The 72,089-nt window shown below is 39.6% G+C and overlaps 3 protein-coding genes across 3 annotated transcripts in view; 2 read left to right on the forward strand and 1 right to left on the reverse strand.

Annotated features, from left to right (window-relative positions):
* Positions 1-5,119: 5,119 nt before the first annotated feature.
* Positions 5,120-7,322, reverse strand: LOC111667045 (ras-related and estrogen-regulated growth inhibitor-like protein A). Its single transcript, XM_023422612.2, has 4 exons — positions 7,213-7,322; positions 7,067-7,120; positions 6,878-6,954; positions 5,120-6,296 (listed from the first exon to the last, which is right to left on the reverse strand). Exons 1-4 carry the CDS (start codon positions 7,259-7,261, stop codon positions 5,871-5,873), a joined length of 606 nt encoding a protein of 201 aa, XP_023278380.1. The 5' UTR covers positions 7,262-7,322; the 3' UTR covers positions 5,120-5,870.
* A 15,884-nt stretch (positions 7,323-23,206) lies between these two features.
* On the forward strand, positions 23,207-58,537 carry slco3a1a (solute carrier organic anion transporter family member 3A1a). Its single transcript, XM_023422486.2, has 10 exons — positions 23,207-23,866; positions 29,534-29,987; positions 50,918-51,016; positions 51,104-51,376; positions 52,277-52,441; positions 52,535-52,733; positions 54,339-54,507; positions 54,983-55,155; positions 55,285-55,349; positions 56,664-58,537. Exons 1-10 carry the CDS (start codon positions 23,708-23,710, stop codon positions 57,014-57,016), a joined length of 2,109 nt encoding a protein of 702 aa, XP_023278254.1. The 5' UTR covers positions 23,207-23,707; the 3' UTR covers positions 57,017-58,537.
* A 5,182-nt stretch (positions 58,538-63,719) lies between these two features.
* Positions 63,720-72,089, forward strand: part of st8sia2 (ST8 alpha-N-acetyl-neuraminide alpha-2,8-sialyltransferase 2) — a 10,551-nt gene continuing 2,181 nt past the window's right edge. The window contains exons 1-5 of the mRNA XM_023422379.2: positions 63,720-64,208; positions 65,677-65,733; positions 66,820-66,960; positions 67,056-67,313; positions 70,065-70,358. Coding sequence (XP_023278147.1) covers positions 64,111-64,208; positions 65,677-65,733; positions 66,820-66,960; positions 67,056-67,313; positions 70,065-70,358 — 848 coding nt within the window. The 5' untranslated portion in view covers positions 63,720-64,110. The remainder of the gene's footprint in view (positions 64,209-65,676; positions 65,734-66,819; positions 66,961-67,055; positions 67,314-70,064; positions 70,359-72,089) is intronic.

The raw sequence follows: 72,089 nt of genomic DNA on the forward strand, positions 1-72,089 counted from the left end.
ACTTCCCACCTCCAGTTGGTTTCAGGAACAAGATCTTAAGTGTTGAGTTAACTCCAGTGATCTGGACAGTATCTAAATTCAGACTCAACAGGTCCACACTTAGTCTGTGTTATAATATGAATGTGCTGATGAAACACAATACATATTAAATTATACAGAACATAAACAGTAAAAAGGGAAAAACTAATTAGAGTACAGTTACTATTAAAGAGGACCTATTGTGCTTCTCCAAGTTTTCCCTCTCCTATAGTGTATTATATAGTTTTTTGAGCATGTAAATGGTCCACAAAGTTGCAAGGTTCAAAGTACATACCAAAGGGAGTACAGCCAGGGCAACAACCACTTTTCTCATTTGCATTTAACGCCGTGTTGGGAGTCCTTACTTTTCCTAGACCTATTGACGTCAGTAGGTCCTTCAGTGCTACCCACCTGTAAGGTGGACACTCCCTGCAAGCTTGCCACACAGCACAGCACACAACTTCTAAAAATGAAGGCCAGGAAAAGTTTTTTAGTTTTTTGGCCATGTTGATAAGACACTGTGTTCTCAATTGCCTGCAGAAATGTTATTTGCTCTGCAACAGCAGAACCACAAAGAACTCAGTGTCTGAGTTTATTTTTACCAGGTTCCCTCCACTGTTCAACATTTCACTGTGAGCCCAGCACTTCAAGGAGGAGTGCTTCAAAAACTGTGCAGAGTTTGATGCTACATTTTCACAAATGGTTATTTTTGTTATTAGTGATGTTTAAGCGGGTCATGGGCAACCTGATCGTTTTAGTGCAAATCAGCAAAGATCTTTAAATGTTTAGACGTTTGTCAGTATTACAATGCTATACCTTGTTAGCTTGGATAAATGATCCACAATTTAAACATTTAGTTAATTTGTCAGTAACTCTGATCACAAAAGTATAATTAACTCGATTTACCAGCATCGTAAACCAGCAAGACGGCGAGGCGGTGGTGACTCCCTACTTTTGAAGCAGTCGTGAGGTCCAATTGTCTGTCCATTCCTCGATTATTTTATATATATTTGATATATTCCTTTAGTCTGTAAGTGTCAGTAAAAACAAAAAGGGTTTTCATAAAAGTATTCCAAGTTATGAATATTGACATGTTAAGTCCATTGCAGACTGCAGAGTGACTTAATTCAAAGTAGTTCTCTCCATTTCTGCCATTTCCCTCCTTCCAACTGCCTGGTAGTGGGTATGCTTGTTTTCCTGCTCCAGTCAAGCTTGTGTAGGTGAATCAGGTCTATCAATTTTTGATCACGAGCAGACTCTGGCTCACTCAAACTGATAAGAATCGATGCCATTATAACAGCCACAACCGTTTGGGGGCAAGCCTTTAGCCAGAGACCTTCAAGCTTCCTTCAGTAAAAGAATACTGCACAGATCAAAGTCAGCAGTTGCTTTTCTTATCATACACATTGAATCTCAGTTCCAGCACCTCAAACAAAGCCTTTATTTGGTGAGCAGTGAACTGATGGAAAAAAGTGAGTTTTACAATTTCCCAAAGATGTGTGAAGACATGCTCTTAAAGATAAACGTAATTATTAGAAGACATTATCAAAACTATGCATGGTTAACTTCTTTAGAATGTGAAAAGATGATGTTGGTTTGCTTTTATCAGACAATAAAGATACATGCTTATTGTTAGGAGCTGCAGGACAATTTAAATGCACAAAGGCACAAATGCTTGGTAAATGCACTGATAACCTGCTGCTGATCTTCAGCCTGAGTTCATTGTCAGGATGGCGTTTTCTGCTGCTGGTCTGATACCATCTGGTAAGTGTGGACCAAAGTCTCTGTGAAACATTTCTGGCACCTTGACGAATTTTTTGCCTTGAAGTTTTCAAGCTGATCTGGAGGCAGAATTGTGTTATATGTGACACTAGCAAGATGTACAAGAAGAAGCGGCCCCAGGCTGAATGTGATAGATATCTGAGATATGTTGTGAGGCTTTGAAGTGTGAAAGCTTTGAAGACCAATAGCAAAAATCTTATTTTAAAGACTTGAGGACAGTGAACTGCTAACTCCTAACTTTTTTTTTTGTTAAAGAAATGTTCAGCTATTGCACATTTTTTATGGAGCATCACATGACACATGCTGCATGTTGTGCCATTAAACGCATGATACAAGCAGCCTCTATTAATACACAGGATGAGCAGCACTTGTCAAGAATATTGTACCCAAAATGCATTCTTTCAGTGTGACTCTTGGCCAGCACTTTATACCATACATAAAATGCATTTACTGGTGTGTAGTGCCTCATGGGAGCCATTTGACAGATTTTAACACTGAATGGCAAATTGCCTGGTTACTTTTTTTCTTTCTGTCATAAAAGTGCATTTTGTACAAAGTGTGCTAAGTGTCGCAGCATCTTATATGGCACAAAATGCTTGCCAAGTGTCAGAAAAGCATGTTTCAATCCAAGGGTTTTGAATGAAGATGCTAATTAATATGCTAATGTATTATTGCACTTGCATTTTAATTATTCTAAATGATTTTTCCTCATTCAGTGGCATGAAAAGTGGTAACACAGAACATTTCTTGCTTAAATGTGGCCTAATTCTTTTCATCTCAAACCGAAAGATGTGGTCTGCAAATGTCTTATGTACACATATTTTTCTACAGGAGTCTTGTTCTTCCTCTGTAAGTGTCAGTGTCATTATAGCAGCACATCATTTTAGCTCCAGTGAAGTCAAAGGCAACTCTTTCAGGTGAAACATCTGTGTCAGGCTGCTGTTTAGTCTGGGTCCTGTTGTGAGGCGACCCAGTGGGGTCAGAGACTGTGACAAAGACCTGCAGGGGCCCAGTCTTACTTTGTTAACCCATGCCTTGTTCCTGTCAGATTCCTCATATACAAGAATAGAAAAGAGGGGGAGCTGGCACCAGCTTACCTGCCATTTGCCCTCCCATGCTGTTGCCTTAATAGCCACAAAGATGGACATCTTCCTGACACCTAACAACGGAGGTTAAAGGGAGGAAAAGAATAATAGACATTTTCGCTAATGTATGGGGTCAGACCAAGTTTACTGGATCAGGTCAGTGACGTATTAGAGTAATTTTTCAGGACAATTGGTCTCCCAGTTGCAGAGTGGACTTTGCAGCCCCTCATTGAAAACAAGGATAGCTCTGAAGTCTGAGCATTATTTAAAATTTGGGAGACAGGGAAGACACAAAAGGGTTCAATCAAGTATCCAGATGTTTTACAGCAACCTAATCTGTGTGGACAATCCCATTCATTACATATAATCTGGTGTTAAGTGGATATTTTTTGAATTTTTTAAACCTCCATTGTCACGATTTGCAAAATGTTATACTGTATACAACAAATACATTAAATCTTATTTTCTTATTAAATCTTACTACTCATTTATTTGGCCATCTGGGGGCAGCAAAAACAAGTTGATATATCATCACCTTTGAAGTTGAACTTGTTAGCAACCAGTTGCTTATTTACACATCCAACATTATCATTCATTTGGAGCAATTCTTTTGGCTACCTTGCAAATGTGAGTCCAATATTCACTCTCCTTTCAGCTCTGCTTTGGTATCCTGAGGGAAATATCTGGCTCCTTAGCTGCTAAAAGCTCCTGGTCTGTTTTTTGGTCCTGAACAGGTAGCATTCAGTGGGTTTGTAGACCTTTTCCACTGAAAACACCTGCCTGTTGAGTCAGAAAGTGACAATATGAGAGTAGCCGAGCGAGCTGAAACTATCAAGCAATAAAGCTCTGTAAAGACATGGGGAGTTGCAGGTTCATGAATACAAAAGAGTGATCTCTTTCACAGTGTCACATTCTCTTCATGTTGTCATTTAATAATATTATTATTAAGATATTGATAATAGCAGTTTCAATAAATGTATAACTTTTTAAATGTATGATAAAAACATATAGTTTATTATTTTCTGCACAGTCTGTGATCCTGGACTAAACATCAACGGTGCAAAAGCTGTATCAAATATGAGCATGGCTGTGTTTGTTTGTCAGTGTAGAGGGTTGGAGTCAGGAAAGACATGGTATTGCTCTCAGACTGAGAGGAGGCAGGTCCACTGAAAGCTTACTGGCAGTTTCACAAGCTTGAGCAGGATCAATTCCTCCCTCTATCCACCAGAGAAAGCTTCCACATACTCGTACAAATGAGGATGCTTTTCTTGGCAAGCTTCTCCAAATATGTTATAAGAGTCATTACCCCATTAGGCCATTAATTTGAGATATGACCACAGCAGTGTAAGATGAATGTGTAATAAATGTGTGGATTCAAGCAAAAACAATAAGACACTTGTTTAAAATGAAAGACACGAAGACACGAACAATCCAAAACTGTCTTTTGAGGGTGTATGTTTATCGTCGCTGCAACTAGATGTCACACCAGCATCTCAGCCCAAAACAAATGCTTTATCTGCCCATTGGACAAAATCCCCATTCCACTCCCTTCATGTTCGTAGTCAGCAAGCTGTTAGGGAGCCCGGTGAAAGTGGCCATTAAAAAGTCAGCAAGAAGTACAACTGAATAAAGTTAGCGTGCCTACTGTAGCCGGTTGCTAATGAAAACAGACATGTGACATTATGTCGCCATCAAGTTAAACATCAAGGAGAAGAAAAGCCAGTCAAGCTAACTTAACATGTACACACTGCAAGACCGGATACCAAAACAAAGAACAGAGAAATTCAGAATACAGCACATCAAGAGCATGTGACTTTGTTCTCTGCTCAGGACATCATTACTTCACTATATCTTTACATAGAAAATAGTTGTTTGCTGGTATATTATTGTTTGAAATCTTGTTTACAAAACCTTAAATGCGGACACTGGTGTTCTGTAGTCATGACTGGAGGGTTTTGTGATAGTAGGATGATATAATCAGGAAGGAGACTGTTATTCATCCAGACCTTGCTTCAAGTCAATAAAGCACTCATTTCCATTAGCATCTGTCCTGTGCCCTAGAGCAACACTCTGAGTCTCTATAAGATTAAGCCTTGCTGATATGAAGCTTTATCATCCCTCCGTATGAGGTAAGAGTATTTCCTCATGGGGATCAATAATTATATCACATTACTAGAAAAAAAAAAACTATTTGAATTTCAAAATCAAAACAAATGAAAATCGTATATTTGTGCACATTTTGTGTTTTATTCAAATCCTTATGAGCTGTAAAACCGGGTTTAGACAAACAATACATTTCAGTACATGACATATAGTCAATGAATTAAACATGGCAAAGCTCATAAATATAGAAAACAGTTTCTTTTTTGCTTTACAGCGTTTAGACTTGAATAAATACAAATATTTGTGTTTTATTAAGTCTTAATAACAGGATTGAGCAAGACATTTTTTAGTTACTTTTTTCAAGCAACACAAAGGTTTCACTTGTGGTTTGAAGAGCTTTTTCTCTTTAGCATATGCATCATAAGTAAAGACACATTTAACTTGTGCATAGAATTGATTACAATCTGTAATCTGTAAAACAGAAAACATAACTTAAGACATATTGCCTTCCTTGTCGCACACAATAATATGTTACATGTTAAATATCTGTAAAATAAGAAAGACTATTTTATCTTGTGCAGCTTGAAGTGCAGCTAAAATCATAACATGTCACCAAAAAACATCTGTAACCTCGGTCACATTGCATTGCCTCCATGTTTTCTGAATTTTAATGGCTTTTTTCTTCCCTGGAGTCTTTCCACACTTCTTTACTGAGAAGAAGTTCCCATCTCTCTAGTGTCTCTGCCTCTGGAGGCGTTATTGTTACCTTTGGCACAGTAACATGTGACACACCTGGTAACATTTCACGGACAGACACTGTAATATCCATCCAGTCGAATGCAGATTCATAGAAAACTCCGTCCTCTTCTTTCATGGTCTTACTTAAAAGGAGTCTGTCCTTCTCCTGGCAAACACGGCAGACATGCTTTTCACTATGCCCTTGAACCCCAGAGGCCTCTTCATGGTCATCTTGGCGTCCTTCATCCTGTTCACCAGCCCGTGAAACACCATGAGCACGCTGTGGTAGTTCTCAGCCGCTGACACCTCGTAGAAGTGGCAGTCTGTGTTGAGAGCCAGCAGCCGGCCCTCCTCGCTCAGCACTGTCCGCCTGTGGCACAGGTCCCTCTTGTTACCCACAATCACTATGGGCGCTTTGTCTGCGTTCAGGTAGTCTTTGGTGGACTTGATGGTCTGAATGAGCCTGCTGACGCTATTGAAACTGGCCCTGTCGCAGATGCTGTAGACCAGGACGTAGCCATCCGCCCACTGGACCTTTTTCTCGAAGAGTGACGTCTCCACAGACAAATCCTGTGAAATCACACATTTAAGTTCAACTACAGCAACGACTCTTGGTGGAAAGTACCGTTTTCAATACATTTACAAGTTCTTTACTTTAGTGGAAATATGAGATTCTACTCCACTACTTCTCAGAGAGAAATATTACTACATTTTACTGCAGTTTGTGCATCTATTACAGCTATGGTTGGTTACAATGCAGATTAAGATTTTGCACAGAAAACATGATTATCTTCCAAGATATGATATATTGTTAAAGATCAAACTACCCAATGGTAAGTTATAAATAAGGACATCCTCACCAGCTGTAACATTTCCATAATGTTTGTATTTCAAGATTTCAATAATGAAAAAACAACATATAATATAGTAGTGTACAGTATGAACTTTTAGGAGATTTTTTTTTTTCATTTTTTTACTCAAGTAACTTGTAATGGAGTATTTTTATATTGTAGTAGGCCTATATCTACTTTTATTTCAGGATTCTTCTTCTACCAGTGGTAACAGTAGTATAGCATGTCAGCAGAATAAAGCAGCATTATTAACACCAAAGGTTATTCTATAGTAACTGTCAGAATAGTTTAGTCAATTACCTCAGAACAAGGTGAATCCCAAATATTGAGAGTGATCTCCCTCCCATCGACCATAAAACTGTGACTATAGATGGACTCTGCAAGAAAAGAGGGGGGAAAAAAGAAAAGAAAAGTGAAGTTCATGATGAAGTTTGACTAACTTGAAATGTTGCATTTCATCGAAGTTAATAAAACAGATTGGACACTCACCAATATCTCCATACTCTCCAATGAATCGCCGGGTTAAGAGGCGCACAGTCAGCGCTGAAAAACAATAGCGTTTAACTCACCATGTGCAACAGAGACATGATATAAAACTGGATCTCTTCTGATGACATGTTTTTTTTTTAGCCTACCTGACTTTCCGACGCTCTCTGTACCCATAACAACAATGTTGGCATCCATCCTCAGTGAAACAGCTGTGCCGAGCCGCTCAGCTCCATGTGTGGCAGAAGAGGAAGCTGCTGTGCCGCTGCTGCAGGCTGAGAGCGGTTAATATAGCACAGACAGGTGGGCGGAGTAAACAAATCATCCACAACAACAACAAAACAGCAGCAGCAGCAGCAGTGATTCAATAATGTCTCCCTCAAGTGGTCTCGCACATGCGTCTTCAGGGAACACGTGAATGGAAATAAAAACGGATGCAGACGACAGGAAATAAACAGAAAAGTCCAACTCATTTTTATATTCTTTACTCTTCGCTATAGTTTTATAATTCAATCCATCCTCTTATAGAAAAGGCACATAGGTTGATTTTCTCAATCAAGATTGGCTTATTTTTTGTCATGAGTTTCCATTGAGAGGTGGAATGTAACTGTATGCTGTACTCAAGTATTTTCATCTTATTCTACTTAATACGTTACTTCTACACTTCCACTGCAGGTTAGATGGAACTGGTGTACTTTTTTTTTTACTACATTTATCTTTTATCTAATAGTTATATTTCAAATCAAGATTTTACATAAAAACCTATGACAAGCTTATAAGATATGGTTCATTAAACCCAAAAGTATGTAAAATAGCTGGCTTCACCACAACCAACAACAACAGTAAAAGGTTGCTTAGCCTATATATCAATGCATCAGTAGCAACATCTTATGATACAATATAATAGTATCACTCACAGGGGTAATGTTTCTGCATTGAGAGGCTATTGTTAATATATTTTGCTGGATGTGCTGTTTATTCAAGGGCCAGCAGATCAGCAGATGTGTGAGTGTAATGTGAGTGGGCGTTCATAATAAGTTTGCCTAATTGTTTGTAGGCTAGTTTTTTGCAGGTCCAGTTCATTTAATTGTTGATGACAGGGTCAAAACATCTGTTGGAATTATTCTTTCTGTCTTTCAGAATAAGTAACAACACTGAGAGCTGAGAACCAACATGACATGGGCACCCACACAAAGCCACCGAGGTGAGTATTAGTTTAGTTTTACTTTTCTATGTAAAACAGTACAGCAGACTGTTTTCTTAACAACCAATCTGAGGGAACACAGCATTTTCAGGTATATATACATATATATAGGTAGAGAGAAAGAGAGAGAGAGAGACGTTAACTTCACTCTAGTCTAACAAAGCGTCTTTACATTGCTGCTGCGAACAGTAACCACAAGGGGGAAGTAGATTTCAATAAATGTTTTCCACAACAGATGACTTTATTTTGCTTCCTGTAGGCTGAAAAAAGGAAAGAGTAAGACTGTGCGTGTGTGTGTGTGTGTGTGTGTGTGATTTATCTTTATCTTATCCAGCTGTTCTATTCCTGTTTAAATGTGATCTCTCCCAGTAAAAAACACAAGATGTTCATGACCCCTACATGAGAAACACATTAATATTTGTAAAACTATTCACCATCAAGAGTGTGAATGTTTATCATCAAGTCCAGTTGCTTTTTTTTGTGCTTTTTTATGAATTGCATAAACCAGTCCTCACATTTCCCAGGTTGTCAGCATGTGTGTGTGAAATTCATCACTGATATCTGAGGCACATAAAGTTTCTAGCCGGTGAAGGTGCCATATACATGAAATTTCCTATGCAGGGATATTACAGTGGTGATAAATGTTTTCAGTCCCTGGGCATACAATCAAGAAGGAGGCAATCCTAACCCAAATTAATAAGCGACCAGAACAGGGAAATGAATTATATCCAAAAGTAGTTTATTTACCAACAGTGCTTCCAGAATGATGTGTGCTTTGGGAACATACTTCATTAGAGAAAATACTTTCCACATGACAGTCTGCTCAACTGTAAATCCTCGGTGTCTCAGTGAAGCCTGAGTTTGTCTTAATAGATGCTGGACACATGACATTATTTAATTCTTTAAAGCTCTGAAGTGCTTTTCTTTTGTCATTGCCCACAGTGGAGATATTTCATGTTAAAGTGAGAAAATTATATTAAATAAGAAACTTATTATTATTGTTACCAAGACATTTTAGTTAGTCACTAAAATGTTAATGCAAACTGAGCTGTACCAAACTGTCAAACTGATGGTCATGTGATATATAGCTGTCAGTGCAGTGAACATCATGCAGCATGGAAGATGATTTTAAAAATGGAATGAAGCAAAAATATCTTTATCTTGCATGTTCCATAATTCATTTCCATCTCTCAGTGTTTTAATGCCTAGCAGTACTTTGAAGAGAGAGGCATTTCAAAAGAGTCAGGTATTACTGTAGGTATTTAGCGTAATACCAAACATGTTTTTTAATATGTTGATATACATATATATATATATATATATAAATATTCCTTAAGAAATTAAAGGAATGAAGACCTCAGCAACATTCAGTGGTAGAGTATTTATATTCCCTCAACAAGGCCTTTTCATCAAAAGCTGTTTCACAGGAAGCTGCTTCAACTGTGTGTGCTTATGCAAATAAATCTTCTTACGGACTTAACTTACACTCACTTTATGTGTGTGATAATTCCACTTTTCCCTGTTTCCCTGTGCGATAAGGAAGTAAACTGAAAACTATCCTCTTGATAATAGACGTCAGATGGCAGGCCTTACTTAAATTTACACTCGATTTGCAATTCCATTTGAAATGTGACACTTTAAATAGAGAAAGATAAAACTGAACGGAGTGAAGCAGTAGTACAACGTTCAGCTTCTCTGAGATGTGCACTTATTGAATTTACATTCATGTTCAGCTCACTTTAAAACCTTTATTCAATGTAAGTATGCTATAGGATGCAGGTGAAGAAGATATATCCACATAGCACAAAGTTCAGAGAGCCTTAGCTGATGTTTAATATTTTTCTCCTCTCTGAGAGGATGAGGAATCTAACTGGTAACATAGTCCTCCTATCATGCACACCAGAGTTTCTTACCTGTATGGATTTAATTGCAGCGGATATCCATTTGTGCATTTTCCTGTCTTCACAAACTGATTCTTTTGCAGCCAGTAGATGATTTCTCCCCACGTGGTCATTGTTCATTTCATACACACTCACACACAAATCTCAGGCAAAGTGTAGAGAGCGTGTTCAAACTGTTCTGTGCTCAAGTACATCAAAACCTCTTTTTTATATACAGTGTATGTCTTGGCCAATTGTGGACAACAGAACAAGCTGTTAACACAACACTGACATGCTGTCACTTTAAAAGGCTTTCAAATGTGTTACAAGTTTCCTGTTTACACACCCAGCGGAGAGCAACATTCATTTAAAGACTTGTTTCTGGCCACCTAGCTCTGATTTGGTCATCAACCATCTCCTGAGGGAAATTTCTGATGCTCTGTCTGTCTGTTGTTTGGTGGTGGGCAGGTAATGTACAGCGGGTTATTAGAGCTTTTTTGCTAAGAGAGATAGAGAGTGATTCAAAACAGTAGAGTTTTTCTTGCCAAAAAACTGAAACTGAGGAGAACTGTCGGGTGAGAGTTTGTCACTACAACTGTCCCCTTTCACATTAAAATAGTCAATGAATCCATTGATAGGACAGGAGTCTATTGTCATAATTATGGATCAGCTATACTTCCACCTAAATGTTAGCATCCACAATCTAACAGTGACAATGCTAACATGCTGATCTGTAACAGATATAGTGTTTACCATGTGTACCATCTCAGTTTCATGTGGTAGCATGCTAACATTTGCCAGTTAGCACTTAGTTTTAAAGGTGTTTGATCATGAAATGTTATTACAATTCATCCTTAGATGAACATGAATGTCATATCATCACCATCCATCCAATATTTGTTAAGACATTTCAATCAAAACTACAAATGTCCACCTGTATCAGTAGGATACATCCTCAGGTGACCGTGTATGTCTTAATGAATTTCATCCCCATCCATCTGATGGTTGTTGGGATATTTAAGTCTGGACCAAAGTGGCAGACCAACTGACTGACAGCAGGCATTTCCATCATAAAACATTGATTAGAGCAGCTTTAAACTCAGTATGTGCACCGTCTGAACAGAAATATTCAGATCATAAGTGCATTTTTGTCCGCCTTTGGTGAAACAATGTGATTTTGAATGACAATGGACGCAGAGCAAAAAAATTTATATTTGGACCTCTGCAGACAAAGACAAATGAAGCTTTTCTGTCCAAAGCAAAAAGATCATATCTTCAGCACTACTAGCATCAGTTGCTTGCAGCTGATAAAACTGAAGGCCATCCATCATCAGCAGCCACTTATACACTGATGCCCTCATTAGACAGCTGTGATACAGGACTGGAGAAGAGGGAAGAGCAGGCCATTAGCATGTCATTTCCCAGACAGGAAGGAAGCTTTCAGACCCGCACCATTAGAATTACAGGATGAGGAAGAAAGGCACCTTTTATATACAAAGACTGAAATAATTCCTCCTCTATCCTCGCCAGCATTGGCACATTAAGAAGAGGAAAGAGGCCTCCTCAAACAAAATCTATGCAGAATATGGAGTTGGTTATTAAACAACTGTAATTCTTTACAATGTTCTCAAGTAAATTCAGTTGTTAGCTTGCATCTGATTAAAAATATAAAAAGTTTGAGCTGTTGTCTGTGCAGATATTATCATATTTAATCCCTCTACAACATATAAAGCATGTCATTTAATGGCACGTACACCACTGACTCCACTCCTGCAAACATCCTCAATGATGAAACATGTTTCCCAGGCTGCTGTCCCTCTGCGAGTGAGTTTGTCAGGCGGCCATATGTTCACATGTTGCTTTTTAGTTTGTTTGCATTTGACTTCAAGAATGATTGTGTGCTTACTGGGAAAAGTGCTGGCTGAATATTTCATGATATAAATATGCTAAGTGGTTTGTAATGGCCCCTGAAGGTTCTTCAGAATTTCACATAATGTCCTCTCCATCACCCCCATGTTTCTCTCAGTATGTGCCCCGGGGTAGGAGAGCCACTAAATGTTTCCCCAAATTACTTTTTTTTTTTTAAAGGTAATTATAGATATAAAAGCACAATGTTTGGCGCAACATTCACAATTTCAACATTATTACATTTGTACATAAAAGCATGAAGGATTATCAAGGAATTCTTTTTTTTTTTTTTTTATAAGATTTTGAGTCTTGGAGTTGAGAGGAACCAAAAAAAAAGTGTTTTTAGCCAAGGAATAAAATGGAAGAAAAGAAAATTTAATCTAATCATCTTAACACTCAAATGTAAATATTAAAAGTGTTCAGACTGATCCACACAGGGACTAGGAGTACCATTGGGGCCAGAATAGTCACATGCATATCTTGTGCTGTGCTGAGCAAAATTTCCAAGTGAATTATCTCCTCAGTTGCATGAAATCATCTTAACTCTGGACAGCCTCCAGTGACAGAGAGCCTTTTGGATGTGGTGCCTCATTAGTCAGCTTTTCAACGTGAATTATCAGCCCACCACATGCCAAACAATGGCAATCAAAATGTCAGCGACTAAAATATCTCCCTTGCAAAAGAAGCGATGAAATCTGCTGAGTGAAGGGATGAATCCTGTTTAAGACCATACTGCAGATGTCGTGCTGCCTTCTGTTTCTCATGAGGGTGGCTGTCAAATCTCATGTGGATAACCCCACCCAACCCTAAACAAAGTTTTGCCTCAATTTCCACTTTGAGTCCAGAACGGCAACGTTTGATTTATGAGTCTGCTCCTCCATAGTTGCCAGTTGTAGCTGAGGTATAGCAAGAAGGCTTTAATTAACCGGATTACAGGCCTGTGGTAATTCACATTTCAAAAAAGGTCACATGACAAAACGTACACTTCTTGCACTAAAACTTTGTACCCATAACCAACGACTCTCAAGCTGCTGGTGTCATGGTTTGCTATAGCAGACACCTTTTGTCAGTTTTGTTTGGACTTTTCGCACTTCCTGTTTTATTTTGTAATTGGTTCCTTGTGTGTCAGTGTTTTTGCTTCCTGTATTGGTCCTGTTTCTGTGTGGTGATTATCTGCCCCGCCCTAATGTGCTTCACCTGTGGGCAATCACCCTTGCCTCCTTTGTCTATATAGTCTTTGTGCTCCCCTTTGTCTGGGTCGGTTTGTCTCTGTTGTCTCTGTTGATTTCTGGGTTTGTCCTCGTCGGTTCACGTGCCTGTTAATGTCTGGTTGGTCGCAAAGCTGTTCATGTCTGCTTTGTCCTCGGTTTGTTCATGTTGCCTGTCCCTGTCTCCTGTTTTAAGTTCCTGTGTTTCCCTGTGCTTCACCAGTGTTGTGTGTAACTTTTAAGTTAATAAACCTTTTTGCACCGTCTCCCATGTGTTGGCTGCATTTGGGTCCAGCCAAACCCCTCAAACCCTGTGACAGTTGTGACAGCTAGCCAGAGTGGTGTTCTCCTTATTTCTGCTTCAGGTCTTTTGCAACATTTCAGTCCCGTAATTTTAGAGAAAGAGATGATATCCTAGTCATCATCATGTAGGCCTGCAGTTAGGGCCGAAACTACCAATGATGACACAGTAGATATGTCGTCTGTACTTTTTATGGGAATATGGGAATTTAAGCAACTACTACATTCTAAAAATAATTATAAAGAAACCTATATACAGTGTATTTTACAGGGTATTTTTGAAATAATTATATCCAATAGTTAGATCTTGCTGTTGGATATAAGAGAAAAAATATATAATTCCAAATAATTAACGCATTTGAGACAGACAATCAAACATGCACTGTATCAGTCGAATGTGATATTGCTGAAAAGGAGCCTAATATTACATTTTATAATAATTAAATGATAGCTGTTCATTCGTGTGTCAATGTGAAACAGTTACAGAAACAGTCGCAGCCTCAAGTTAATATGTCAGTCCTTGTCAGCTTATTGCAGATATGTCAACGTCCGTGTATATGGTGGCTGAGAAGTGACAAAAACCTGCTGTACAGAAATGTCAGAAATATTTGTAAGAGTTATTTAAAAGTTTTGTCCACCAGAGAGCACTGACAAGTTTGGATTTTTTTTCAGCTGTCGGGACACATTTTCCTCACACCTCTTTTAAAAACCAATGTAGGCATCCCGATGAAAAATGTGCACTTATCTTTTGTGCTTATGTGCTTATAAGGGTAAAAAGAGTATTGTGTCATATTATTTTAACTCTTCAATACCAAAAATCCAGCGTCAGTTTGGTGTATCCAAAAACTGTTCCAAGCCCACTCTCTACTACTCTACTCTACTACTACTCTCTAAAATTCTTCTTAAGACAATATTGAGAGAATGATTTTTAATCAGTTGTGCAGTGTATGATTTACAAATCTGCAAAGTGAAATATCTACCACATCAGAATCCTGTGGTAGTATCACACAGTTGGTAAATAATAGCTCAGGTGTTATTTGAGGTCACATGAGACACAGAAAACTCATGATGAAGCAAAGGTGAATGAACAAGCAATGCCACTCAAGACCTCTAGCAATTTCTGCGTTCATTAAATACAGGCATATGATTAAATTTAAAAAATGTATGATTTTTTTTCTGTGAACAGGGCAGACATAATAAGTTTGGGCTCAACTGCAGCACATTGTGTCAAGAAAGCGATCCAGAAGCATGTGACCACTGCTTAAGGTTGCGTAAGGTTTTTAAAGAAAAGTACACAGTAGACAATAATTGTTATGATAAGCTGTTTAATTACTGCTGAATTTTACTATTCAGATCTGTTTGGCCTCGGCCTCAGGACACTGTAAAGCAAACATGGGATTTTCCCGAGAAAATGAACAGGCTCTTTGGGGTATTTTCAGAAATCATTTGTATATTTCTGGTTTGAATCATTACGAAGCTATAAAATGAGGCTCATTAGGTCATGAAAGCTCCAAAATGAGTCAACAAGTCAAGCTCCAGTGCAGTCGCTCCAGGTTGTACATCTTGCTGAAATGTAAGTGCCTCGACTCTTTAGCTTCTCTCTTTGGGATTGAGAGATTAGGATTTTTGCAAATATTGTTTTGACAGACAAATGGAGGCAGAGGAAGAAAAAAAAACTGTGACTATTAGAAGTTTGGCTGAAACATCGTCATGTTAGCTCCCTGGGGTGATCTCTTCTGTCTGCCATTCTTCTGCCATTGTTTCCATCTATCCACACTTGTAACTCAAAACTTTTTATGCGTGTGGGTTTTTTCCCATGCTCACCTGGCCCACAGTGCGTCTTTCTTTGCTGACTCTTTGTGTGGATGCCATCCGACTCGTCTGTCTGGTTTTACCAGCTTTGCCTCTTTTCTCCTTGTGAATGTTGGATGTTGCACTGCAAACTTTCTATGTCAGTCTCATGAAACAGGCTGGACTGGTAATTAAAAAAAAATGTCCTCAGAAATGTCAACAAATATGTACTTTTACTTTTGGGGAAGACACCTCTGCTGAGTGGAGTAACTTTTTTAACATCACATGTTTCAGGAAAGATTCATCTAGATTAAAGCTGAGTGACCAGCAGGCTCTTCAGCCTCATGAGGAGCGGCTGCATTTTGGAATACACACATGTATATTTTGGCTTTATTTACCCCTTGGGAGAAAACTGGACCATGTTGCTTTATATGGGCTATGTTTAAAACCCTCTCCCCAGCAGCCCAGATGATATTACTCTATTTAAAAACCACACGTTGCCCTCTCTATTGATACCAGTGTAAAAATAGACAGCAGAGCGGCAGCATGAAATGGTTTAAAATGTAGAACAGACAGCAGCACGCTATATTTAGACGAAACACAATCACAAAAAGTGCCTCATGACATTTTAGTAACTCCCCACTGAAGCTGCAAATGCCATTTGACTGTCCTTACACTCATGCAGTATTTATATGTCCTGAAGATCTCTGATGATGTCTGAGGAGAGGTTTGGGTTTGAGGTGTAACTTCACTTATGGTCACTCTGTGTGACTGCAAGTAAAATGTACCACAGCTGTTAGGAAAACTGTGCTGTTTGAGTCTGACCTTCAATTACTCTCCCTATTGTCAATGTTAGAAGAAATGAGGGATGACAACTCTGATGTCATATTGAGAGGACACACGGTCAGAGCTGGTTATACAGTCTGTGAAGTGGCAGAATATGAATCAAGTCAAAAGTAAATAAAACACCTAACACAGACGGCTCCTAAATACATGGCTCCATTCCAGCAGCTGAAGTTTTTCTTAAAACTGTGTCTTTGTTGTTGTTTTTTTGGAACATTATGAAAGTGAATCAGGTCCAAGCCGCTGCTTACTTTACACACAGGGTTATAACACTGCAGGAAACATGTTGGAGGTTTTCCACTGAACATTGTGCTTTAGTATCTGCATTGCTGGGCGATGCAGCACTTTGAGCTGAGAAGGAGACGGCTCTGAGCCCAGACCGAGGCAGGAAGCTGACACTGTCTGAACATGCAGTGGAATTCATGTAGAAATTGTTTCAGTTGTGTAACATCTGTGTCTTTTATTGTGTTTTTGGATAAGTAAAAGTAACTTCAGTCATTTCAGCTACAGTTATTTTCTTGAGGTTACATAACAATGAAAGTATTGATAGTGATAAATTGAAACTGTTCAATTCCATTCTGAAATTGAATCGAAGTAATACCATGTAGACTTGATGTAAAAAAGAAACAAAACATGTGCTTTGGGTAGAAATACACAACACGAGGCACAGACAAGAGCAAACTCCATTCATCAAACTGATGTAGTCTTAAAGGAATGCAATTTGTCATTTTGGGAAATAAACTTAGCTCAGAATAAAGACTGAAAACAGGGGGGAAACAGCTGGCCTGTCTCCTTCCAAAGTTCAAAACTCATGAAATATCTACAGCACATAATGTTCCATAAAATCCACCTCTCATTTTTATCTGATGGTTTTTGTATGGTTTAAAGGTATAATATGTTAATTGGTGGGCTTTAGGGGTGCTCTGCTCAGAAGAAAGCCAGGGAAGCTCGTTCCCCCTGCAAACAATGTTTATGCAAGGCCAAGCTAACTGCTAAGCTAACTGTAGTTTATTTAAAGGAAAATCACTTTTTTTTGTCCAATCATTTTTGCAAAGCACAGATCTAGTAATCTTCAGTCACACTGAAGGGACATAGTACTTATAAAATCCATACATTTAAAAGTTGTGGCCTAAGTAGATTACAGAGAGAGAAAAACACCAAGTAGCAGCTTAATGTAGCAGACGCAGGATCAGCAGTTACCCGTACTCAGTGTTTTCACAGTAATTCACACATCTCATTTCCTATTAAATCTGTTGATAAGTTCACAGTACAAAGTCCCTCTGCACTGAGCCTGCTGCCCATATCCTCCCGGAACTGTTTCCATGGCAACTGCTGCAGCGTAAGAGCAAGGCTGAAGATTTTCGGATGGATGCTGAGATCTAATGACAGATGAGATGAGAACTGTGCAAACGAATGCACAACTCTATAACAGCAGTCTTTGATCAGCACTGAGTTGAACAAAAATAGAGAGCTGCAGATGTTTGTTTTTTTTAATGTGCAGATCATGTTTTGTGTTTGAGTTTTCAGTCGTAGCACAGAGACAAAAACTAGGCTTGACAGTTGCAGCAGGTAACACACACACACACACACACACACACACACACACACACATATATAAGGAGAGACTGTCCTGAGCCTTTTACTGCAGGCGAAACCCTGTGTGGGACCAAAAGTGCAGTGAACCATGAGAAGTAAGAGACAGTGTTGGTTTGTGAAAGCAATGGCTTGTGTCTCTTTCCACTCTGGAACTGTGTAAGAAAATCACTGCTTATGAAGGAAATAATTACACAGAAAAGATTATAACCCATTTTGTGTCCCAGTCCCAATGCTGTTTGAGCAGAGGACTATGAAAAATAGTGAACACATCAGGACCTTGACATGTAACACACTCAAAATAAAACCAAGTGCCAGGTGGAAATGAGGTGGATAAAAATCCGAAAAGAAATTGTATCTGAAATGTGATTTTTACTGAAATAAAATTTTATTCATTTATTGAACAGGTTTAATCTACAATATATACAATATCCATATATTTGTGTAAAACTGTTCTAACTCATGTTTATTCTTGTATACAGGTCTCTCTTGAAAACACATATTTACACATTAACACATATAATTTAAAAACAGGCAAGTGTGAATATTTTTACAAAACAAACTTCAGTGAATATCAGTTACAGTGTTACTTCATGTTTCCAAGGATACATTTAGTTTCTTGCCAAATGTCATAATGTGTTCCTTAGAATCCATTGGTAAAACTGAATAATGCCGAAATACAGCACACTAATCAAGCACTTTATTAGGAACACCTGTACACCTGATTAGTCATGCAATTATCCAGTCAGCCAATCATGTGGCAGCAGAGCAGTGCATAAAATCCTGCAGACACAGGTTAGGAGCTTCAGTTAATATTCATATCAAACATCAGAATGGAGAAAAAATTTGGTCTTGTGGCTTTGACTGTGGCATGATTATTGGTGCCATTGTTGGTGAGGAATGTTTTCTTGGCACACTTGGGCCCCTTAACACCAATGCGGCATTGTTTGTATGCCACAGCCTATCTGAGTGTTGTTGCTGACCATGTGCAATGGCTACTTCCAGCAGGATAATGCACCATTTCACACAGCAAAAGTTGTCTCAAATTGATTTCATGAACATGACAGTGAGTTCAGTTAACTTAATTGGTCTCCCCAAACTCTAGATCTGAATCCAATCAAACACCTTTGAGTTGTGGTAGAAGAGGCGAGTTATAATATGAATGTGCAACTGACAAATCTGCAGAAATAATGTGACAAATTTGTCAACATGGCCCTACTTCGTATTAGTATGGTGTTCCTAATAAAGTGATTGGTGAGTGTATAATGTCCGCAGTGTAAATTTTATTCACTCAGTCAGGGCATAACAGTCGATACCAACACTGTGCTTCATGATGGGTGTTCTAAATTAAGTAATGAAGTAAAGTATTTTTTAATGACGTAGAGCTGGCTACGTAGTGGGAGTTTATAGGCACTGAAAGCTTATAAAGTAACTTTTCTTTGGTAAACATTGTGAAATAACTGAAAGGTACTGCAGGCATGATTTCGCCAAAACTTTAAACAGGAAAAGTTACTGTATAGAATTGTTTGTACTCCCAGTTATTGCTCAGACTTCTCCCATTTCCCAGTGTCTCCCAGCAGACACGGGCTGGGCTTCTTTTCCACAGTCCACCCTTTTCCAAATCCTATAAATAGCAGTTGTTTCAGAGGGCAGAACAATACTCTGCAGGCTTTTCCATTCATACATTCCTGGCATCGGTCCGAGCCGTCACCGCCCACTGACTGTTACTACCTGACTCATGTCCCTGCACATCCACTGTATGTAAACAATGGTTCACACACACCAAGTGTGTGTGTGTGCGTGTGTGTGTGTGTGTGTGTGTGTGTGTGTGTATGTCTTAAAAAAACACATAAAAATCTGAAAGTATGTAGAGACTCTGAAGATTGGACTTTGAGAGGAAAAACTCCCATGCTCAAAAATATTCTAAACATTGTGGTTATCTTGTGGAATAAATTTCATACATTCACCGACTTTGGTGCTATCATGTAATCTCCAGCATAGCTCCACCCAACTTCTGACTGACTAGAGCACTTCAGTTAAACACTAATGACTGTACTTTCAGGGGTCACAAACTAAAAATGTTGGGAACCATAGGGTTAAAGATTTATTATTCAGGGATGAACACAGTGAAGTGAGTCACTGTTGCTGAATAATAAGTATGGTCAGTAAAGGTTCTGCACACAAAAAAAAAACGTTAGGGTGTAGGTTTCAGGGTTTTTGAATCATTAATCTTTGCTTGGTTTCAAACTGTCTTTTGGAGACTGACATATGGCTGAAACCAATCAGCTATGTGGTAGATTTACATTTCTCATGACACTGCTGTTTCTCAATATTTACATGTCTCAGTTTTGGAACATCAGCGCTCAGCGAGATTTTAACACCGTTACACACAGTTTTTCTGATTCAAGCTTCTGACACTAAAACTGTCAGCTTGACGGTCTACGTTTGGCTTTTCCCACCAGGCTGGACGTAGGAAGTAACATGCAAAAGTGTGTAGGATGGATTTCTGTGTGGGAGTGCGCTGATCGAGAGTGAGGAAGCATCTACAATTGATGATGATTTTGTTTTGGATACCTGCCAAAAAAGTGAGGGGGCCGCCCTGAATCTTGCAATGATCATTTATAGTTTTCATTGTAGATCGGTTCATCTTTTGTTCTGGGGAAGTGAGACAGAATAGTTTTCAGTTCCTCTAGACTAAAACTAAATTAAAACTAAACTAAATTAATAATGAGATAACTCTGACAGCATCATCTACACATTGATATGTCGTCAAGTTTTCACTGTCCAGGGGTTAAAGGTTAAATTTATGTTCATGCTGTTGACTCAAATGGATTTTTTTTGTTTTACTAGGGGGAAATGTTATCTATTTTTTTAAAGAATATTTTCTCATGTGTTTAATATGTCCAAATGTATCTTTGGATAATTTCTTTATTCATTGAAACATTGGAACTATGTTCGGGCAGCAATAGCCAAGGTGAAATCTTCAGATGTTCGCCTAATCAATTCAGCTCTTCTAGCATTGATCTAAAATATCTAATATATGTAATAATAATACTATAAAATCCTTGCGTGTCACTGTGGTGTTTTGACCAGTTTATAAATGTTCAGTTTGGTTCAAAAACATGTTTCACACTTCACCAATTACCAGCTCATCTTGTTGACCTTTATTTGTCCTCACTCCGTTGCTACTGCTGCTGTATCCAAAACTGTGCAAACAGCTGTGAAGAAAACCCTGGCAGCCTTTACACAGCATTTGTTTATCATCCTGTTTAGTTCCAACCCATCATCATCACATTATGTGGTCACATTACATCATAGCCACTGCAATACCTCATCCCAGACATGCTGACAACATGATAATCCAATAATAAATGTTGGAAACGTACTGTGCAAACATCATAGCTCCTTCACCAAAGCCTCGTTAAAGAGCAAAAGCTGCAGTGATTAGTTAATTCATCTGTTAGTCAGAGGACACAAATTTAATCGGCAGCTATTTTGATGATTGATGAATAGTTTAAAGTTACTATATTAATAGTTTAAAGTGTTAGATGAGAAAATCGATACCACTCTCATGTCTGTACAATGAAGATAAAGCCACAATCAGCAGCTGGTTAGCTTAGCTTTGTACAGAATGGAGACAGTGTGAAACTGCTAACCTGGTTTTGTCACAAAGTAAAATCCTACAAAAAGCACATCTAAGGTTCATTCATTAGCATGTTATATCGTGATTATTTAATCTGTATAAAATTGAGGAGTAAAAAACCCGCTATGGTTTTGTGGGAAGTTACAGTATCACAGCATTTCTTGGTTTGGAGCAAGTGGCAAACCTCCACATAGACTCCCATGTTAAAATGCCCAACTTTACAGCAGAAATAAACATGTTTACAGTTTAGTACAAAAAAACGGTTTTAGTCTCTATAACTAATTTCCCACTTCATAACAACTGTACGGGGTGTGAATTTTTTATGTAACTCACGTGTTTAAATTCTATTAATGCTTAAAGTTATGCATAATTGTGGTCAGGGCCGCTTTGAGTGACAGGTGCTGTCACAGTCCGCTGGCTGTCACCTCAGCTAATTCAAGTCCCTAACGTCACTTTCTCAGCCTGTTTGTGGTGTTGGTTGTGGATGATTTTTCATGCAAATATCGAACAATTAATATGTTTTGCTGTGTGGTTAACTGACTAACAGAACGTGAGGAAGTGTATTTTGAGGTGAGTGAAAGTCTGGTTTTATTTTATTTATGTTAGCACTAATTAGCAGGCATGAGTATCTGTGCTCACTTTACCTAGCTTGTTAGCTTAGCTCATTAACTAGCTAATTAGCCAGTAATGAATTAGCAGTGGGTTAGCCTTCGAGCAAGGTGCTAACCTGTGCTAATGATGCTAACGGGAGCGTATGCCTGCCAGAGTTATTAAAACCATAGGCATGGACCGAAGTCTCGGCTCCAAACACGACCCACCTCTTTGTCCCATTTTTGTTTTGGATTAGCCGGGAGTTAGGCGCTGCCAAGATGGTGATGGCGGAGCAGAGCCCAGTCTGACCGTTAAACTCCAACTGCTCTTCAGGAACCTATGGGTAACATCGCAGAGGCAACGTCCATCTGGTTTGGATCATGGTTTTGAGAAAAGGCGGACTTGATGTTTCCCCCTTTGTCCAATCTTATGCTCAGTTAAGGTAACCGGATAAACTGTCAATCTTCTCATCTAACTCTCGGCAAGAAGGTAAGAGAGCATATTTCCTAAAACCTTGTACTGTTCCTTGAAGCCGTTTCGTGTTTCAACCAAACCACCAAAGACTTTATGGCTCCAATAACTTAATTTAAGATGCATAGCTTTACCGTGTATTAGCCTAGTTACAGGTAACCATAAAACAGAACCTATGTCTCAATTAAACATTTGGTCAATCAACAGAAAATTAATCAGCAACAATTTTGATAACTGCTTAATCTAGCACATTTTTCTTAACAAAAATGGTAAAATTAATAATAAAAATCAGTTCCAAATTCTCAAACGTGATCAAATTTTCTTGTGTCCTTTGTCAACTTAGGAGGAGGATGTTTGCCATTTTCTTTGATAACGATTAATCTATTAAATTATTCTCTCTACTAATCAACTCAATGACACGCCTCATGTAGTTTCAGCTCTAAAATGATCCCTAGTTGCAGCCATGAGACTAAACAAAATTCTCAAACAGCACTGCAGACATAATTCCTGCAGATTTAATGTGGGAAAAATTATAAATCAGAACACACACAACCACACACACACACACACACACACACACACACACACACACACACACACACACGGGGCCCCACAGGACTACTGTAGTGATGTTTTAAGTCAGTCAAGTTGAGCAGACTTGTGATGTTGCTACACAGCGCCTCTAGGGTCGTGCATGTGCTTACACTGGAGGAGAGTAGTAGAGAGGGAGAGGTGGGAGCGCAGAGAGAGAGAGAGAGCAGTCATTGTCGGTGAAGGACCATGACAGTCCGGAGCGGCAGTAGGAAGTCTCTAACTCCAACCTTCACCTGCAGCTAAAACACCACAGAAAAAGAAAAAAAAAACCCGCGACAGAAACATGCGATCTGACAGAAAATTTCGCGCCCGTAGTTCACTCGTGCCTTTGCAAACACCTTCAGGGAGTTCACATGTTTCTGCGTGTCGACGAAGAGGCAATGTTTAGGCTCAGACGACCGGCAGAGCCCCGCGGAGTTTGGATGTGTGTTTCGTAGCCCGTCAGATGAAAGAGGACACATTATTGAATCAGGAGACACAGCGACACGGAGCACCGCGAATGTAGTCTTCAGGGGAAAGCGAAACACTGTACCTACCGGTGTCTTCCTGCGGTCACTCTCCTCCTGTGTGTGTGTTTCGGGCTTTTCTCACAGTGCTGTGTGGCTAAAGTAGGGGACGATGCAGGTGAAGAAGCACCGGGACTCGGACCGGAGCGGCGGGGACATGCTGGAAGCAGACGGCCTCCGCAAAAACTCCTCATGCTTCTCAAATATCAAGATATTCTTGATATCGGAATGCGCCCTCATGTTGGCACAGGGCACCGTCGGAGCATACCTGGTGAGTAGCAACACACAACCCGAACTCAAGAAGCAGGACCCACACTGTTCTTCTCCGTCACTGTGAGACTGTCAGACCCTGCTTCTCTAGCTCATATTCAGAGTTATCTTATCCGGGTCTGGGCTTTACATTTTGGGTTTGTGCTACTCTCCACGCTTTGGGCTAAACACTTACGTTCAGCTGAGCGATGACATGAGAAGTCTGTCTCCTGCTCGGTAAAGTACAGCCTGCGGGACAGATTTCATGCCGCTCAACTGTCCCGTGTTAGTTAGCTTATTATTGAGAAAACATCCCTCTGCTTGTCTGCCGTTATGTCTAATTTGTCTTTAATATATCACGACTCAATCCGAGCCAACTTTTAATCATCTGTGTAGAAACCAAAGGGTGACCTTTTAATCTTTGGTTGGCACTAATAATAATAGTCTCATCATATTTAGGAAGGCAGTAATTGGCTGATTTACCCAAAATGCCTTTCAAGGTCAAGGACATCCTCCTCCCACTCCTCCTGTTTCAATTTATGTTTTAGTTTTACCCGTTACTTTCAGTTTTACTATTAATCACACTGATAACAAAAGCAACCACAATGATGAGTAATGTTTTTGGTATGTTCTTTGTAGTTAAACCTAAAAATCTTTATCTTTATGATCATGTTTCAATGGAAAAAAAACAAAACAGAAAAGTCGGAAAGCATTCAGAGACTCTAATATAAATTTTATGGGACAAAGCTCCCAGTAGTGCTCCAAAATATTCCTCAAAGTGTCCCAGAGGAACTACACAGCCTCAGGCATCCTCTGTGAACGCTTAGTTTTGACATTGGCAATGTTTATTCTCCAAGAATCACACCGTTTCCCCAGCTCAGTTGCAATTAATAGACTAAACCCTAAATGCCTTGGCCATATTTGGAGTGGAACATCTTATCTTCTCTGTTAGTGGATCTGCTGAGCATCAAGCATCCTGCGGCTAAGAGCGTCCACAGAGCACGGCAGTGCCACTCACAGTCAGTTAGGTTATGGTTTCATAGGAGGATATTGTTCTCTTTATTTCCTTTCTAATAAAACACGCAGTTCTGCATTTTTTATGGCGAGCTGGCATTGCACACCTGTTCAGACAGTTTGAACAATAAACCTGGAGCTCCAGGTGAGGTTGGGATGATTTACTTACACAAACACATGAGGCTTTCTCCCCTATTTGTTTTCATCGACAGAGCAGAGCTCTTTTACATAGAGCTTCATTTACATGGACAGGACATTAGGTACCTGGTTCAGTGACAATCTGGTCAACTGGAATCAACCTACAAGAGCTACTGCGGCGTATCTGATTGGATGATGGGACTTAAGAGTGTTTGCTGGCAGCAAAGGGACAAAACTCAACTATCATGGCCCCTTTGCTTTCTCTGAGCGGCTTACAGTACAAGACACTTAGCAACATGCTGCATGTCCTGATTTAGCAGCCTGACTGCAACCTGTCAGCCTGCACAGGCAAATTCGACAGAAATATGAGATTGTCATTATTCCCTGATTTATTAGGGTTTCTCTCACTTCTCAGAAATTCACTTTGATGCCTTTACTGTTTTTGATATAGGAGCAAATTAACAGCCTTTTTTGATGTCCATTAAAAATGAACATCTGAAATAAATAATTTCATGAACGATTCTTTTCAGCAGTTGATGACTTCACTAATGGACATTAGGGCTGCAAGCAATGATCATGATGATGATAATTTTCATTATTGACTAATCTGATGAATACTTTTTCAATTGATTCATTGTTTTATCTGTAAAATGTAAAACAAAATTGCAATCACAGCTTCCCAGAGACAAAAGTGACATCTTCATACATCTTTTTTTTGTCTGACCAACAGTCCAAATCCCCAGGGGTACTCAGTTCACTATCATATATCATAGTTGCATGATTAATTGATTGATGATTAGTCGTCTCAGCCATTTTTCAAGCCAGAAGGGCAACCACCTTCACAAATAACAGGTTTGGCGGCTGTTTGTTGTCATATATGGTGGTGAACTGGATATCTTTTGGTTTTGAGCTGACTGTCGGCTAAAACAAGGAATCTGAAGACTCTACCTTTCATTCTACACAATTTACAGTACTGTCATTGGAGTTGTCTTGTTTCAACCAATGAAAAACTATAGGAACAAATTTCAACTGATTTTAATTGTAGGAGTTAATATTATATACAAGCCTTGGGAAAGCTCTATTTGGGATTTCTGTGTTTGCAGCACCTGTGGGTCTCTGTTGGTTATAGTAACGCTTCCCTGATAAGAACCAAATCCGACACTTCAGGGCTCGAGCTGCAAAGTGCAACGAACACCTGAGCCTGAACTGTGTTCGTCTCAGCTGAGTGAACCTGTCAAACCGCAGCGTGTTGGAGGGAGAAGCCCAAACTGTTCAACAGGAACATTATTGTCTTTTTAAAACTATATTCAATATCAGCATTGATAGCTATGTTCCAATAAAATCATACATATTTGTCATTTTTTTTTATCCGTTAATTAAATTTATGCTGAGATGTTAAATGATTCAGGTTTATTTCTGGTTCAGCCATAATGCAAAACATACATCTGCCAGGTAATTTATTATTGCTGTCAGACTTGGGCCTTTTGTGCACAGGTGGTAAAGTGGTAAAAATTAAAAAATCCAAAGTGTGTTTTTTTTTTATTGTATCCAAACAGTATGTTGGTGTTAGTAATCAGTACATAGACATTTAATTCAAAATCTGCTTTACTGTGTGTGTTCACATACATGACCTGAAAAAATGTAATTGTTTACTTCACTCATGCTCAAAAACTTGAGATAAAATATAAAGATAAAAACATTTAAAAAAGTAGAAAATATTCTGTGTGCCCACAGCTAATGCTATCGATGTAGCTTCTTTTAGACACAAAATAGCTCATTCAGAACAGTTAAAGTACATTTAGCTCACCTTCAGTCAACCTTCAGTCAACCTTCAGTCAACCTTCAGTAAGTCACACCTCATAAAACAGAGTGGAAATGATTCTAAATAGCCACGGCTTCACTTATAAACAGCTGCCGTGCCTTCACAAGTAGCACTATTTCAGCACTTTCACATTAGTGCAGAACCCTGACGTGCTGAGGTAAATGTCAGCATTGAGCAGCTTTTTCTGCTTGCTGATAATACAGACCCTGTCAGTACATGCTGAAATAAATCAGTGGAAGTTGGGATTCCTTGTGCTCAGACAAGACTCGCTCTTCTGTGAGGTGATGGGATGTCACAAAGCATGACAAGGTTTGTTTTGTTGCCATGCAACTGATTTAAACATTTCCACAGTTTAAGTCGTTATCCGGACAAAATGTGGCTTCGACCACTGACCAGTCTGCATTCCACTGGGTTTTTCCTGTATAATTTATTCTGGCTTTAATCCTCCTGGAAGGCTGCCTGTTTAAGTGGAAGTGCACAAACATGTTGAACCTGGCGACGAGAGCTTAACTCATCCAGAGTGCTTCCACTGCAGAAGCTGTCAGTCACACACACACTTGCCCAGGCCTCCCATAACGGGATGGGATCTGATTAGATAATGGCTTCGCTCCCTCTGCTTTACTTTATTGCAGTGTTACTGTGTAGACCTAGAGCTAGTGTAGAGGATGAGGCAATGTTACGATCAGATCCCAGCCAGGGTGGAGCCAGCCAGGCGTAAATGCAGCCTGTCCAGTGCGTTCGCATTTGTGGGAAAGAGCCGCCCAAGGGGCAGAAACGTCATGACTCATTCTGAAGTTTTCCATCCACTCAACATCACTGAAGGACACCGGCACGGACCACTCCCAACAATCATCCTCCCCGTACCTTGATCTGTAGTGAAGGAGTCACTGCAGTCGGGTTCAGAGCAGCTGCAAGAATTACCTGCTGTCACTTCTGCCTTCTAAAAGTCACAGAGGACAACTTATTTCTAAACTCCAGTGACAAAGCAAACAGGCTGTTCAATGTTTGTCTTTGTTGGCAATGACATCTCCTCATCCTCCTCGCCTGTTGTGCATTAAATCTTATCTCAAACGGGACAGGAAACAGATCATAGATTAATACCAGGCATCAGTCGGGACTGAAGGGAATAGGGTTTCTTCCCTGGTTCACGACAGATTTTATTTTCATAGAACAAATTCAGTTTTCAGAACTTGTAACTCTAAGATATGGCTGTGCTGTTAATTTCTATTTCTGCACCACACCTTGTGTGTAGATTGTAATGTGATGAATGTTTTAGAGACATGCAGGAAAAGCTGAAAACAACACAAAAAAACTGTATATTTTATATTTAGCAATGTATGATGCTTAATGTCAAGTTAAAGATCGAATTCAAGTCTAGTTGTATTTAAAAAAAAAAAAAAAATAAGAGTTTTGATCAGTCACTTCCACATTTGGCCCTAAAGCACAGAGCCTTCTGGAGCCTCAAAAGTCACCTAGTTGTATTCAAACAACTGCTCCAATTCAAATCCACTGTGTACATTAAATTGGCATAATTAAGCATTTGATGGAAAAGTGTTCCAACAACAAACCAGCAAGCTCATTTATCTTGCAGTGAAGTCAGTCTTTGGAGAACGGGATGTTTGTGTTGGCAGGATCCTTTTTTTTTTTTTTTTTTAGAGCTCAATCAAAACTCTTCAACAGAGCCAGTTGTGAAATGGAAAATTGTGATGCCCTTTCAAGGACAGTTTGGGACAGATCTGAAAATAGCTTGATAACTGTTTAAATGTGACACTGGTTCGCAGGGCATAGAGAGACTGTTCCCACACATCACAAGCAAGCAAACACATCCTTCCTCTCCTATACAACAGACTTATTATGCTTCACTTACAGTATTTAATCACTGACCTCTGGATCACTTCTGACAAACTGTATTGTGACAACCATTCTGCTTTGTGCACCTCAGCTGGAAGTTACTGGTAGGCTCCAACAGCTGGTGAAAGAGAGAGAAGCTTGTGATGAGCCGTTCTAACTAAAGCTGTGGAAGTCAATGTTGTTGTGCGCAGCTAATCAGAAACAGAGGCCTGTTGGCAGGGAGGAGCCACAGTGTGGAACATCTGAACAGCTTGTCATTCAGCATATTCCAATGGAAAGGCACAGTTTCAAACAGCGTGACTGATGATTTCTCCAAGAGCACATCCAGAAGACTCAAGTTTAGGCCCCCGTTTACACCTGGTATTAATATGTGATCTGTATCTGGATATGTTATCTGGATAATGACTGTTCTGTGCATTTACCCCTGGTATTATTAAGCATTCTTGCTATCCCCTTTCTTCTGATCAGATCTTAATCTACAAATTAGTTGGTTTGAGCTGGCAGACTTGTAGACAGGCATCATTCATCACTTGCTAGCTACTGCTACTACTAGTTTTTGCTGGGCTTACTTAACCTAGCAGGAAGAGGCCGAGTTAGGTGCCCCCTCAACTTGCTGGGCAGAATCACACTCTGCACTTTGCATTTTCATGTCACCTCAAGATGCGATCTGATCACAATGTGTTCTGTGTGCATTTTCACCCGCTTATATGTATTCTGATAAATCATATGATGAATTCTCTCTCTCTGTTGGTGACGTGAGATTCCCGCGACATCCTTGGTTTTGTATTTGTGCCATATTTTTTGCTTTGTTCAGCATCATTCCCATGACCCTGGTTTGAGTCTGTGCTCTGTTGTTGTTTTCAGGTGAGTGTGCTGACCACCCTGGAGAGACGGTTCAACCTGCAAAGTGCTGACGTCGGAGTGATAGCCAGCAGCTTTGAGATAGGCAACCTGGCACTGATCCTGTTTGTCAGCTACTTTGGGGCCAAAGCACATCGTCCCCGTCTGATAGGCTGCGGGGGCATTGTCATGGCACTCGGCGCCCTTCTCTCAGCTCTCCCGGAGTTTTTAACAAATCAGTATGAGATACGCGAAACGTGGAGGACTGACGTGGGTCGGGATGATTGCTCCAACACCAGCAGGGACGCCCAGGTGCCAGTGGACCCTGTGTGCGCCCACAAGCCCAACACCAACATGATGTACCTGCTGCTGATCGGAGCTCAGGTCCTGCTGGGTATCGGAGCCACGCCGGTGCAGCCTCTAGGGGTGTCCTATATCGATGATCATGTGAAGAAGAAAGACTCCTCACTCTATATAGGTGAGCCCTATTCATAAAACTGTATAAACAAAATGTTTAAAATCCAGATTGCACATAATCTATTGTGGGAAAAAAAATTGATAGACAGATTGCCAAAGGCCACAATAAAGGAAGGTTTGAGAATCACTGGCTGAATGAAATTACTGTTAAAGATAAGCAGTGCTCAAGGAAACAGATGATTATCACACTGGAAAGTAAAAATCTATTTACTGCAGCACACTGATTTCCCAAGGCAACTAATACTGGTACAGCAGAAAGTCAGCCGTGAGTGTGTTTGTTCATCGCCATCAGGTGCAGTGTTTGCATAGTTTGAGTCAACACAGAATATCCGTACACTGTATTTGTGCTCTTCTGCTGCACACCATCTCCCTTTGTTCAAGCACAGGCCTGCTCACATGAGTGCCAGGTGAGCACATCTTGGAGCTTTTTAATCTCCATTACAGAGGTTTCAGCGGGTTAAATGTCTCTGCTTCGCCCAGTCCTTTCTCAAAGGCAAGATGCTGCTGATGTGGCTCTTTGAGGTTTAAAGGTGCATTCAAACTGCTTTCTGGGCAAAATTCTGAATGCACAGTGGCTGTCAAGGGATATGTAATTGCTGTGATATGTAATTATTTTGCTATTTTGGGATACAAACTCAAGCTTTAATACTTTTATCATTAAGCCACAGAGGATTTTCACTTCTGTAGCTTTTTCTGTGAATCTATGTCAGATATTTTAAAGGAAGACCCACCGAGTGTGATGTGGTACTGTACTAATAAACATATATTATGCATATTGAACATTGCTCTGAAGAACCAACAGCTATTAAATTAATAGTTGGACAATCTGGGAAGAATGCTTGTTTGCGCTCTTGCTTAGAGTTTGATAAGAAGATTGATGCCCCTTTTATACCTGTATGATAAGTAAATGTTACTGGAGCTAGCAGTTGTTTAGCCGAGTTTAGCATAAGGACTGGAAATCAAGGGGGAAGAGCCTGGCTCTGTCTGAAAGTAAACAAAATCCAGCTACCAGCATCTCCAAAGCTCGTTAATCAACAAATTATATCTTGCTTTTTTAATTAGTAAAAAGTTTAATAAATTTAATTAAATCAAAGTGTAACAATGACGACTCCCTGTATTACAGGGGCATGCAGCAGTCTTGATGCGTAGCTAATCTAACCCGCTGCAAGCTCCAACAACATATACTTACCATACAGGCATGAAAGGGACATCAGTCTTCTCTTCAAACTCTTGGCACTCTCAGACATGAGTCTTCTCCTCAAGTTTTGGCAAGCAAGAGAATAAACATATTTTCCAAAACTATTTGTTGAAAGTTAAAACAGTAACTTGCTAGCATCCCTGCATGATAAACATTTTCACAGTTACCCTTTGAACCACAGCCACAAATCCATATAATAGTATGTTTCATTGTTTTGTCTGTGACCTGCCTTTTAATTTGTTGTCCAGACTGCCACATCAGCCTTTGATGGAGTAGATGAGATCTGTTTGCATAGTGTGTGTTTTTTGTTATCAGCATGCAGCAGAAACAATGAGAGCTTGAATGGAGGATGAGTTCAGGCTGACACACACCCTTTCTGATACATTCACACAGCGGCATGCTGTGTGGCTGCCTTTTGTCACCCAAATACAGATGTGACCTACGAACAAAGGCTTCAGTGTGTAGTCTGTAATCTCAAGCCCAAAGCTGATTTTCTGATTTTCTTAACTGCCATTAGCTGTATTTATTTGTCCTGAACATGAGCTGTTTTTACAAAAAAAAACACCTAGAGCTTTGTTTGAAACAATAAAGAGCATGAAAGTAACACAAAAGGCTTTGACATTTTGGCACCACCATAGTGGCTTGTTAGCGGTTTACGGGGGGAAGTGGACTGCGAATGATTGAAGTTTGGCAGGCGTAGGGGAGAGAGATTTGGCTCTGTCCACCTCTGATAAGCTGCAAGGAGAGTTGGAGGAAAAACAAGCGGTGAGCAGCGAGGAACAATGTGGTATTGAGTCGCACTCAGCTGATCGTCCTAATCCTTCTGCTGCAGGCATGTCATGTGCCCCCAGCTGCATGAATGGAGCAGATTGTCTGAAATTCTGTGAGATTTCCTTTCACATACTGATAATGCATTTGGATTATTCATCAGTTTACGACAACAAGTTCACATTGTTGAAGTGGCAACAGTACGTTGAGTTTTGAAACATTTGGTCAAAAATATTTGCTTATTTGCTGTAGGTTTCCTACAAGTTCTGTAGGCTTAGGCTTCAGTCCTAGGTTTCATTTTTAACTCTGTAAACAAACCTGTGAATAAGTCCAGTAGAATTGGCATGTCAACATCACAATTATCTAATTTGAGATCAGATAAATGTAGTTATATTGTGGGATTTTCAGAAGATGAAAGTGAATCCATCCATTATCTCTGTCAGGTTGTTTGTATCTGCAGAGACATTTTAGACAGTAATTAGAAAGGAAATCACCTCTCAAATCGGAGACCAGAAACTTTCTGTTGACACATCCAACAGCTTGAAATGAATGTGCTATATGAGCATGTACAGTAAAACTTCCTCTGTTCTCACTGCAGCCTCAGTATCACATCACCAGATTACAAGGATCTATGTGCTGCTTGGTGTGTAGACTCTTTCACAAGTGTTAAAGCTTTTTCTCACACATTGGGAGACAGGGTGTAAAGCAAAGTACTTGTTTCATTTTAATTCTTTAATTCATTTAACATATTTAATATCACATATTTTCACCCCGAGGTTAAAAACATCATCATTAACCCTGACTTATGATCCATGACAACAAGTGTAATTGAAGCTGCTTCTTTTTTTCTCCCTGCTGCAACTGTTGCCCTCCGCGGTTGTCAAAGCACATTCTCGCCCTGTGATGTGTTATTGTTAAAATTAAAGCCTGAGCTATATGACCAGGTGAAAAGTGTGCACCTTTGACAGAGGCAGGTCCCTGCCCTGTCAGAATACGGCATTGTAGGGAGAGCAGAGCCTAGAGGCCTGGAGAAGAGCCATAATTACAGAGTGAGGCAGGAATGCCAACCAGCCAGCCATGAGGTAGGTCTGAGTGGGCTGGGACGCAAATGCATACCACACAGGCCTGTGAAAAACAACTCCTCCAGAGGCTCCGTCTGCCTGCATTTACTGTGTATACAGCAGCAGACATGGCTTACTGCTGTTTAAACAACTGTAAAACACACTCAGGCAAGGTCTGCTCTGACACTTTAGAGAGCTCTTTGTCTCTCTCTGGTTAAGATATGTTCACTGTCATTGTTAAGATTTTTTAGGAGCTTGCGCTGCTAAGTGGTGTGTGTTCTTCTTAAAAGGAAGTATTTCAGTGTTGTTATGAAACCGGTTTGAATGCTGTCACCACCACTGTCAAAAAGCAGCTTTTCTAAGCAGGGTCAAACGCAAACAAATGTATTTTATGGGATTGTGTTGTTTTGGTTTGTTCCTCGAGTCTAGACGTAGGCACTTGTGTCTGGCCGAAGGAAACAAATATGATTGGACAGATTGCGTCAACAGGATCTCCATTCCCACTGCTCTATGACCTTTCACTATCCACTGCTAATTCTGGCTCTTCCCACAGGACCCCCAACTGCATAAATATACTGTACAGGACACACAGAGAAGGGCTTAGAGCTGACGTTGTGTGTCGTACAGCACAATCTCCACCCAGCTGCCTCTGCACGTTTCAGAAGCTTTTAGGCAGACTTGGATTTCTTCATTAATCTGTAATGTACACTATGCAGTGCCTGTGGTACGATACATATATGGGGGAGATTGAAAGTATGATATTGATTAATTAATCAGTGTCATGCCTTTTTATGGACATGTGGACATTGCTTGTTGCATAATAAGTATAATAAATTTATGAACAGACTCAAAAGTGCTGATGGAGTTGTGGCTTTAATTGTAATTTCCCAAAGCAACTTCTTTTACTGGCATGAGTGACACAGCCTTGGTTAAGCCGTTATAGATAAGGTAAAATTAGAGTCACAAAACCTTAAATGTGGTCATGGTTTGAGCTGCTAACATCAACTTGTTAACAATGCTAATATGGTGATGTCTATCAGGTATAATTTTTATCATGTACACCATTGTAGTTTATTACTAGTCCAATAGTTTTGCAGGTGTTTGGCCATCAACCAAAGTATTGGACAAAGTCAAATTTTGACCTGCTGGTGGAGGTAGATCAGGAGAGTTATTAGGATTCCTCCTGCATGCAGAAGTGATGTCTAATAGTAATTTCAGCTGGACTTTACAACTTCACGGACCAATAACAGACAGCAGTTGCTGGATACAGCTGCAGAGCAGCCGAGAGTATGAAGAGCCTCTGAGTTTTATTGGCAAACACAAGCCTGTCAGAGGTTCTGTGGAAGACATACTCTCTCTCTCTCTCTCTCTCTCTCTCTCTCTCTCTCTCTCTCTCTGCCAAACTACCAAACTAGGAATGACAGACGAGCTGTGGGGAAACACAAAGGTCTGTTTTTTCCGTCTCGCCTCAGACAAGATAACTGCCTCTACCTGGAAAGTAGAAGTATAAAAAAATTTGCCTTCCATATCTTCTTATCTTGCTGCCAACCACTGGTTTGTATTTTATTTTCAGGCCTTAGCACGGTCTTTAACCAAATCTACTTTATATTTCTTCAAACGTAAATATTTCAGAAATCCTCTAATGCTTTATTTCATCATTTTATGTTTATTACTGCTCTGCAGGGATAAATCTTAGGTTAGCTTCAGGTTCGGTAGGAAAACCGATGGCAGTAGTCGCAGAGACAAAGGTCTCAGAAGGATCCTCGAGAGACTTGTCAACATTCCTGTTAAAATGCTCTGACTCCAAACAGTTGCTGCAGTAGGGCGTTTATATAAGCTACTTAAACTCAGCGCATGTTAATGTCATCTTGAAGGATTAGATTCTAAATGGGTTTTTCCGTCCCTGCCATAAGCTGCATGCTGAGTTTGCCTAGCAACACCAGTTTGTTTTATCTCAAGATGATAAACGGTGTTGCAGTAAAATGTTCGTCAGCCAGCCGCTGCTCCTCTGCATCACTGTAATGAACTGTGTGGGCTTGTCTTTTTCCACCATGTGTGACAGTAGGCTCAACAGTGAGCAGTGCTATGAGCTGGATGACCCAGAGGCGTTGACATTGTGCTGTAGGCCCAAATGCAGCGGCCGCCCCCTGCCCGTTTACTTTTAGTCTGGTCCTAGAGGTAGACAGGACAGTAAACATGAGATTATCTTGTATCCAACTGGTCAACAACATGCTGCTACTGTCTCAAAGCTAATCAGTAATTATCCCCAAATGCTCTGAGTATCACATCATGTAAAGGAGTCAGAAAGGAACTGAGCTGACATAATGCTGTGCAGAGGGAAACTGCACACTTCACAGCGCTTCTGCTTTGGAAAATGGGAAGTCGTATTGATTGATTAGTGACTGTCCCAAGTGAAAGTTTTATTAAATTTAAGCACAGGGAGTTATTTGATTTGAGTCTGCCTTCCTTCCTTGAACCTAATAAGGTCATCCCTCAGTCCTGTGCAGTGATGAGGCAAAACATGTAGAGCGTGTTGGTCCACTGTTAATAATTTTAGATTTTTCTCTAGCTCCTATTTGCAGATGAGGAGAGCTGGTTTAAAGAGTTGTTTGTTTACACATAGATCTGATATGAATCAGATAGGGTGGGTGTGCAAAAATATCTGTGTGTTAATTTAACCTCAGATGGTGTGGACGTGACACAAGGTTGTTTTTTGTTTGTTTCTTTGTTTTTTTTACATTCCAATATTTCTGTTGTGTCAGGTTGTGTAGTAGCCTCAGAAGGACTCGTCATCTGGCCACTCGTCTGAAGTGAGTCACCTCCCCCCGGTCAATCTGCTGTTTTTGTGGGATAGTATGGCAGAGACCCTGTAATTATGTCAGTTCACATTTTGCTACGGTCTGTCCAGTCCTGTCTGTTGGACGTATGGCTGTAAACATTCAAAGGTAAATCCCCCATTTTGTTTTGTGTTTGTCAACATAGAGGGAAGCAGATTAACACATGTGAACCAGTTTTCATGAATATATATTCCTCACATAGATCTTGGCTATAAATTTCTATAAAGTTCTGTAGATTTGAAAAGTGCTGCTGTGTAGAGATGGTTGAGGGTTGGTGGCGGTGTTAGTAATGACATGGAATTTATATATGATATTTTGGTTGCTTACAGTTTCTACATTTCATAGGAATCATGAATGAAAAAAATAAAACAAAAATAAGAAGTGAAAAAGAGGGACTGTTAGAGAAGCTTGAGGAACGGTGACTCAGAAGGTAGAGGGCGTCGTCCAGTAATCCCAGAGTGTGAGGTTAGATCCCTCCCTTTCTTCATGATGAAGTGTCCTTGAGCAAGACACTCATAGCTTGTATGGTAGCCATTGGTGAGTGTGTATGTGTGAATGAGAGGCAAATCAAAAAAGCTTTTTGGATAAGAGCACTATATAAATGAATCAATTTTTATTCAAAAAACAGCACATCAATCAATAATGAAAATAAGTGTTAGTTTCAGCCCTGCATCTTTTATCATGTCACTTTGTATATGAGTCCGATACTTTATTTCTTCACATCTGAATTTCTTTGGATTGTAGTATCATTCATTTTGTACATATTTGCTCAGCTCTAGAGAGTGTTAAAGGCATTGAAAAGGAATTACAATCAACAATGTTTTTGAGGATGTGAACACTGTTGAAACCTGCAACTACTACTTATACAACTAGTATTCTTCAGCCTAAATGTGGCCACTGCTTGAGGTTCACTGGTTAACTTAGCAGAGTGTAGCTGGAGGAATCATGTCCACCAGCAGCAGAGAGCAGCTTTAATCATCCACAGAGATAGACTTTTACCATGGCTTAGAGCAAACTAATAGTCAGACCTCAGACTGTATTCAGCAGTTGCACAAAGCTATCTAGTTCTTGACTATCTTAAGTAGGACTCCTTTTATTTGTTGTTTGGTGCCACTGGTCAGCAGGTGTCACTGAGTGTTACCATGTAAACTTGGCTCTGAGTTAGCCTGGGAAAAGGATGGGCAACTTTATAGGCTTAAAATAAGCCACTCTTTATTTTTGTGAAACTGTCTAACTTGCATTAAACTAATCTAAGAGCAAAATCAAGGCTCGTCTAATACTCCAGGCCAGTGTGAAACCGGCCCCAGCACAGCACCGCTGGAGAAGTTGACCCTTTAAAGTTTATCTTTAAAGTTCGAATGATCAACGAGGCCAACTTCTCTGGCCTGACAAACCCTTCATCCATCAGCTGGACCATCAGAGAACAGAGGAATCATGAGTTTGGAAGCCGGTAAATAGGTCAGACCTCTGTATGAAATGGATCAGTGTTAGATATCAGATATGAAACCCACAGGCAGTCTCACCAGAGCCTGCAGAGCCGTATGTTGAAGTTCTGACTACTGCCACAAGCATATTTCTTTTTTTTTTTCCAGATCACCATCTGTAGCAGTGCAGTCAAGGCTCAGTAGCCTGAAAGGTGCTCTGTGTAGTACCCTGCTGAATCGTCGTCTTTATTTTGGCCTACACATACTTATGGCACCTTTTACATCTCTATCATGAAACCCTGTGGCCTCAGTAAACCTCGCCACACCACCATGCAGCCTTCTCGAGGCAATCTGGGTCAGGCTCTGTCACTGCTGATTAAAAAGGGGATTTTTTTGTCATGCACTGGGGGAGGAGCATAGGGATAAGAGGTGGGAGGAGACAGATCATAAACACAGCAGCATCAACAAGCCGTTGCTAGAGAAACGGCCGGGTTGTTTGGCTGCTTTTTGTTACTATTGAATTGAGATGCTTCATCCTTCCTCTGCTCCTGCTGTGGAGGATGCAGCTGTCACTCTGATGGAGACTCAGGACGCTGGTCAGCTCTAATCATGGACTTGCCATACACTTAACTGCTCCTTTTTCAGAATGAAAAATGAACAGTCCTGACCTTGGACAAGGACTTTGCCCAGGAAATACAGAATCACACTGTGCTTGTGGCTTTACCACAAATCCCAAGCCTCATTGATTGAGTGGTGTGTAAGTGGTTGCTCTGTGGGCTCCTAGGATTACTCAGAAGCATGTTCAGCACTTAATCCCCATATCACTGATGGCGGAGGGTGAGGGATAACAGCGCCTAATTAAATGGACTCTGATCAATAGGTGGGCAGTGATTTATGATTAACTCTTTGATTCAGTCAACTTTCATTCACTCAGTGAGCAAACAAAATCACATCATTGTATCACAAAGTGTGTGTGTGTGTGTGTGTGTGTGTGTGTGTGTGTGTGTGTGTGTGTGTGTGTGTGTGTGTGTGAGATCATGGCAAGATAAGTCCTGGAGACACCTAAACTTCGTCACTACATCAGCATCACTACCGTGAATGATGCCATCATAAAACTTTACAGGTGTGTAGTTGAGATCAAAATGAAGGCCGAGTTCAAAGATGGCTGTGGCCTGACCCATGAGTACTGAGTACTATGTAATAATAATGTAGTAATGACTACTGAGTATTCATGAGTGGGAATGTCAACATGTTGACTTAAGGTGTGCAAAGCACTGAGGCTGCTGTTCTTGCAGTGCGTCGTGTCATTTTATCAACACTTCATACTGCATCATCTGCTGTTTTTCTGATTTTCAGGTTGTAGCTTGAACATGAATTAGGCTAACACTCAACATTGTAGTGTTTTTGTCTTAACTTAATAAACAAATGGTGATTGTAAATTCTTTGAGTTCTAGTTTTTTAGTTACTTACAGTTGCATTTAACATAAGTGATATTTCCTTTATTTGCTGGATTATGATATAAATGAATATCAGAAGAAATATTCAGCTTAATATCTTTATTCTAATTTCAGACATATCACCCAGGCTCATGGGTGTTTCCGTCTCATTCAACTTTTTCCTCTTCAAAACACATCCCACACTTGGCCTGCCCAGTCAACTCTCCTCTTCTTCAGGATGCTGCGCAATTAGCACCCAATTATAACCAGTGGCAGACATGGTGCTGTTCAATCGGCTGTGTAATGTGCGCCTGTTTCTAACATGTTCATGGAGAAAGCGGGGAATCAGGCTGCTGGCATCTCTATCCTGATAATTAGGCCAAGCCACCCGCTGTAGAAGCTGTTACCAGCTGCTGTCAAACGGTCCCAAACCTCTCTGAGCTCCTCGTCCTCAATAGAGCAGCTGCGGCTCTCCAGTGGAGAGACGTATAGGCTCTGGTCTTGTGCCCTTTCTCCTCCATGCCCTCATCCTACCACCCAACTGCCCAACAATGGAGACTGTGTGTAGGGCCGTCCTTGCTCCAAACAAACATCTGAAGCAGGATTACAAACAGATCACTGTAGCAAGGCAGAATGACAGGGCTTTGCTCTGTTACATTAACTCCTGCCCACCGTCTATCCGTCCTTCCCTCCCTCCGTTTGTCTGTGTGTGTGTCTCTCTCGCGACTTTGCTGACCCGGCGTTCACAGAGTTGGCAGTCTGACCGAGTCCTCTGAGCTTCCAGCATCGCATCAGTGCCCTGTTTGAAAACATGCCTGGTCTGTTTATGTAATCTTATGGCACAAAAACACCATCATTATTATTATTATAACATCAGTCCAAGCTTGCATTACTGTAATATTTGAAAATCTCTAGATGTGCACAGAAAAGATCTGGCAGCACTGATTCATAGAAACAGAAAATTACGATGTTTACAATGACGATCAGTTCATTAATTAGGAGTGTGGATTTAAATCTACAGGACATGAAACAAAAACAAATTTACTCCACTTAGAGCAAGCCAATACAGATGCCATTTAGGTTAATGAGGGATTTTACTGCCTCCTGGAATAGTGTGATGACACAAGGTTAATTGGACTCAAAGATTAAGTGACTGCATGTCAGGTTAAAGTAGCCTAATGCCATTGACCTACAAGGTAGAAAAGAATCTGATTACACAGAGACAAATATACACACAAGGCACATTTACAACTTCTGCAGTGTAATAAAGTTTATTTGACAAACAGTAGGGTAAGCAACAATACACCTCAACATATGAAAAATAAAAATATTAATATTAATAAAAATATATATAACAGAAATATCAAATTTACCACTATGGCTGTCACAATATCAGATTTTCATTACATGATTATTAGAGCCAAAGGAATTCACAATAACAACATTATTGCAATATCTATAGAAAATTTTTTAATAGCAATAATAATAATAATAATATAGTTAATAATCTTTAACTTTATTTATTGTGTGTTTTGTCTCTTTGTAGGAAAATCCATTAGGTGAAATTGTAGTGAAGTAGAGAGAGTCTGTTACCATACTAAATATATACAAAAACAATATTTACACCTAATGGAGAGCGAAAAGGAAACACGATCAACTGACAGACAAAAGATCTACAAAGCCTGACATCTGCCATCACAATATTATCATATGTGCATTATTAACACTTTATCAGTATTTCATTTTTTGAATCTCACAGTTATCGTTTTTACAGATTTATATCACAACACCCCTATATACCAGAAAATAATATTCTGAAGTGTAAGCTACTTTAACTAATAGATGAAGAAAGTAGGATGATGTTTCTTTATACAGGTGCTTTTTTATTTGACTAGAAAACTCTCATGGATACTAATTTCTGTTTATGAGTTGTTTATGAACGTAACCTCCTAGACTTTTCTTAAAAACTTGAATGTAATGAATGTGTACGTAATAACTGCAGTATTTCCCTTGTGATCAGACAAAGTTGTGTCAGCCTTCCCCCTTTCTTTTTTTTTTTTTTTTTTTTTTTTTTTTTTTTTTTTTTTGGAAATACCTGAGTAATTTCTGAGTAAAATGTCCCAAAATTAGCTGGAAAATATGAGACCCATTACTGAAATATTAAACTCTTCATGAATCGCATCAAATGGAAAAGTCTGGGTTTAGAGCGAGTTGGCAGCTCTTCCTCCATACTGGGAGGTTTTGAACCTGTCTGGTGTACATTTACAGTCAGGAGCTTTTTAAACAATCGTTCCAACTTTTAATTTCCCTCACGTCCCTTTGTTGACTTGACCTTTTCACTGCATTTATTATCAGGATCTAGTATTTATCTGTAAGGAGACACACAGGATATGAACTCTCATACAGTGTTCTTTCCCCAAAGTTTAATATGATGGCCTTACTCTATCTTACATAATGTGAGAGGGCCGGATGTGGATTTTTTTTTTTTTTTTTTTTTTTTTTTTAGATTAAAAAAGCATTTATTTCCATGACAGGGCTTCACTGTTTTTAGAAAACCTTTTTTCCTCCTCCCATCCCAAGGCAGCGTGTTTTACTTAAGTGATTTTTCTCTGTATTGTCATCCAAAGAGTCATGGGATGTGGCAGCTCGGTTGTCGCAGCCCTTGAATTATAAAATAGGACAGAGATGTGTTGGGCACGACAGAGCTTCAGTCAGCATTTACAGTTTCTTACCTCTCATATGTAACAGTTTGTGTGAATTTAATGAAACAATACAGATATAAACAGTAGGGCTGCAACTCGTTCTTATTTACATAAGAGATTATTCAATTAGTTTATAAAATGTCAAAAATCGTTTTCAGAGACATCTTTAAATGTCTTGTTTAGTCTAAGCCGAAAGATTTTCAGTTTACAATGATTTTTTTTTTTAAAAACAGCATTTTAGAAGCTTATTGGCATTTTATATTATAATTAGTGAAACAGTTGAAGGATTATCAAAATAATTGCTGTTTGATTTTCTGTCCATCAACCAATTGACTAATCCTTTGAGCTCAAATAAACAGATATTTGTTTTACTTTTGTATTTTAATGTATTACTCAGGGCAGTTACATTGAATAGATATTGGGTTTTGGGGTTTTTTAAATCAATCAAAGGTCAGATAATATACTACATTTTTAATATTAATATAATGTACTCACAAAATGAAAATATAATTGCCATCAATGTTTCAGGGGTTTCAATGTGCTTGTATTGTAGTATTTCCATCTGCCTGAAAAGAATGGTAAATGTGTAAATCATATATTTGTGTCATAGTTCTACACTAAATGTTACTTCAAGTGGCATTTCCCAAATCTTATTTACAGCAATAGCAATCGTCATGTGTCTGACATTAGGATGTGAAACAGTGGTGATGCAGGCGTCTGCATAGAACAATGGTGTGTTTTGTGTTGAATTACAGAAGACGATGTAGTACAGCACAAACTGCATGTACAGTCGGCTCTGTTATCAGAAGTCTAGACTTGTATCAGGAGTCTGTTCAAACCGGCTGCTGATATGAGGGAGTGAAGCCTGCAGCGAGGCCCGATTTTGACCTCCCATTTCAGGCCGCGACCTCTCGGAGGCTTAGATTGAGCCAGAGCTCGGCTTAACATGACAGGGTGTTGAGGGGAGGAGAGCTGCTGAGAAGCCGGTGTGTCTGCCGGCCGCATCCTGGACGACGCTCTGCAGTAACCCCACTGCTCATCCTCAGGGTCAAAATGCTAATAGTTTTAAACGTGTCCTTAAGCTGCACTTTTTATACTGCAACCATATGGCCTTAGTGAAACCGTTTCAAAGCTCGTCTGTTCCAGTGCGAGTTAGAAGTTAACTGGTAGAGAAGATGTTGTTTTGATGTCACATCACAGCTGGACGTGCGCGGAGAGCCGGGTTCAAATTTTATACATTTTGACGCAAGCGGAAGTTAAAGTAGGATGATCCTGATGTAATGGCATTTGAATGCGAGTCGAGAGCCTACTTTAAGCTTTGGCATGTTATTTAGGTCATGGCCGTGTGGAGTCAACAGGGTTACTATAGGGCACAGCTGACCAACAAACCAACCCAACCATTTTTTTTCTCACTCATTAATTTAGAGCTGGATCAATAAGTTGGTAATCAATAGTCAATAAACAGAGAAATTATCAACAACTATTTTGATAATTATTTTTAGTCATTTTTCAAGCCAAAATGCAATATGTTTAATGTTTCCAGCTTCATAAATTTGCAGATTTGGTGCTTTTCTTTGTCATATATGATAGTAAACTGAATATTTTTGGGCTTTTTCCCACTGATCACATAAAATAATAAAATAAACAATCTGAACACATTACCTCTGGCTGTGGGAAATTACAGCAGGCATTTTTCACAAATTTCTTGCAGTTTATAGACTGAAGATATATTGAGAATAAAAGGTGCAAATTAATCAATAATTAATGTCCATTCATTCAGCTCCAATTTTGGTGATTTTGGGTTTTATGGTTTATAAAACTTCTCAAAAATAAACCAAAAAATATACTGCAAAGCTGAAAACATTTTGGAGATACATGGTGTCCTTCATAGGACAGAGAAGCTTTGTAAAATGTACAATGGTACAAACATTTGTTCTAGCACAGTAAGACTTCCTGCCATCAGTGTGACTGTTTTCCTAAAAACTGATTTTGACGTTGATACTAAAAGCCACTCAGGTGGTCTGAGGGTTCACTTCCTGGGGTGAAAGCTGCTGTCTAATGCTGTTAGTGCTTACTTACGGATCACTGAAGATTTGGTAACCATTAATCTCCTCTGTACCTCATCAAAATAGACTTCACCTTAGAGGCCACTTTTGCTTGACTTTTACCTGTTTGTTATTAATCCTGTTGCCGTGAGAGGGGCTGACTTTACATAACAGCTATCTGATGTCATACTCTGATCATGTCTGACATCTGGATTTTGCTTAACATTCACAGAATTTAAATCTTATCTGATCTCTGTAAAGGGATTTATTATGTTTAAATTTGATAATTTGTTGTCAGTTTGCTTTTGTTGTTGTTGTTCATGGGTTGACTTCTCAGGTATCTACCAAATGTCACAGAGCCACTGAGCGAGAGAGTCTGCAGGCTTAGAGAGTCAGTAGTACTGTCCAAAGATAGAAGGGGATGTGGCGCCTCAGCTACATATTCTTTGAGAAATGTAAGATAAGAATTTTGTCAGTTTCCCTCAGAGCGCCTGAGAACAAATGACTCTGAGATGGAGAACAGATGTGACAGCAAACTTAAGAACCAAACCAGAGAACTTAAAGAGTCACTTCATCAGTTAATTTTTCCTGAAATGTACACAGTTGGTCCTGGTAAATTGAGCATTATAGCTGATAACATCCTGCAGGCACAGTGTGTTTAGCAGAGTCTGTCTTCGTTATTAGCTGATTTAACAAGCAGCAATTTGAGAACCAGAGAGATTATGTAATGGGCCACTTGAATAGCTTTTTACTTATGAATGACTTGCTAAGACCTGATGTCTAAATGCACTTTTCTTAATGAAATGCTTGCGCGAAGTTGCAGCAGATTGTGAATCAGTGATAATGGGACGCGTAGTGACGCGTGGTTTCTTTAGCAGCTTTTGTGTAGATATTTAGTCCACTGTTGAGCCCCTGTTTAGCAGGAAAATAGAATGCATTGACCTGTTGAAATAAACCCACAGACCAACGATGTATGGGTTAGGTTTAACAAGTCAACAGCAAACAAATGAACATATCTCAGAGTTAAACCACATGTGCATAGCCTTTGCATTTCTCTAGTGATATTCAGCTGTTCAGCCTTTTTTTTTTTTTTTTTAGCAGTTTTGGTGATTATACACTCATGCCATGTGAAAGAACACATGTTCAAATTCACACCAATTTTGGCTGATAAAACAATTTATGTGTGTGTATTAAAGCCATTTAAATGTTATTACTGCCATTTCTACTCAAAAAAACCAAGCTTTCTACAGAATGTTTATGCAGTCTCTGTATGTAACATCAGTGCTGCTAACTTAACAGCAGAGCATCAGTCATCAAGTTGATAACCATCTGTCACTGTGATCGCATGAAGAAATTGTAAATCCTGGACATTTGGTGGTTTTAAAGAATTTAACCTACAACACACGAGCATCGGTGATACAGCACGTTTTCTTTACCATTGCAGCTTGTTTGTACTGACACAGGAGATGACATGAGCAGATCGTGTAATTTAGTCAGGCCACCATACATTTCCCTATCAGGCTTGTCAGGTTCATACTCCTTAACCCACTCTGATAATTATCTGTCATGTTTGATTTTGTCACAGTCAGACATATTTACTGCTTGTAGTCAGTAGTCTGGCTAAAGTTTACAAACACAATATAAAATTTTAATGGTATAAAAATCCATGATTCAAAGAGTAATAATCAGCCTTGTTTGCAGTTTGAGATTTCCTGTCAAACGTTTTACAAACTCTCCTATGGGGAAAATGCTTTTTTATTTTTTATTTATTTTTTATTATTTTCATGGCGATACTGTGAGAGGCCTCTGACAATTTGGCAGCAAGGCTGAATGGTGGTGGCGTATCCATCCATGCTTAATAGACTATAGGTTTCCCAATGTCATAACAGCATGTATAGAAATATTATCACTATTTAGAAATAAAGCAGCTTGATGGTTGTTGTGCTGTTTGCAACAGTAACAATGGCATGTACCAGACACTGGATATATGCCAGATGTGCAACATTAATTCAAGAACTCATATTAGAGATGGCAGCAGTGTAAACAGGCAGAGCTTCACTCCTGTGTCATTACTGTGTCTTTACAGGATTTAATCAGTTATTGATCAGCCACACAATCATGAAAAAAGATTCTGTATTCATTTTTAACACTGGAAAACTGTAAGCATAACAGTATTACACATGAAGTTTGTTCTCTTCTTGAAATAAAAATGCCTGTAACCTATTAACCCCAGTCCACTGCATGGTGGCAAATCTCTTTGACCAACTAGAAAACCATTTTCAGTGTAAACGGCAGCACACTGTTTCTGTGCAGTTGATGAGAGCAGAGGAAGCCCGTTGCCAGGAAGCAGATGGCTGGTTGTTAGGCGTGGAGTCTTGACTTTTCTAAGTTTGAGGTGTTTCGTAATTGTCTGAATCTTGTGTGTGACTTTCAGTGTGAATGATACCAGCCTTCTTCAGGAAACAGCCTGTGCTCAATCTGACATCTCTGGCCCGTTTGAGTGTTTCTCCTGAGTCTCTTCAGTTGTAAAAAAAAAAAAAAAAATGTCACACTACAGAGGATGTTATGACCTGATGTACAGCAGAGGAGGAACAGAGGCCCTTTGTTTGAAAGCTTTATAAATCTCATGGTCTTAAAATGATATAGTTACTAAAACTTTGTGCTTGCTTTTTGCAGTTCCTCTGTCCCAAAAATCTTTGATAGACCCTCTGACATAAACTCGAGTTTAGGCCCCAGAGGTGGAAAGCTGAGACATGGGCTCTTGGCTTGATCTGTAGTAATCATTTAGCTCACTCTCAGTTTCAGTCTGGCCCCACGTGAAAGTGGCACAAGCTGTTGTTTGGCCTCCCACATCGCAGTGTCCCTCTGCTCTTATTTAGCTCAGGGGATTACTGAGCCAACTTGAGCAGGATTAATGGAGGAGGAGAAGGAATTCCCTTTGTACAGTGAGAGCAGGAAATGAACTGGGGACGGTGCAGCCGTAATGCATCTGACATTTGGATTGCCGTGAGCTTTTTCTGTTTAACCTCACGCTGTGTTGGTTTATAATCTCAAATGCTTTGGTTTGGATGATGTAAAGAAACAAAACTTTGCGACTGGGGGCTTTTTTAATGTGGAGGACCTTTTGTCTGTGTCGAACGGCTTTAAATCGGCCTCTCACTTGGTTTCACCTGGCTCCACGTTAATCTCAGGAGTGATGTTTATGATAAGTGCAGCCCAGGCTGTCTCTCTTATCTCTTCTGTTATTGCTTGGTCCTTCCGTGGTATTTTGACTCAGCCGTTACAAGTCTACAAGATGCAGGTGTCTGTATGTCATGTACTTACGTGGAAATGCTGCGTCCAAGTGTGAAGATAGATAGCATGACATCAATTAACTTTCATTTTCGCTAAACCACAGGTATTGCACAGGATACGACGTAAGCTCTTTGTTCTTTGAAGGGAATACGTGGCCATTTGTATCTTCAACATTTATTTTTAAGTCACCTTTTCAAATGTAGCGTGTAGGTTATGGGATGCATGTGGGTTAATTAATATTCAGAAACGGACAAGCCTCATGGACAGTAGCTCTCCCAGCCTTTTCTCTTGGTCTCTAAACAAATTAGAGGGAGACAAAAACACTAGAGCCGAGCTTTGTAATTGAATTACATCTGACATGCTCCCCAGAGAGTATAATTCACAGGATACTAAAAGGCTCGGGCAAACTGCAACATGAACAAATTAGTTTGTTTTGTACTTATCTCGTAACAGTACTGCTGGAAGGGAAAAGGGATTTAGAGGCAGTTTGGAAAAGTGGTGTATTACAAAGATCACCCGTGGCTCTGGTCGTGTATTGTCCTTCATGGAGATTTAATGTGCTTAACTTAGGTTTTCCTTTTTTTCTGTTTAATCCTGCTGTGAAATAACATGAAATATGTCCCATTACAGCTTGTACAGGCACTGTTGACTCTTTATTTTTGCAAAGGTCTCCAGTCACAGTCAGAGTTGGTTATTTGAAATGAGATAAGGAGGAAGCTCTGAGGTGGATGTGAAAGAGACATTTGTATAGTAAAGTAGCCAAGCTTGTCAATATATGCCCAAGGGAATCGTTTGCATGAAGCAGACCAAATCAGCTCACATTCATGGTCACATGTCATTTAACTCCCCTGCTCTGTTTCCGTACATAGTAGTCTGCCTGTACGTAGAAGAATATATCTAAGACATAAAAGCATTAGGGCTGGGCAATATGACTTCAAATCAGTATCACGATTATTTCAAAGTTTTACCTCGATTACGATGAATGAACAATTACTTTGGTGCCAATTTGTCTCTCTTTTTTTGTTTTTGAAGCTCTGCACTCTTCATATTCACCAGTGGGAGTTTGTTCCAAGTAATTAAACCGATTGATGGTGTTACCTTTGTTTCGTGTTTGCATTCGACTTCTTTTTATTCGGTGTCACTGAAGCCAAAATGTGCCCAAATAAGGGTGAGTGATCACAGCACAGGTGACGTAGTATTTTTTTAAGGGGGCAGTTCATGAACGCAGCATTTGGGGAGGTAGTAACCAAATTAACTGTTATGAGCAAGATTAAGTCAGTGAGAGTTTCTAAACTTTTTCGGTTAATTGCGTAGCACGCAAGACGGCGGTAGATGGCATAACAGCATAAATACAGGAAACATAGAGAAAAAATAGCCTCTGTCCAAAGGTGACAAAATCTACCTACCAGCTCCTCTAAAGCACACTGATTAATATGTTATATCTCATTTCTTAAATCACTTTACAAAGTTAATGTGCCATAAAAGATTCAATCACATAATGCAGAAAGTTAGTGATCTAGTGGTCTATTCTGTCCATGTAGCAACTTAAAATAAATAGTTTTTTTTATCTTTAGCATCTCACATTAAGTAGATTAGGATGGAAGGGAAAAAATGAGGGAAAGGAGGGGTGGACTTGATACTTTGCTTATGTTTTGACTACAAGATCCAGTTCATGTTCATGCCAGCTTAATTCCATTGTAAAAGACTCATCTTGCTGCATGCTTTTCCTCTGCTGGCTCTGAGCTCAAGACAAAAAGGAGAAAAGGTATCAAAAGTATTTTTAATTAATCTTCCATGAGGACATTATCACCAAATTCAAAATCGCATGCCCCCTCTTTCTTGTTCACGAGCAGCAGATTGATAAGGAGTCATGGTCTTTCTTAGATTAGTGATCTTTTCCACATGCGAGACTTGTGCTTTAGTACAGTGTTATCATCAAGGACACAGCATTTCTTAAAGCAACTGGGGATAGGCACGGATCTCAGTGGAAACATTTATCCCCTCAGTGGTCGCAGCCTTGTGGGCTATAGCTGAGCCGTCATCTCCTGGAAGGTGATTTTACTAACTGAATTTCCTCTTTGAGGTTTCCTGTGGTTAAAGCAGTTGTGATGTTGTTGCTATGAGAAGACAACACTCAGTTTCTAAGGAAACACTCAAAACAGAGAGTGCACAGGCCTCATTTGCAACGCCACAGGCATATTTGCTTGTCACATAGTGACTGCAGCCTTCCTTCATGAGAGCACTGTTAAATTGCACATTTTCACTGGTGCAAACCCATCCTGATGTGCCGCAACAACGTCTGTCTGTATTGTGTGTGTGTGTGTGTTTATGGGTGTGAATTCCTCTGTCTCTATGTGTTGGATGTGGTTAAAAGCTGTTCTTTCTACTGTTTTTAAATTTTGATTTGTCAGTTTTGCATGCAGATTGTCAGCAGAGGAAATTAGCATTTGCCTGCTACCTGCCTCCTTTACATATTACAAAACCCGTGAAGCTAGCAGAAGGAAATCCGTCATGTTCTGACGCCTCATGGACACATGTGTGTCTTCATTCATTTCCGCACTGGCCTGACAGTCAACCGCAAATGTTTCAGTTGTGTGAAAAAAAATCGTTATGTTCCCATGCCACGATGAAAGCCTCTGTTCTTTTGTTCCACTCCTCGCCCGTCCTAAATGAGCCTGTTTATACCACTTTATAGGTCCTGGGCCGCACCTAACGAATCTGTGAGCCATTTCCTTTATGTGAAGAATAAACTATGATGTGAATGGGGCTACAATTATGTGAATCTGTTGACTCCCTTCCTATGTGGGTGGTCAAGGCAGGAAGCAGACCATGCATTCACTGTGAGCACTTGCAGAGACATACAGAGCTTAGTCACAGTTTCCACGCTTGTTCATTAAGTGGCTGCTCCTGGCATTCGAACAACATCTTACAGGGAGACGTCGTGCTGATAGCAACGATGCTCAGACCAACCTGCAGCCAGTAAAAGGGGATGTTACTAATGATCCAAAGCAGGAGGAGGAAGCAGCGATAGCAGAGATAATTTCATTTTATTTTGATGGTAATTTGAAGCTAGCATTGCCATTCGTGAGTGGTCAAAAAGATCTGGTTTGTCACTGTGTGCCAAGATACAGTCCAACACTCCACACTGCAGTCTAATAATATCACGGATCACAGGACATACAGACAAGGAGAAATTTGTCTCCCAAATTGAGCTTTGAGTCTTCATTATCTGCCTGCAGTCTGAGTCGCAGTGCCAGAGTCTCACCCCGCTGACAGCACTCTAATGAGGATTTTTGGATCAAGCTCCACATTTTTATCTCCAGCTGCCCACCAGAGCAGATTGGGACAAAACAACTGGTTTCTGTTGTCAGGTGTCTTCTTCACACTGTGTGTTCATATCTGTTTGTTCAGTATGTTACCCAGCGAGGGTGAGAAGGCATAGCCATGTGATCATAACAAGCACAGTCACTGTTATTGCTGCCGCCACTGCTGCACTTGCCTTGTGGTTTTAACTGGCTGATTTGATCTTTCACGACAGCCAAAATGTTTCCCTGTTTGCTGTCATGCTTCAGCCCGTACCTTCTGGAAAAGCCACATAAAAGCAAATAAGACTTGCAAGTTAGACACTTACATTGAATCTAAAATGTCACCAGGCCTTCCTTGATGTTGATGCATTTATAAAATTGACTCTTTGCCCTGCATTCATTATAAAATGATTAAAATGTTTTTAAGGCATTCGTACATTTTAGAAATTGAATAAAACGGGCTCCACCACAGAAGGAAATTTGTTATAAACAAATTAAACATAACACAATACAAATAATAAACACAACAAACATCACAAATCATCAGCAATATGTGTGCAAAAATTGATACTACTTGAAGTCTCCTGGCAGGCGTACATTTTAATGCTGTCTGTCCATTATATTAATTGCACATGATACACATTTTTTTTTACCAGTGGTGTTTTATAGCATCTTCCAGAAAGCATTAACAGTATTATGCAGAGCATCCAATCCAATTTTGGTTTGTGACCTACACAGTACAACATTCATGGATGTTCTAACAAAACTGTCCTACTTGTTTTTGTCTATAATTATTTCTGAAAGGTGAATGAAGTCTGACCAAACCAAACATTAAAGTTGGTGTTTGTTTGTTCTGTGCAGGAATCCTCTTCTCTACGCTGGTGTTTGGGCCTGCCTGTGGCTTCATCCTTGGCTCCCTCTGCACTAAATTCTATGTGGATGCTATCTTCATTGACACTAGTGAGTTTCATATTTTTCCAGTGTTGCGTTATATGTTGTGTTTCTCTATGCGTGTGGTTTATCGACTACTCCTGTGCCTCTCCACAGGTAAGCTGGGCATCACTCCAGATGACCCGCGGTGGATCGGGGCCTGGTGGGCAGGCTTCCTCCTGTGTGGTGCCTTACTCTTTTGCTCAGCTCTTTTGATGTTTGGCTTCCCACAGTCACTGCCGACCAAGGAGAGAGAGGAGGGGGCAGACAGTGAGCAAGTTATGCTTCCTCCCTCTCTGAATGCAGACTATGAGACTCCAAAGCCCAGCAATGGGGTTGTACACAACCACGAGGCTGCCAACAGCCCCACCTGCTGTCAGCAACTCAGGGGTGAGCGTGCAAGATCCAGTGTAGTACTGCAGTGTTTGTACGCAAGGAGCATTCACATTCAAATATAAAATACGTGCCACATATTGATTCATGTAAGAGGAAGTAAGGAACTTTAATTAAGTAAACATTGTGCTACCAAACAGTAAAATTACTCCAGCACATGTAACAATTCTACATTAAGCTTGTAACATTAAAGTACAAACATACTGTCAGCAAACTTTCTAACACATTTTCCACAGTTTTCCCTCTCAGAATTATATTATATATTATAATATATTATATTTTTACTTTAGTAAGTAAGCAGCATTTAATTATGTAACTTTTTTATCATGTTGGATTTCATTTATAAAATCATATTTTACTGACTTGTCACAGGTTTTATGTGTAAAATCATTTTCTGCAAAGTCACTAGTAATGCCAGCTGTGAAATATATGTAGTGGAGTAAAAAAGTACAATATTTCCTTCTGATATCTGTTAGAGTAAAAGTATAAAGTTGTATGAAAGTAACCAGTACTCTGGTAAAGTAGTACTTGTACTTGAATAAATGTACTTAGTTTGCAGTTTGTTCCACCACGGCAGCTGCTCACATGTTTTAAAAGTAGAAGCACTCAACATAATGAAAATGCTGTTACATAAGCTACTTCATCAAGCTAAACTAGTTTTCAGTCACTGGAATTAGCTCAGATGTGTCTGTTTCACACAAATATATTTAAAAAAAAAAAGAAAAACAGCTTTGAAAGCTCTGCACTTTATTCCATTGAGATTTCATTGATTTATTATTTATGTTATTTGATTGCCAACCAAATTTAATTATATATGAGCAGAACAGGTGAACAGGTGAGGGCAACAAGAGAAGCCTGTCTGTCCCGTTCATCCCTTCCTTATTTCTTTATGACTAGTGATCCCCAAGGTGACCAAGCACCTCCTGTCGAACCCAGTGTTCACCTGCATCATCCTGGCAGCCTGTATGGAGATCGCTGTAGTGGCCGGCTTTGCAGCCTTTCTGGGGAAATACCTTGAGCAGCAGTTCAACCTCACAACCACATCAGCAAACCAGCTGTTAGGTCTGTATTCAGAGCACGCACACACAAGCCCACACATGCACCGTCATGCACTTGAGTATACCAGTATAATAAATCTTTTTTTTCTTTTTGAAGGTATGACAGCTATTCCGTGTGCATGTCTGGGGATCTTCATGGGCGGGCTGCTGGTGAAGAAGCTGAACCTGTCGGCGCTGGGAGCTATCCGCATGGCCATGTTGGTCAACCTGATATCCACTGCCTGCTACGTCTCCTTCCTCTTCCTGGGTTGTGACACGGGTCCAGTCGCAGGAGTGACGGTCACATATGGCAATGAGTAAGAGAGAACCTGAATATTTGACAGCCATGTTTATTTAACGCTGAATACAGGATAGGGCAGGGTAGGCGTTTTGAAAACAGAAAACTTAACAGAAAAGCAGAGCAGGACGCTTATTTTTCAAATAAAACAAAGGGGAAAAATCACTGTAGACCTAGTATGTAACCAGTATGCAAGGGGGATGACGAGGGGTCACAAGTACACAGTTCTTCATTTTAAGAGGCTTACAAGCCAAAAATGTAGCTCTAGCTCTTATTATCAGTCTGAACTACATGGTTAAAGTGAGTATGTGAGATGTTAATCATAAAGTTCTCTGGTTTCAAATAGTAACTGAGAGTCCATTTTCATGACAAGGCGGGTGTTGGAACAACTAACCAATCACATGCAGCTTCAGCAGATGAGGAAGTTGTATTGAGTATTGTATTGTATGTAGAGTTTTTATGCGTTATGTGTTGCCCAGGAGGAAGTTAGTTCAGTTCAGTGTCAAAAACCAACATGATTCAGCAAAGAAAGATACACCTTAGATGATAATGAACAAACTATAAAAAACAACTGAACATTTCAGTGTGTTTTAATGCCCTAGATTGTGAAATAAATGCATAGTTAACATTAGTGTCTTATGACCCAGTTCTCCTAATAAATAAATATGAGCAGCTAACAACAGTATAACAGAGAAAGGTAACACTGCTGCCAAGATTAGAGGACTTCATTGAGAATCTAATTGTGTAAATAAAAATTCTTATTACTGACAGTCTTTCGGCCACAGTGGGCTTACTTTTTATTCAGACAACTTTGTGTCATGTCATGGAGACTAATATTTTCTATGCAGAAAGTGGCCTCATGTTCCTGAGCGCTGCACAGACTGAATGTGAACGGACTTCACTGAACCAGTCACCAGTTTAAATGCAAAATGAATATGTAACTGGACATTTAAATGGCTTAAATAACTGGTCAACTGTAGCTATTTGCTCTTGTTGTATATACAGAGGCATTTATTTATTATTATTTATTTATTATTATTATTTCATAAATGAAGATGGATCACCCACACTGTATCACTTTTAGTTAACTCACTGTAGCCAATTTTTTTCACAAGCTGAGAATCACTTGAAAGTTTCTAATATTAGAAGCAGCTTTATTTGTGCAGAATATTTCGAACACAGAAGCAATTCAAAGGGATTTACATAAGCAGAAGAAAAATATATATTTTTTAAAATTTAAAAACAAATTTTAAAAAGTACACAAAATGAAATAAAATACAAATAGACTAAAAATAATGATATGATACCCAGGCTTATTGTTGCCTTTATTTCTTGTTACTTCAACATGAAAGCAGGATTTTTGTCCATATGATGATCATGTAGAAATAGTGACTTTAGGCTTTTACTACTTTTCCATTTGTTAGCTTGAACCCAGCCTGCTCCAGAGCAGGTGCAGCTGTGCAGTGCAGTTTCCATGGAGATGTTAAAAATGAACCGGAGACCCATGTTGTCACTGATAAAGAGCAGAGCGTGTTTCCTCAATTTTGTTTGTTCCTCGGACAGATGTAGTTGGTACTTTCGGTGGGAAAGGGGTGCTCAGGTTTTTCTGTGTGTCTCTGTTCAGGACGCTTCGAGTGGGTGAGAAACCAGAGGCTCAATGCATCAGTCACTGCAACTGCTTCACCTCCTCCATCAGCCCTGTGTGCGGCTCCAACGGTGTCACCTACCTGTCCGCCTGCTTCGCCGGCTGCACCCGAACAGGAAGTGCTCGGACCACATCGAATATCTCTCAGGTCTTAACACTACAATTACTTTGTGATCAATGAGAGTAATCTGAAAATGGAATCACAATCTCTGCAGGCTATAGTTATCTTCCACCTTGCAGTGCAGGAAAACTATCGTTTTAATTACAAATGATGCAAACATTTCCATTTCCAAACATTTCTATATGTTCTGTTTTTTTGTTTTTTTTTAATATTCAAAGTAAAACAAGTCCCAGTATTTCATAGTTCTGTCATCATCTAGCACTTGTTGGGCAATAAAGTGGTTCTGTTGCTTTACTGAGATCAGATGCTCTCTGCTCAGTAGCACAAAATCTCACTGTAACTGCTTTTACTATTACTCTCTCACTGCAGCAGTTTTAGCAGTCGTGTTACTTTTTTAAAGTGCAGATCATTTGGTTCCACCATGTTAATACCAGGCTTTCTCCTAAATATGAAAACAGTGCACACCAGATGTAACATGCGTTCCCCGTAATTTCATTTACAGAACCTGACGGGATGTACTTGTGTATCCGCTGACACTGAATCCGCCACAGCAGTTCCAGGGAAATGTCCAACGCCGGGCTGCCAGGAGGCTTTTCTCATCTTCCTGTGTGTGATCTGTGCCTGCAGCCTGGTCGGAGCCATGGCCCAGACTCCATCTGTCATCATCCTAATCAGGTGTGTTTTGTGGATGGAAACGTATGAGAGTGCAGTGTTAGTGAAGAAATACATGAATAGCTTTGATCATTCACAGAATCCAGTTTGAAAATAAAACACTGTGATTTATTCTGTCTGCTTGTCTTGAAGGACCGTGAGCCCTGAACTGAAATCATACGCACTTGGAGTGTTGTTTCTTTTGCTACGACTTCTCGGTAAGAACTGTTTAACAGCTTTTATCAGACGACACATTATTAATTTTAAACACTCTGGGTCTGTCTCGGTACAAGTGTGACACACTGACTGGGAAACACTCAGATAATCTCATCTCTCACACAAACACAGGGCTCCATTGACCTCAGAGACTTTATTGGCTTCATTTATTTCCACACAGAGAACAAATAAACTGAATTAACCATACAGCATAAGTTGATGACAGTGGAAAAACAAATGGAGGTGGGTGGAGTATTTGAACTAAGAATGTCTAGATCGTGTTATCAAGAAGCACGTGGGCATTCTGTACATAAAGAGACATAGCCTGATATTATTTTAAGGATTTCTGTGTTTGGGATGTCATGAAAAACAATACATTTCTGATATTAAGTAATAAGCACTTGTGGAGGTTCTGCCATAATTGTGTTTTGTTTGGATTTGGACTATTAGAACAGGCCCTGTAACTCTTCTGCTATTGCTCCTTGTCAAAGTATTTCTCTGTATCACTCTAATGTCTGTATGGTAAAGAAGAAGCTACTACCAGCGGCCAGTTATAGGTATAATATGTTCAAAAGTGCTGGTAAGCTAATTTTTGTTACCTTCACATAGAGCCAGGCTAGCTGTTTCCTTCTGTTTCCAGTCTTTATGCTAAGCTAAGCTAACAGGCTGCTGGGTGTAGCTTCTTATTTACCGTACAGACGGGACATGAGGGTGGTTTAAAGTTTATCATCTAACTTGTGACAAGAAATCAAATTAACATATTTCTCTAAACTATTCCTTTAAGAATATTTTGAACATTAACCATCTATGTGTAATAGTAGAGCAGTTATTTAAACTTTATTTAATCAGGTAGTGTCATCGAGATGAAGATCTCTTGTGTAAGAGAGATGTGAGTCCAGCAGAGAGAAAGAAAAACCAGCAGAGCCAGACATAATAAAAGCACATGCAACATTACTGACAGTCACAGGCATCATTAAGTGGATCCAGAATTGAAAGTTTGAAATCAGCCAGTGGGATGAGACATTCAACTCTTAAAATCCTCTGTAAGTGATTCCATTTCTAAAGTTGGAAAGTAGTCTTCCCAAGATCAGTGCTCACTAGAGTGGAACTTGAGATCCACCCTGGTGAGCAGGCTTTAAATTTGAGAACTGAAGTGGTATACTGAGGCTGTTGGCACAAGTATAATGTGTTTGGGTTCAGTAATGAAATAATCAAAAGAAAAAAATGGCCAACTAATGATTCAGCATTAACCCAGATTGCATATAAAGTCATTTTTATGGAAACAGAATGAGTTTTGTTGTCTCGCTGTTTTACAGGATTCATCCCCCCTCCTCTGATCTTTGGTGCTGGGATCGACTCCACTTGCCTTTTCTGGAGTTCAGACTGCGGCAATAAGGGCGCTTGCCTGCTGTACGACAACATAGCTTACAGACATCTGTACGTGAGCCTTGCCATCATCCTGAAGGGCATCGCCTTCCTCCTCTACACCACCACATGGTATTGCTTACGCAGGAACTACAAGAAGTACATCAAAGGTCACGAGGGCTACATGACGCCGACTGAGTTTTACCCCTCTCTCACAGAAGGCCCCAAACTAGTTGACAGGACAAAGTTTATATATAACCTAGAGGACCATGAGTTTTGTGAAAATATGGAGTCAGTTTTATAGTTCGTAAAGCAAGAAAAGGACTAAAGGACAATGTGGACATTCATATTCTCTCAAAGGAATAATATTTTATGATTTTATTCTTCTTTTCTTGAAAGGATGAAACAAAATGTTTTTGATAAAGGCGATCTATTTAACAGCCCGTTCAGGTCATAGGAGACGTTGCGCTCCACTTCGCTCCACGTTAAACTTTCGAAAGGGTCCATTTTAGTTGTTTACGTTATCAGCGAGGTGTTGTCCAGTGTTTGCCGGTGAATTCCTGTGTTGACTTGGTGGTAGAAGACCTCTACAGTACTGTCTGGCTCAGTCCTAGTTGATTATTAGTGAGTGGACATGATGCTACTACGACTATAGTTGCCATATTGTTTTAGGTCTGTCATGATCCCAGTGATCTGTGTGACAAATGACAGTTTCCTTTCACTCAGTGCACTGTGTGTTCTGTCCGTCACTCTCAAAAATGAGATTGTTATGATTTAAAAAGAAAAAAGAAAAAAAAAAAGTTTGGGTGGTTCTTCAGTTATTCATATTTAAAAGTTGCCAAGTGTTTACAAACTAATAGTTCATCACTTAATGCATTTTATTTTGATGCAGAAAGGTTTCTTATTAAAAGAGAACAGAAACACTCTGACTGGGTTATTATAGTGGCCTATTAGATGTTTTAACTGTCAGAAAATCAAGTTTAATAACTTTAAAAAAAGATAGTGTTCTCATGTCATCATGCACTGTTCAGTTTCTTGTTCTCTTGCTGGATGATAGACACTGTTTTTGATACTGCTTGGACTAGACTGTGAAGTCTTGTCTTATAGGTGCAAATGTGCAATTCATATCTGATACGTCCATGTTTATAACTAGTCTTGTGTCAGACTGCGGGTTGGTTTTTCATTATAACAGTTTGTTTCATTTCCATGTTTGTTTTTTACATCTGCAGAGTTTATTCAGCCTAATATGTCTTAATAAGGGATTATTCAATTAAGAATGTTAATTTAATTTCTTTTGACTTTTGCACTTAGTGGAAGAGCAAAGACGAAAATCAAGATTAATATTTTTCAAGTAAAAAAGATTAGGAGTAATATATTTATTTCGTTAGGCCCAGAATGTTTTATTAGAGTGTGTTTGAGAGGAAAGTTTAAATTACATATAATCTAATTGTCTGAGAAGTGTGTGTCTGAGGTCACAAAAGATTTGGGACAATTCATGGCAATGAAAATACTATGTTACATCATTGGGAAGAAAAAAAAAAAAACACACAAACTGTGTCTTCAAGCTAGGTCTGTAATATTTGGGATGAGGTTTTTCAGAAATGCTACAGGAGGATGTGTTCAAGGTCAAACAACAACTGAACAACTGAATTTATTCCTGGACGTGGTTTTGAAGAACTCTTTGACGTGACTCTGCACATACGACCTGCTTCTCTACTGATCTCTCTGCAGTTACAGTTTTGACATAGTCCCTTTTCTTACACTTTTTGTATGGCAACATATCATTTATTTTACTCTGGAAATAAATTATTTTTCAGAAAATAAATTGAAATATGAATGTTTTTTGCCTTTCTTTTACAGACTTTTTCATTTTAAAGAGCTGCTGTGTCCGGAGTTATTGCATTATATTTGGTTTTGTTTTATTCTCTCATGCAACCTGCGCAATATATTTACAAGTCAAAAAAAATGATGAAAACGAAAGACAGAAACTCAGTCCAATGATTTACAACTTATAACACAAACGATGTGATCCATGAAACTAAAGCGTCACACAGGATTAAAAACACTAATCGTTAATATAAGCTGTTTTCATAGTGGTCCTGGAAACCCCAAACCATGATAACAGTAACAGGTCTGCTTGTTTCTGTTACAATGCTGACGTACATGAAAGCTGTGACACGCAGATGTAATTATGGTAGATATGACTAATTATACGAATAGATAGATAGATAAAATACTTTTTACCATCTCTCACCTCCTTCCATTTTGTGTAATAAAAGTTTTTTGCAGCTGTTTTTAAAAGCTGTAACAAATTCAATCTCATGTTACCTGGTAAACTTTTCCAATTTATGGGAATGATTTAGATCCAAAAGAACCAAAAGACAACACAACTGCATGTACTGTATGTATCATATAAAAAAAGATACATCTTCAAATACTATATTCCTACCAGTGATATGAAAATTGAATCTGAGCTCCTCACAACTTTGATATACTGAATATATTCTTTTACATCAGATTCTCTCTTCAACCTTTGAACATTCTCATTTAAGTATTGAAGCACCATAAAGTGAAGAGCACAGAGTTTTCAACTGTCAGTCTCTATTCAAGGTTCATCATATATTCTCAATATTGTACCAAGTGCTCATTCAGTGAGATGTGAGGTATTGAACTGAGAAATTAATGGACTGGTGGAGAAGATTTCTCATATTTTGATTCACCCAGCAGCTCTAGAGCTTCAGGTTTAGCTTTTAGGTTTTAACAGTCACTTACTAGCTGTTCAAGCTGTTCAATGTGATGCTAGATATCAAACAATTCACTGAACGCGTTCTCAACTAAATCAATACACAACAAATAATGCGTGACATGGATCAAGTTTTTTTGAAAGTTTTATCATATTGCTACTTTGTTTTATTGTCTTATTAAAACTGTAGAACTTTCATCAGCATGAAAAGTGGATCAGGCTGATATTTGATATTGATATACTACATGTTATATATTCACTAACAGCAAACACTGCTGAGGAGGACAAACTGTAAATTTATCCTAAATTCAAATGGCCGTATACTGAAAATATACAAGGCAGCCAAGTTGCAACCAGATACATTCTCATTTTCAAGAGTAATGTCCCTTCCTGAGTTACTACAAAAACCATAAATAGCAGCCTTCTAAAACATTAGGGGGATTAAAAAAGCATTCTCAATTTATTTTCAACCTCTACCTTGGCCGACGGTCAGCGGAGGCTGAAATATCCCGACTTTTAGTCACTAGTATGGGTCAAGCTCAAGTAATGTTGGATCCTACATTTTCTGTAATGCAACTACATCTTTTCAAACTCATGAAAGCTCCTTCCAAAACAACAGAGGTCCTCATGCAGCTAGTTTATATACAAAGTAATGCTCCTCATGAGGAGAAATCTGAACATGTTCCTTTTTAAGTGCAAGTTTTCACAAACATTTTCACCATAGGAGCAATGATTTAAATTCAAGCGAACAGCAAGAAATAACAGATGACATTTCTTTGCAGCCAGCAATCACATCCCTGAAATGTTTCAAAAGGTCGCTCTCCAGGTCTCAACAAAAGACACTGTCACACCTGCACACAGCCAATTAATGGCTGACATGAGTCAAAGGGCAGTTTGGTTTGGTTGGTTTACTGCGCGTTGGCATGTTGTTTTTACACAGTGCACAATTTATGTGCTGTGAATTTGAAGAGTGAGCAGAGAAGCTTGTGCTTGAAATCTTCAAATGAATCAAAGAAATGACCAAAGTTGAAGCCCACCCCCTGCAGTTCAACAGAAACCCAGCCAAAAATAACCTTTTCTTTTTCTGGTAAGTGCAGAACACCCACAAAGCTCACACATTTCATTTCCTTGTCAACTTCAAACATCAGCAGATACCACAAAATACATTCTGCTGCACTGGAGTGAATTTCACATTTTCATGAAATCATATCACTGGGCTAAAATAAATAATTGATGCCATGTAAACGATAAATAATAAATTATAACTTTATTCAAAATTTTAACATTTGGCTCATGTAGCAGCTGCAGAAACAACTTCTTATAAAAACAACATGTCATCATTACTATCACTTATAAGCGTTTGTAAAAGTAAATGTAACATGCTTTGAAAAATGAGAAAGTGTATAGTGTGTTTCTTCCAGTGTCTTTATCTGTGCATGTGTGTGTGTGTGTGTGTGTGTGTGTGTGTGTGTGTGTGTGTGTGTTAGGTGGTTGTAAAGTCTAATAATACCACAATGACATCTTCAACAAGGCAAAAAAAATCTTGTGCTTGACAACAGTATCAGCAGCATCTGCTTCAGTTAACCATACTCTCATACACAACTCACTCCTGATGTTCGTCACATCAAAGAAACACAAAAGACAACTGCAAGTCACCGGGAGTGTGTTCTTGAGGAAAGTCAAAACACACACACACACACACAGACAAAAGCCACCAACCTTGAAATAGAAGCTGCTGCAGGCAAGAATTTTCTCTTTTAATCAAGACGCATCAATTAGCCTAATGGGTGCCTCGGTAAGACGAACTGTTACGCAACAACTCTCACAGAAGAAATAAAGCAATAAATCCTCAGTGCAGGACTTTGACTTACGTTCAGGGACAGACTGTATATGTTTCAGTGAATATGAATCTGATGGAGTGACTGAGTTCAGACTGCTGACATTTAGATTTTCATGCCTGGATGCAGATTTTTCAACAATAACATCCCAAAAAAGTGTCAAATCACAGTTCTGTATATAAAATGCAGAGCGTACAGTTTTAATCATGAATCGGCATTAGCTGGAATTAGATTTTATTACCGGGGTAAATATGATTATGATTATTCTCAGCATTATGTGCACTCTCAAGGCTCCAGCTGCACTTTTCATTTTATGTAAATTAGCCCTTTAGTCGTGTCTATTAAATACAATTGTGTGGATAATGTATGCATGAAATTAAAAAAAAACAACAGACAAAGACAGACAGAGACACTTTAGAATTGCTTTGACCAATTAATACTTCATTTGCAATTAAACACCACACTAAGCATGTGTTATGCGTGCAGGAGACTATCAGGTATGTTTCAGTCATTGTCAGCAAATAGATAATAATACAGTGACCATCAAGCTAGAAGGACTAAGGGAAAGACCTGAGAGATGGTGAGGATGCTAATGATGAACAAATGTACTGAGTACTGAAACAACAACCACCAAAATGTGGCTAAAATATTCCCACAGACTGTAATTATCTTAACTGATAGCTTCCAGTGTAATGTAGCTGCTGTAATCAAAATGTCCAATGGACAAATATTTGTAATTTATACATGATTAAAATGTTAACATGAAATGTTAACTCAGCACTTAATCACTAGTTAATTAAGTGGCAAATAGTGAACTGTGATGTAAATCATTGCTGTGTGAGTGAAATGGGTCCTTGGCGTCACTAATATCTTATCTGCTAAAGGTGTAGCCTAGCAAACATTTTACTGGCAAAAAGCAAGAAAGACCAAACATGCCCAGCTAGCTTTTTCAGGATAAACATAAGCTTTAAAATATATACTCAAAGAAAAGTCTAGACACAGTAGAGGCAGTGGTAGCAAGAGTAATACAAAGATATATGACCCGATGCATTTCTTTTTCCAAGAACAGCAGTACTCCCATGAAAAAAGTTCCCTCAGCAATGCAAATGGTTACTCTGCATAACCATTCAGACCGTTTACTTAAGTACAAGTACAAATAACAACAATGTAAAATTTGATACTGTTGCAAGTAATGTCCAGCTTTCAAAATACTGCATAAATAAAATTACAAATATCATGAACAAAGTAGAATTACCGCCTTGCAGTTGTATGCCTCCGCCACTCTGAGAAAAATGTCATAATTGCTGTGTGAAAAAGTGTTTTGTGGGTCTCACTGACCTTGACCTTTGATCTTTCGCCACCAAAATCTAATCAGTCCATCCTTGAGTCCCGGTGAATGTTTGTGCCAAATTTGAAGAAATTCCCTCCTTCCCTTCTCCGAGATGTTGCGTTCACAAGAATGGGATGGATGGACAACCCCGAAAACATAATGCCTACTGTCCTGACCGTCGTCGGCGCGGAGGCATAAATATACTGAAAGTATGGCATTAAGTGCAATAAAATTGCCCCTGTGACTGATATATCTTTATACATGATATATCATTATATTGTTAATGCATCAATGTGTAAGCAGTATTTTAGTCATAACTGTTCAAGGTGGAACTAATTTTAACTACTTCATATTAAATTTGGTCAGAGCAGCGGTGCCTGAGGGTCAGACTCCCTCTGAGGGTCACAAAATAAATCTGAGCTGTTGGAAAGATGAAAACACAAAGTTTGCTATAGTTACATTAATATTCATGTTTGGACTTCTGTCTGATCTTTCCTTTTTTGTGAAATAATGACTAACTTTACATCTTTTCAAAGGACACAGACGTGATGAGGGGAAGATTCATCAGAAATGTAACAAGAGAACTAATCACACTGCTTTTTTTGGAAAGGAACCACAAGCCAAGAGAGATGGTGCCCACTGGTTTAATCTTTAACAATGTTATCATAGCTTATGCTTTGTTATGTAAAATCTTTATCCGCATAGAAACCACTAAGCTGGATCTGCCAAATGTATGTAGTGGAATAAAAATGACAATGTTACCCTCAAGTAATGTACTTCATTACTTTCCACCACTGGTAACCAAAACTATTAAAAAAAAAGGATGTCCCAATTAGCCTCAGTAGGGGTCTGATCCAGGGCTCACTGGCTCTGTTCAGTGGACACAAGAGATTCACTGAAGCTTTGACCTCTATTTTAAGATGTAGGATATCAGACCACACATCTCCAGTTGATTACTGCACTGGCAATGACCCCTCTGTGTTTGGATGTGAGTCTACTGGATGCAAAACCTGCCTCACACACCTGTCTGGCTTCCTGCATACCGCAGTCTTACACCGCCTCTCTCGGAGAGCTCAACAACACCTGGGAAGTGAAATCAAACTGTGGCTCGTGTACATACGGAGAGTTGGCCCCTGCGCCTTTAAGACTGCATGTGGTCAGGTCTACATCCCGCTGTCCCCATGGCAGGCTGCGCGAGTGCACGCTTTCAAAGTTTGACTGGGGAATAGAGGTAACAGTGGAGACGGCAGCAGCAGCAGCGTCGCCCCGTCGGGAAACAGACACACGGCAATCATCATCTCCATGAAGGAGGGGGGAGGAAGGATCGCAGCTCGCCTGGGAGTGTCCGACCCCGGCGATAAGAACAAAGAGGGGGGGAAAAAATGACTGAGCGGATTTTCGATTTCTAAATGGGAAACACAAGGAGGTTAATGTAACACAGGGTCTGCTGAAAGGAGGGACTCCCGGCTGCAGCCTGCCCCTCAGCCATGCCGCTCGTATTCCGCACGCTGTTGTTCGGCTTTGTAACGCTGCTGGTTGTGGTTTTGATAATTGATGATATTGCAGAAGTGGAGGAAGAAACTGCGTAAGTAGCCCGCCGTAATTTACCCACGCATGAGGTGTGAGAGCGAGTCTGTAGTGTAGTGGGTTGTTTTCTTGTCCAGTGAGGTTCTTTCCTTCAGGCTTTTTTTTTTTGTTGCAAGATTTAGTTGTAGATATGAAGTGGAGAAAAGGGAATAAATGAGTGAAATAAGCGAGTTTATTTGAATTAAATAGAAGTTTGGAGTTGAATGTGGAGCGTGTGTGGCTTGTTTCTTCATTTGTAACACTTGGGTGCAGCAGTGGCAGCTGTTCCGACAGCAGCCTGCCTGGGTCTCCAAGGATTAGGCTATTTGTCTTGCAGCAGCCTGCATGCGGGATAGGATACATTTACACTATAAGAGGGAGTGTGTGTGTGTGTGTCTGTTTGTGTGTGTGTGTGTGCGAGAGAGAGAGAGAGAGAGAAAGACAGACAGACAGGAAGAGATGGATGGGGAGGGGGCAACAGATTGGGAACAAAAGAGGCTTTCTTCTTTTTTCTTTTTCGTTTTTCAGACTTTGAAATGTTGAGCAGTGCAGCAAAAAAAAAAAAAAAATTGTTCCAATTCACTCACACATGCCCCACTTGCATTTGACCTGCAAGAAAATACCTTCTTTATTTAGCATGAAAATACTTGTCACATGTGAAACCAAACCAGACCTCAACAGGGCAACATCCTCCTCCTGGTCTCATTATTGTCATCACAAGCTGTGAAGATGTTGTGCTACCTGAGCAGCAAGTAAGACCCCTCTCTAAATCTTTTGGATTTTCATATTTCCCTTTCAGCAAGAACATTTTGTTTTGAATGCAATTACCCGGCTGTGGCTCACGTTGTAATGAGGTCATATTGGTTTGTGATGTGCCGTGGGAGAAGAACCAGAACCAATTGCACTTCTGCATAAATGCAGCTTAAACGCAGGAATATATTTAAAGGCCACCAGGTTTGTAAGAATGAGTGAGAACAGCCCACTTGTCTGTCAAAGCAGCACTCCCCAGTTTCAGTTTCACACAGCTGCTCGCAGCTTGTCATGATTTTATCACATGCGTCCAAGGTCATGATTGCAATATAGACTGATGCTTAAAAATCTAGATATACATACAGTATGTTTACTGTAAATGCATTTTGGCTCGTGCACTCGACACCCCTGTGGAAAGATTGCTCACTTCCCTGTGAAAAGAAAACCTCCTTTCAGTATAATGGGGCTCCATTAAGGCCACATTTCTCCTCATTACATCAGCAAATGGGCCCACAGTGGATTGCTCTAAAAATACCTTGATGTGTGCCTTTCACCCTCATTCTATCTTAAAAGATGGAGGTACAACAAGCCTGCTAGTGAATACATTGGGAGCATTACTGTTACAAGATATGATTACGGGGAGGTTTTGAAGCATTTGTCCATTATCAACCCAAGAATCCAGGCGGCAGCATATGGTTCTTAATTCAATCTAAATCCTTTTTTTTTTGTTGTTCTAGGAACACTGGACATTCAAAGAAGATGAACTTGCAGAAGCTCTTGCCTAAACCACACAGGTCGTAAATCCAATTATCTTCACACACACACACACACACACACACACACACACACACACACACACACACACACACACACACACATATATATATACACAGCACATACACATACTGTATCGTTAAAGACCACTAGCGGGAAGCTTACTGGTCTCTCCATATAATTTTCAACTGGTATTGGTCATTTGATTCCTTTGCAGCTTTGATAACACAGTGAGTCATTCACAGTGAGTGTCTTGTTACTTTTCACAGAAAGAAGGCAGCTGCTATAAATACGCATCAGTGTGGAGGTATCCATGTGATGATGGGAACATCTGCCATAAAAATAAAGATGGACTAAAAGTTAAAGAAAAGAATGCTGTATTTCAAATAACATCACTTTATTGCATTTAAATTATTCTAAAGGTCACTGAAGCCATATCCATTGAAGTCAGTATTGTAGATACAGTGGTGGAGGGAGCATTCAGATACTTTACTTAAACAGAAGCAGTAACTACCCTAAAGAAAAACTCTGCAAAAACTGTTTCATGCATAATTGTACTTGATTAAAGGACATAAGAGTTTCACAAAGTATCAAGTAAAATATGGCAGCTGTGGGTGTTATTTCATCAGTGATGCAGTAAATAAGTGTAAATACCATTTGACTTGTGATGGGTTGAGATGGAGCTAATTCGAACTACATTATAATACTGATAGATTGTTCTATAATAATACATTATATTTAATATTGAAGTAGATCTTTGTGTGTTAACTCTTAATGTGCAATGTAACCGGTAACTAAACTGCAAAATGGTGTAGTGCAGTAAAAAGTCCAATATTTCTCTCTAAAAGGTACTGGAGTGAAAATGTAAAGAATAAAATGGTAATACTAAGTTAAATTTGAACTTGTATAAGTACAGTTCTGAAGTAACACTATATAAATTATTCCCAAAATCACAGATCTGTCCCAAATATGACACCCTGGGAACGACTCATACAAAAACCCTTCCATTGAAATTCACACAAATAACAAGCTTTTTATTTCTGATTGATGAGAATTTGAAAGATCAGCATTGTGTGTCAATAACATGACTCTCCATCCTCATGTAGAAAGGCGGCGGCACACATGGATCCCACTGCTTTGACAAGACTGAGGATAGATGTGAACCACCATCGGCCGAGCTACAATCACACTGCCAAGCTCTCGTCAAACAACTGGACCTTCAACAAGACCCTCTCCAACCTCATCAGGCACAATCATAATTCTCCACAATTATCTCTGCAAGGCTGTACACGTCAATAAGCGGAGTCTTTCATAACCAGTCTGTATCTTCTCCTTTTGACAGGAAGAGTATTCTGAGATTCTTCGACCCGGAGAGAGACATCTCGATCCTCAAGGGCACTCTGAAACCAGGAGATATCATCCATTATGTTTTTGATCGCCACAGCACCACGAACATCTCAGAAAATCTCTACCGTCTTCTGCCAACCATATCCCCCATGAAAAACCAACATCACAGGCGCTGTGCCATTGTGGGAAACTCTGGGATTCTGCTGAACAGCAGCTGTGGCCCAGAGATTGACTCGCACGACTTTGTTATCAGGTATTTTCTTTTTGCATAGAAACAGCATGAGTGATTTCAGGGTTGGAAGTCTTCCACTTGAAAAAAATGATAAAAACCTGCAAGTTAAAGTAGACTGTAATTGAAATGGATTAGTAAATTAGTTTCAGTTTTAGGTTTATCTCACTTCTACTAAGGGTATAATTCACATTTGAATGATAATCACTTTCTCGAGTTCTCGGTTTAATTCAGGTTTGGAGTCGGTGCTCACACAGCTGGAAATATATTAATTGCACTTTTGAAAAAGCTGTCAAAGCCTTTTAATGATTTTAAGTTGGAAACAAACTTCCAGACTGAGAGCAATTAAATGCATGATTATACATGAAATTGACATTTTGAAAAAGCTTTTGCATCCGGCGGCAACACACGGTGTTTTGCAGAGAGACACCGGTACTCTCAGGGGTCCTGCTTTCAATTACCAGAGAACTCTGTCTGTGAAGCCATCAGCCGGCCGTGTTTTGTGTTTGGGTGTAAGCAAAAGAGCCACTGAGTGGGTTATTTATCACTATTCATACTTGTCATTGCATGAAATCTGTCGAGAGTTATTTTATGATGGAATATGCAAAAAAGTTTTTTTTTAAAAGTATAAAAGTATAAGTATTCTGGTTGGGATTCTGTATACATGGAGGGACAGGCGAACAAAGCAAGTGCTATCTGCACTGGTATTTACGGTGAAAAACATCTACTCATAAATCAGTGCTGCTGTTGTATAAGCCAAGCAGGAAGCTGTCTGGTAGCACCTTGTTGAGCTGATTGATCGATAACTGGATAGACCTCAAAATGTCGGCATGTCCCTTTTTTTTTTTTTTTTGTAATTCTGAAATTGATTCTTTTATCTTCGCATCTTGTCTCTTCTAAGTGCTGCAATGTTATGTTGATGAGGAGAGGTCATGATTCCTAGACTGTAGCAGCATGATGATAATGCCGAGGCTCGGCGGTAATGGTCGGGCTGAAGGCAGACAACAGGGAATGTGGCATTTTGAGATGTTTGGGATGCTCGTTATAGATGATTTTTAGCTCGGGGATAATTGGGTACACTCCTGCAGTTCAGTACAACTTAAAAAAAGAAACGGCACTAAGTCAGCCGATGGTGCACATTTGTCACGTTTTCAGTTGTAATCTCTGGACAAACTGTTTCCTCATGCAGGTACATTAGCAGCCATGCTTCACTGACAGTTTCCATTAACCTGTAAGAGAACCCAATGTCCCTGTCCAGGGGGCGGATCGATCGTATCAATACTGGCGATACTAAGTCTTGTTTTGAGTATCGCACACCGATCACCTAATTAGTTCAGAGAATTCACACGAGAAATATACGTTATTCACTATTAAGGACTGTCCAGTGTTTTAACAGGCGTGTGATTAAACATTTAACTCTTAATTGTTAAATGAAATTTTTGCAAATTGTTTGTTGGTTAAAAAATACATATATATATATATCAGGAAGTAGCTTATTGATGATGCATGCAAAGATTGAGATGTGTGGTTTTCACTGGACAGCGAGAGCGAGTTGATACCAGAGTGTAAATTAGAGTACGAGGAGATACTTAACAAAAAAGCACTCCCGGTGTGTTTTCCTGCCACGTGTTACGAGAGTAGAAAAGCTCCACCATGAAGATAATAACCAGCTTTGTGTTTTCTGGCATTTATGAAGAGGCTGAGGTTAACATCAGTAAACTAAACGCTATTCTGCTGAATTTCACTTGTTTTTCTGCTGTATTTCACTCCTGGTTAAAGCTTCTGCAGAATAAATGCTGTGACTAACCTTGGTGAGGTACAGATGGATGATAAATTACTGGAAAAAGTCAAATAAAAGTGTCTTAGGAAGGTGTTGGGCCAACATGAGGCGTTAGAACAGCGTCTGTCCTCTTCCTACACTGTAGTCCGCTCCTGAAATTTCCCTTCTTGGTATTTATCAGTGTTTTACTATAGTATGATGGTATCCTTGTAAAGTGAACATTTAAGTGACGGCGAAGACCACAGCATATGAACTGCATATGTCTCTCATCATTTTCGTACCAATCAGCCCCCTCATGTCCTGTATGGAACCATCTGCATTAATCTTTTATTCAGGGTTTTCCTTTAAATTGTCGCCCATCTTTACATGTCCTACTTTTAACTAAACAAAGGACGGGGACAGGCTCCAGTCGCTGTCTTTGTCTTTAGTCTCTTGAAATTCTTTAGGATGCTACAGTCCCTGCCAGGAGCAAAAAATCAATTGAAATCACATTTAAGATGATGAGCACTCAAATTTTCTTCTTAATTTTTTTTTTTTTTTTTAATTAGCTCATTAACAACAGTCCACTAGACACACTGATGTTTCCAGCTCTGCCTTCGTGTGTGTGTGTGTGTGTGTGTGTGTGTGTGTGTGTGTGTGTGTGTGTGTGTGTGTGTGTGTGTGTAAAAATGTAAGAAGAAAATGTGAGAGCTCACCCTAAATGGGATGACATGGCTTTTATCAGTCACTAAATGTAAATTGAAAGGGAATCCTGAGGGAGAATTAGGAAAGTTCATTTTATGGGGAACCTGTCTCCTCCATTGAAACACATTTCACTGGGGAACTTTGCATTTGCTTTGTTTCAGTAGCCCGTTGACTTGCCTGCAGATGTGTATGCAGATGTGTATGTGTATGCTTAGGGAGGTTCAGATCAAAAGAAACCAGGAATTCCTGTACGAAATAATGTCACAATTGCAGTCTATGATATTGTGTGACCGATGCTTGCTTGTCCGAAGGTGTAACCTGGCGCCAGTGGAGGAGTACTCTCGGGATGTGGGGCGGCGTACCAACTTGGTGACCATGAACCCCTCGGTGGTGCAGCGGGCCTTCATGGACCTGGTCAGTGAAGAGTGGAGGGATCGATTCCTGCAGCGGCTTCAAAGCCTCAGTGGCAGCGTGCTCTGGATCCCGGCCTTCATGGCCAAGGGGGGAGAGGAGCGTGTGGAGTGGGCCCTCCGTCTCATCCTGCTGCACACTGTGGACGTACGCACCGCCTTCCCCTCGCTGCGCCTTCTCCACGCTGTCAGAGGGTAAGATGCAGCTCAGGCTCCCGGTGTGCTGCGTCCCATAAGAATACCTGTGAGCAGCATAATCAAGGGGGCTGGTGGCAGAGTCTAATCTGCAGCTCAGCTGGCTATTTTTAAAAGGAGTATTAAGGCTGATCACCAGGGGCAGCCAATGTGAGAAGGCTACTCTGTCTCCTCACCCGAATCGTCTCATCAAATCCGTCTTAATGAAGTATAAAATGTGTGTGTTGATTCTAAAACAAATGGCATAATTCAGGTTTTATTTGTAGACAAGGATCAGTTGTGGCTCTCTTTCAAGGAATAGTTTGACTTTTTGGAAAATGTATTTATTTGCTTTCTTGCAGAGAATTAGATGAGAAGATCAATACCACTCCCACTGTTTGAAAGGGGGGAAAGCTTTGCCTGGCTCTGTTCAAAATGTTAAATTATACCTACCAACAGCTCTTGTTGTGTCATGTTTGTTTTAGAAGTGTAACAAGACCAGTAGTCTACAGCTCTGAGGCTGTAAATGTAACTACTAACAAATCTCATAGTTGAGTGTGATATGTGACAAAGGAGGTATAATGTTTACAGTGTTCACCATCTTAGTTTGGCATGGTAGCATGCTAACATTTCCCAACTCTCACTAAACAGCTGAGGCTGATGGAAATGTCAAGATTTGTATTTGATTATAAACTGAAGTATTGGACAATTTTTCATGTCCTGAATTCATTCTGAGGAGGATATGAATATATGTCAACCTAATGATGGTGCCAGAGGAAATGGGTTTGCCAAAGTTTGTCACCTGAGGAGAATGAATTTATTTATAAAAATGCCATGACAATTCATCCAGTGTTTGATGAGATATTTTATTTCCTAGAACCAGCGTGACTAAAAACAGCAAAACTATTCCTTTTGAATTGAGGCTTATTTCTCCGCTGTTTGACCAGGTGTTCATCCTTGACTTTTTACGCTGATGTTGACACTGATTTTAACATTTTATGAAAATGCTTTCTAATGAAAATATGAATTTCTGAAGAGATCAGTTGGTGTCAGGTTGCGTGCTGATTCGTCAGCTCCAAATTACTATTTAGATTCTGTTGTTGACAGGCCTCTGCAGGGGCTCAGGAATAGCACAGATAACAAGCAATGTTCTTAAAGCTGTGGTATAACAGGACTTGTTTGGTGTGTACTTTTTGTTAATCTTTATTATTTGTGTTGATTTAGTTTAGAGCTGGTCAGGGATCTTGAGCTGTGCTTTTTGCATATCTGTCAAATCCAGCCTCCGCTGCCTTCAGGCTTTTATAAAATCCCTCTCTGCATTTCTTTTTTTTTTTTTTTTTTTTTTTTTTTGCTGTCCCTGCCTCCCTCTCATCACCACCAGACTCTGCTCCGGATCTTTCCTGCCTCGTTAAAAACCTAACAACCACTGCTGGTCAGTGACCAAATTATGCCATTTTATATGCCCCAACTAACACTCGCTATTGCAAAGGGGTAGAACTGGGCCATGATTTTGATTCATGTAGTTCAGTCTGTGAGATATGATTTCACCAGAGAGAAAATAATTTCCCTGACTTTCTCTTACAGATGAAAACACATGTCTTGGCTGAACTTTAAATCCCCATCGTCTACAGTAGAAGACAAAGGTTCTGCTTACATTCATTCCAACCAAATACCGTATCAGATCCTTCCACTGTTAATTAGACCTTGCTCTCTGCTCTGGTTGTTGGGATACTGATCACCTGCTGTAGTGTG

Source organism: Seriola lalandi, unplaced genomic scaffold, assembly GCF_002814215.2.
Source record: "Seriola lalandi dorsalis isolate HSWRI2012SDOR001 ecotype SW California unplaced genomic scaffold, Sedor1 jcf7180002054682, whole genome shotgun sequence".
In the NCBI taxonomy this organism is placed as follows: domain Eukaryota; kingdom Metazoa; phylum Chordata; class Actinopteri; order Carangiformes; family Carangidae; genus Seriola; species Seriola lalandi.

Coding starts and splice junctions, on each gene's coding strand:
- slco3a1a (XM_023422486.2), top strand. CDS start 23,708: ATGCAGGTGAAGAAGCACCGGGACTCGGACCGGAGCGGCGGGGACATG. Junction 23,867..29,533: donor GCACCGTCGGAGCATACCTG/GTGAGTAGCAAC, acceptor TGTTGTTTTCAG/GTGAGTGTGCTGACCACCCT. Junction 52,734..54,338: donor ACGGTCACATATGGCAATGA/GTAAGAGAGAAC, acceptor GTCTCTGTTCAG/GACGCTTCGAGTGGGTGAGA.
- LOC111667045 (XM_023422612.2), bottom strand. CDS start 7,261: ATGGATGCCAACATTGTTGTTATGGGTACAGAGAGCGTCGGAAAGTCA. Junction 7,121..7,212: donor AGAGAGCGTCGGAAAGTCAG/GTAGGCTAAAAA, acceptor ATTGTTTTTCAG/CGCTGACTGTGCGCCTCTTA. Junction 6,955..7,066: donor TGGAGAGTATGGAGATATTG/GTGAGTGTCCAA, acceptor CTTTTCTTGCAG/AGTCCATCTATAGTCACAGT.